Source organism: Bufo bufo, chromosome 5 (genome assembly GCF_905171765.1).
Source record: "Bufo bufo chromosome 5, aBufBuf1.1, whole genome shotgun sequence".
Taxonomy (NCBI): domain Eukaryota; kingdom Metazoa; phylum Chordata; class Amphibia; order Anura; family Bufonidae; genus Bufo; species Bufo bufo.
This window is the reverse complement of record NC_053393.1, coordinates 509001191-509073279: the sequence shown is the minus strand read 5'-3', so window position 1 is coordinate 509073279 and position 72089 is coordinate 509001191. Positions and strand designations below refer to the sequence as shown.

Here is a 72089-nt window from a genome sequence, read left to right as displayed (position 1 = left end):
TCAGGTAATGCAGCTTATCCAGGATGGCACATCAATGCGAGCTGTGGCAAGAAGGTTTGCTGTGTCTGTCAGCGTAGTGTCCAGAGCATGGAGGCGCTACCAGGAGACAGGCCAGTACATCAGGAGATGTGGAGGAGGCCATAGGAGGGCAACAACCCAGCAGCAGGACCGCTACCTTCGCCTTTGTGCAAGGAGGAACAGGAGGAGCACTGCCAGAGCCCTGCAAAATGACCTCCAGCAGGCCACAAATGTGCATGTGTCTGCTCAAACGGTCAGAAACAGACTCCATGAGGGTGATATGAGGGCCCGACGTCCACAGGTGGAGGTTGTGCTTACAGACCAACACCGTGCAGGACGTTTGGCATTTGCCAGAGAACACCAAGATTGGCAAATTCGCCACTGGCGCCCTGTGCTCTTCACAGATGAAAGCAGGTTCACACTGAGCACATGTGACAGACGTGACAGAGTCTGGAGACGCCGTGGAGAACGTTCTGCTGCCTGCAACATCCTCCAGCATGACCGGTTTGGCATTGGGTCAGTAATGGTGTGGGGTGGCATTTCTTTGGAGGGCCGCACAGCCCTCCATGTGCTCGCCAGAGGTAGCCTGACTGCCATTAGGTACCGAGATTAGATCCTCAGACCCCTTGTGAGACCATATGCTGGTGCGGTTGGCCCTGGGTTCCTCCTAATGCAAGACAATGCTAGACCTCATGTGGCTGGAGTGTGTCAGCAGTTCCTGCAAGACGAAGGCATTGATGGTATGGACTGGCCCGCCCGTTCCCCAGACCTGAATCCAATTGAGCACATCTGGGACATCATGTCTCGCTCTATCCACCAACGTCACGTTGCACCACAGACTGTCCAGGAGTTGGCAGATGCTTTAGTCCAGGTCTGGGAGGAGATCCCTCAGGAGACTGTCCGCCACCTCATCAGAAGCATGCACAGGCGTTGTAGGGAGGTCATACAGGCACGTGGAGGCCACACACACTACTGAGCCTCATTTTGACTTGTTTTAAGGATATTACATCAAAGTTGGATCAGCCTGTAGTGTGTTTTTGCACTTTAATTTTGAGTGTGACTCCAAATCTAGACCTCCATGGGTTGAAAAATTTGATTTCCATTTTTTTATTTTTGTGTGATTTTGTTGTCAGCACATTCAACTATGTAAAGAACAAAGTATTTCAGAAGAATATTTAATTAATTCAGATCTAGGATGTGTTATTTTTGTGTTCCCTTTATTTTTTTGAGCAGTGTATATATATATATATATATATATATATATATTATAGCTTACAGTGAATTACTGTAAATACTTACAGTTCTGAAGACTCCAGCAGGCTCAGGATCAGTGCTCTGGGCAGCTGGGCTGAGGGCTGGAAGTGGGGACCGCTCTGCAGGGAAGGAGATCGGGGCTCGGCTCACCCTAGCATTGCAGTGCCTCCGCGTGATGTCACTTATGTTAATCAGATCTCAGCTAACATCCCCAATGTTAATAAGACCCCAATAAGACCAGCTCATACCCAATATGAATGACTCTCAATCAGACTTCAGATAAGAGCCCCCTGCCTCATATCAGCCCACAGTAACCTCATATCAGCCCCCAGTAGCCTTATAGCAGCCCCCAGTAGCCTCATAGCAGCCCCCATTAGCCTCATAGCAGCCCCCAGTAGCCTCATAGCAGCCCCCATTAGCCTCATAGCAGCCCCAGTAGCCTCATAGCAGCCTTATAGTAGCCTTATAGCAGCCCCCAGTAGCTTCTCATCAGCCCCAAGTAGCTTCTCATCAGCCCCCAGCAGCCTCTCCATTAGCCCCCAGTGCCTCTCACCAGCCCCCAGAAGTGTCCATCAGCCTCATAAATATAAAATAAAAGAAAACACTTACCTCTCCTGCTCCTGGACGCTGCCGCTCCTCTCCTCCAGCACGATCTGCATCCTCCTGCTGTCGGCCGTGTTGCGAAGGCTGCGCACAGCATGACGTCACAGAGCGCCTCACACCTATGCGCAGCCCTGCACACCCGACAGCCGAGGACCAGGAAGCAGGGAGTACAAAGCCTTCACCGCTTCCTGGTCCTCCGGTACCAATTTACGAGTGGCAGGTGGGGCTCAAGAGGTAGCTTCTTTGGGCCCCCCAGGAGAAACTGGGCCTGGGGCAGCTGCCCTTTTTGCCCCGCGTTAAAGATGGCCCTGTATCCAAGATAGAGATTGCCCAACAGGGCATTGTACAGTTTTCCCCATTAAAACTGTAATTTCTCTCTAATTTTGTTATCACTTGCCTATATACATGCATTTAGTGGCAGACTGGCCATAGACCCTGCCATGAAGATTTCCAGTGGGCCGATGCCCAATGGGCTACCCAGGCCCCCTTTATGGCTACCGGTTGAGTATATAATCATATGACTCTCCCAGATTTCATTAATGCTTGGGAGCGTCAGCTACTTATGTACCCAACTGACGGCCACAGGCCCCCATCCTGAATTCCACAGTATCACCATCTTGAGAATGCACCACAAAAGAATGCAGTGTGGAATGGGACTCATGTGAGTACATTTTTAATACTGGGTACTATGGGCATTTTAATACTGGCGGCATTATAGGAAAATATTTAATATTGGGGCACAAAAGGGGGCATTATTATTTCTGGGGACACTGTAGGGGACATTATTAATACTGGTAGTACTATAGGGGGCATCGTTACTGGAGGGGTATTGTTATTTCTGGAGGTACTATAAGAGACGCTGTTAATACTTGGCCACTCCTGGGGCCATTATCATCACTGGCTGCACAATAGGTGGAATTATCATTGCTGGAGGCACTATAGGGGGCATTCTCAATAAAGGGCCACTACTGGGTCATTATTATTTTTGGAGGCATTTTATGGGACATTATTATTACTGAGGGCATTATTTTTTCAGCAGTACAGTATTTGGGGGGTAATTGGGGAGCACGTTGGGCAAAGTATTGGGATGGAAGCAATATTTTATGCTGCACTGTGGTATTTGGTTATAATGGGGTAGCATTTTGTGCATATTTGGATCTGCTGGGATATTATATTGTGCAGCACTATGGTATTTGGTTCTGCTAGAGCAGTATTTTGTGCAGAAACATGGTATTTCTGGCCCTGCGTACTTGTGTTGGTGACATCTCCTCATGTTGGCCCTGCCTTCTGTCAATTTGGGCCCACCTACAAAAAGGGGCCACTTTAATTTCCAGGGCTACTTTAAATTCCTAGTCCACCCCTGTGCAGAGTAGTAACTATTAATGGCTTATGTCTGTGATCTGAACCTTGTGGCTCTCTATCTGTTATGGAACTACAAGTCCCAGCATCAGCTGATGTTCTGCAGCATTCATGACATGCTAGATCCTGAAGATTCATATCGGCTGGAGAATCACAGGTTACAAGCTTTTCAATAGAAAAACATATTGGACCTTGTACCAAAGTATTGTTATTATATGAAGGAGCTGGAACAGACCCCGTCAGAGACCTTTCACAGTGTGTGTTACATAAAGGAGCACCAACTAGTTTATATTAACCTCTTTGTGACCATTAATATGCCTTTTTTACGGTGGTCACTAAGGGGCCTTAGGCTAGGCAGCAAGCTTTTTACCATGGCCCTTTCCAAGCACTGCATGGATTTCCAGTGCAGCAGAGAGTGGATGCTTGGCTCTCACATGAAGAAGTAGCGATCTAGGCCGTTTAACCGCTTAGTTGCTGTGGTCAATAGTGACCGGGGCATCTAAGCATTTAAAGAGGGAGCAGACTCCCTCTGTCTGCCATCAGCACCCCACAATTGAGAATATGGAGTGCCGATGTCTGTGCATGGCAGCCTGAGGCCTAAAGAGCACCCTAGGCCTGCCTGCAGTGTTTCTCTGTGTACTCTGCTGGTGACTGTCAGTGTAGCACTGACAGTAAAATACTCTGCACTGCATAAGCGTACAATGTTTTATAGAAGCGATTAAAAGATCACATGTTACAGTCCTTGTGGGACTAGTAAATGGTTAAAAAGTTTTATTAACCCCTTCCCGACTGCCCACTGTGTATATACGTCCTATCTGCACATGCCCCATGAAGATAGCACATATATACATGCAGCCAGCCAGTACAGCAGGGGCAACACGCGAGGTGCACGGTGGGCTGATGAGGGGACAAACAATAACACAGTTCATCGGTTTACTCGCGGTTAGCAGAAAGCCTCCCTGGGCCGGCAGAACAGTGTTGAGGAAGACAGCACGAAATCCTCCGGAGCACGATCTGTGGTAGGGAAGCACCAGCCTAGATGGAAGTTGAGGTGCCCTTGGTGTCAGGGGTGCTTAGGGTGCTTGTTGCGGCTGAGTCCCTTGATGGTATTTGTCGTGACGCCAGTACCGTTAATGGTGGTACAACCAGTGGTAAGAATTAAGTAGACACAACTCACAACTTTTACTGATGTTGGTTCCAGTTGCAGCATTTACATCCAGACAGAATACAGTCTTTTGTAATTTAGAGGAATTCTGTTGATCCACTGTTAATAGGTTTGGCTGGGTTTAGCTTAGCTTGAAGGTTCTGTATCAGTAGTTCTGGTAGGTGACTCTGCTTCAGGCCCCTAGTAAACCAGAGTTATTTGATGAGGCTGCCTGTAATGCTTATTTGGTATGCTTAGTCCTTTTGTATCTGGATCTTCCAAGCCCTTGAACAGGTAGCTAATCTGTATTCTTCCAAGTATGGTGAGGCTGCCTGTAGCTAGATTGTCCTCCACCATGTGCAAAGGTGCCCATTAAGCCTTTAGTAATGGCTGTTATCACCGATGTCTCTCTTTAGCTTGGTTAGCTACTCTCTCACTTTACTTCTACTGCCAACTGACTACTCACTAATCTCCATCCTTTTACTACTACAACCAACCAACTACTAATCTGTCCCCCTAGGCCTGACTTAAGTATTTATATGACCTAAGTGCTATCCCCATCTAGTGGTCGGATGTATAAATTGCACCAGACCAGCCTATGAACAGGGATACAACAGGTGTTGTAGTGCAAAATAACATGCAATATGAAAATGCCGTTTTACAGTAATTTTGAAGTTCCCACGTATCCTGAGTGGGACGCTGCATACCCCCATGGTAAAATATAAGTCGCCCTCGACGTTGGTAATATCTGAAGCTGTGGATCTCTAAGCCGATTCCTGAAATACACCAAATACACACCACCAAATATACACATGTGAATATAAACATTGCAATGCATTATCATGACTCTTCGATAACCTCCTGTAAATAAAGGGTTATGCACAAAAATACATTCTAGGCAAATATATAATATGTATCACATACACTTTTTATTTTTCCTGGTAGGTGTGTTACGGCCAAAAATGGTGATTAAATAATGATCTCACATAAGGGCAGTAAAGTCCATGATATGGTTCAAAAGACAGAGTCCATACCTAAAATGGGGTATAAAACATGTATAAAACTTTTTAAAATGCAAAAATTTTGTATAAAAAGGACGAGCACAGAAAAGTCTTTCTGGGTACTGTATTTTAAACGTTACGTCAACATAGTCCTTTGATACCCTGAAAATGGGGTAAAAAGGGGTTAAATAGCATAAAACACAAATAAAGTGCAACTTTTTTTCTGGATTCAAGTGGAGTCCTTGATGGAGTCCTTGCAAATAGAACATAGAGAGGGGCCCAAAATAAAAACAATAAGAAAAGTCCTCTCAAAGAAATGGTAGCTCCTGCTCCATATAAGTGGTTGGTGAACGGCCTACTTTAATTGTAGGGATCTGAACAGGATGACACATCCGTAGAGATTGGACTTCCAGAATCCCATGAATTAGGGGAAGATCCTTCCGGTTGTCCCTCCATTATCCGCTGTTTAGGTGTGGATGGCAAGTTCAGTTCCTTTTTCACCTTTTCAAAGATAGGGGGCTGTTCTTTTTTTATGTTGCAATCCAGCCCACTCGCAGGGTCAATCCTGGTTACAGGGTTTGATTCCTCTGGTGGATCTTTCATTGATGAAGAATTTGCGGGTTTCTCTTCATAGGTTTGGATGGTGAATCCCTGATGTTGTTGTACAGCTAGTTGTTGAAACAAAACTGCACAGTCCTCTGCAGCTGTACTGAGGCTTTTTGGTTCGGGCCTTTTACAGGTTCCTCTAGTAATTTACGAGTTAGACCTTCGTTATATTTTTTGCAAGGATGGGTGCGCGGGAGTCGAGCTGACTTAATCTCCGCGGACAACTTAGCCCAAAGTGCTGTCTGTTCAATAGTGGGCCACGCTATGGCGGGGCCATCAGCAACCAGACCGGACCTTTCAGCATACTTTGGAGGTCGGTGTTGCGGCATTGCGAATACGTGCTGACCTGTACAGTAATCCGCCGATTCAGTATTGCGATCCACACTGCGTTCCCTCCAGTGGCGGTCCCACAAGTCTTTGACACGAACCTGCAGTTCTGGAGTAATAGGTGTAGGGGTCCATGTCGGAGCGGCGACAGGGTCCCGTCCGGATCCAATCTCCTGTGCAGAGCTCTTTCGCTTTTCCGCCATGCTGCTCCGGCAATTCACTCCTCTCTCCATACAGCAATCAGCGTCTCCCTTTCTAACGTGCGCATGCACGTCACGCTCTCCCTGAGTGCTGGGCCCGCCTCCCAGGTTTGTATGACTGACAGGGGCGACGCAACCATTATCCACCGTACAAGGGGCGATCTCAGTGAGTCGGGTGTCCTGAACAACACTGGTCAGTACTCCAATTGGGTTTGATGGTTTGATGACACTCAATAATGGAGCAGTCTTTTGTGCAATGAGATATTCATAGGTGGCTGTGTTTTTGGCACAACAACCAATAGGTGGGCACATCGATATTCCACACATGGTTCCACCCTTTCTGTTCTGCGGCAGAACTTTTCATAGGGCAGAGGAGGCGGTGCTGCATTTGCATACGGGGCTCGGCCTCTCGGAGTTAACACAGTAAAGGTAGGACGGGCTTAACCAGACAGTTTTGCATAAATGGGCGGCACAAGATTTTCCCGCTCTTCAGGGGGTGTCACTAACTTATCTGAAAGTGAAGGCGCAGTATTTTTTTTTCAAACAAAGCCTCCTGCGGCCATCTTAAATGTATAGAAACAGTCTATTCAATGACAGCAAGCCGTTTTAGTGACACACAAATGTCTGATTTTCTCACTTTTAACACTGCGATTTTGATGCTGATGACTAGTATAGCACTTCCATGCAATTTCCAAGCAGTTTAAACAGTTCTGTAGCCCAATACAGTGCGCAATAAGCAAAAGTCTCTCAATAAAGCAAAGGGGCTTATTCACATGCAACAGTCTCTCAAATATGGCGCAAGGGTTAATATCCTGTTCGTGACGCCAAGAAAAGATATGCAGCCAGGCAGTACCGCAGGGGCAACACGTGAGGTGCACGGTGGGCCGATGATGGGCCAAACAATAACACAGTTCATTGGTTTACTCACGGTTAGCAGAAAGGGGGTGCTTAGGGTGCTTGTTGCGGCTGAGTCCCTTGATGGTATTTGTCATGACGCCAGTACCGTTAATGGTGGTACAACCAGTGGTAAGAATGAAGTAGACAGTGGTAGGATACAACTCACAACTTTTACTGATGTTGGTTCCAGTTGCAGCATATACATCCAGACAGAATACAGTCTTTTGTAATTTAGAGGAATTCTGTTGATCCACTGTTAATAGGTTTGGCTGGGTTTAGCTTAGCTTGAAGGTTCTGTAGAAGTATTTCTGGTAGGTGACTCTGCTTCAGGTCCCTAGTAAACCAGAGTTATTTGATGAGGTTGCCTGTAATGCTTATTTGGTATGCTTAGTCCTTTTGTATTTGGATCTTCCAAGCCCTTGAACAGGTAGCTAATCTGTATTCTTCAAAGTATGGTGAGGCTGCCTGTAGCTAGATTGTCCTTCACCATGTGCAAAGGTGCCCATTAAGCCTTTAGTAATGGCTGTTATCACTGATGTCTCTCTTTAGCTTGGTTAACTTCTTCCAGGGACGAAAACACTATCCTCTGGTTATAGGATCTAGGATCTAAGAAGGTCACAGAAGGAAAACGCTCTCCTGCGCCTCATACCTTGGCTCTACCTAATTTATGCAGCTTGATTCACCCACTAATCCGTGGTGTGTAGCCTCAGAGTAACCACTGACTCTGCTACTCTCTCACTTTACTTCTACTACCAACTGACTACGCACTAACCTCCATCCTCTTACTACTACAACCAACCAACTACTAATCTGTCCCACTAGGCCTGACTTAAGTATTTATATGACCTAAGTGCTATCCCCATCTAGTGGTGAGATGTATAAATTGCACCAGACCAGCCTATGAACAGGGATACAACCGGTGTTGTAGTGCAAAATAACATGCAATATGAAAATGACGTTTTACAGTAATTTTGCAGTTCCCACGTATCCTGAGTGGGACGCTGCATACAAGTGCAGGCAGTGCTTTAATTGCATAGAAACATAGAAACATAGAATGTGTCGGCAGATAACAACCATTTGGCCCATCTAGTCTGCCCAATATACTGAATACTATGAATAGCCCCTGGCCCTATCTTATATGAAGGATGGCCTTATGCCTATCCCATGCATGCTTAAACTCCTTCAGCTGATCAAAGCTGGGATTAAAGCTCCTGCTCCTGCAATCTAGCAGGAGCAGGTCGGATCCCGCCTGACAGACAAAGCGTGGACCCTGAGGAGAAGACAGGAGCAGTTTATTACTGCTTCTGCCTTCTCCTGTGCCGGGAGGTGAGCGCTGCACGAACACATGGTGGAGGGAGCAGGAAGCGGCTCTGTTAGTCCCGGCGGTCATGTTACCGCCGGGAGGTGTTTGGAGCAGGGGCAGGAGCAGAGCTGCAGGGTCTAAGGAGTCCCTGATCAGCTCTGCCTGTGTGTCATGCCCCCACAGGGGACTGTTTTCCCCTGTAACTGGGGCTCCTGTGGATGTCCCAGTTACAGTGGAAACTGAAAAAAAAGTTTTAAAAAAAAAAGTTTTAAAAAAAAAGTTAAAAAATAAAAAGTCAGTGTCCTCCAGAGGTCTTTTAATTACCTCCTGGGGTACATATTATATGCCAAAAATTTAAATGTAAGTAAAAAAATTATAATAAAAAATAGTAATTAAAAAAATGTAAAGAATAAAAAATAAAAATGCAGTCGCTAACAGAAACCGTCACCATAGTTGTTCTGTTCTCTCTAACCTATACATGTTATATATGAAAACGATTGTCATAAAATAGGGAACCCATTTCAATAATAAATTTTTGAGTCATTTTTAATATTTAAGAAATAAAAAGCTATAATTAAAAATATTTCTTTTTAATAATAATCAGCGTTTTTACTCCAAATTATAAAAAGAAAAAAAATCTCTAAAAAACATTCTAATAAAAGTGTCAAGTAAAAAGATATATTGAAGATATAGAAGTAATTGTGTTTTATTGTATAGAAGTAATGACATTGTGACCCCTTGTACAAGGTTTTAGTAATCTTGAATCTGATTGGCTGCAGAGTCTCCCATATCTGCTGCTTGTGATGTCACAGAATCCACGGATGTCATGTACATTATGACCTCATGCACTTTATATAAGGAGCTGCAGAGATGACATTCCTTTGAGGGTCTGTAGTTGGAGTTGGAGGTAGGTACGCTGTGTGTTTGGCTCTTGTTGTGTCCTTTATTATTTTCTGTAATTTCTCCTCCACTTCCTAAAGGTTTCCTCCATGTAATGTGTTGATGTCTGAGCTTCTCTGTCCTTATTGTACTTCCTTCACAACTTTCTTGTAAAATATGGAAATACTCAATTATCTGTTCTAATAAATATTTTGATTTGTCCCTTCTTTGCCAGGATTGGTGTTGGCGAGCAAATTTTTTAGCGTGAGGTGAGTGCACCTTTATTATAAATATACAATCTGTCTGATGAACCTGAGACACCCTAAAATATTCTTATATTCACCCGATAGAAGACAATGGGGATTGTGTGAGGCTGAAAGAGACATAGATAATGTGGTTTTGGTTTGGGAACCAATGAGTGGTCCTTCTACATGTGACCCCATCCTAAGACACAGAGGCAGGTTGGGTATTGATACCATTGTGTGTGTAGTGTTGGTTTTGGGTATGTAAATAGGTCCTTGCAGCCTATAGATTAAGCCTAGGTATTGATGTTTTTTTATTTACCGTACACTGTCTTCTTCATTCTGTAACAGAATACAGATGGAGGTGAAGGAGGTAAAGGAGTTGGAGGAGATTGAGGTGGAGATAGAGGAAAAAAACATCATGGACAAAGTAGAAAATAACATCATGGCAGAGGTGGAGAAGAACATAATGGAGGAGGAGGTGGAGAAGAACATAATGGAGGAGGAGGTGGAGAAGAACATAATGAAGGAGGAGGTGCAAAGGAACATCATGGAAAAGGTGGAGGTGAAGGAGGAGCATGACAAAAAACTGGAGGAGGTGGAGGAAATGGATTTAGAAGAGGTGGAGGAGAACAACACAGAGGAAGTGGAGGAAGAGGTGGAGGAGGCAAAAAATAACATCACGGAAGAGATGCAGGAGAACATCATAATGGAGCTGAAGGAGACGGAGGTGGAGATGGATGACGAGGAAGATCTTCTGATGTATGTAAAAGCTAAAACATTGTGTAGAACATTGACTGTTTGCACCAACATGCAACTAATTGATCAAGAACTGTATAGCAACAAAAATCTGTACTTATTGTCTGCAACAATGAAATAGAATTCTGCACTATGAATGGTTGCTATGGGCAACAAAGACAATTTAGCTTTCAGACACTTTCATAAGTGAGGCCCTATAGTTACAATACGTCACCTTAAAAGAAACGTCACCTCAACATCTAGGAGTCGTATCTATTTAAAGTCTGGTGATAAACTCCATTTAAATAGGGAATGGAATACTTTAAAAACATTGGGGGAAATTTATCATGAGGGGAAAATTTGAAGTCAGCTTTGCTTGAGTCTGCATTGGCGCACTTTTTGCCACATTTATCAAATGTCTCATGTTACTATATTTGTCTTATCCTTAGACATAACACTTTTGTCTAGAGAAGCTACTCCAGTTTTCCTACTCCAACCCCCTCCTGAACTGAGATTGCGACTTTCTTGCAATTTTTTTTTTTTAAAGTCTCAATGATAAATCTAGAGTGAAAATCGTTAATGTAGCTATGTGAGTGGTGTAAAAATGCAAAAGTCACAAAAGTTTGTGCAAGCGAGTGCAAAATGTCGTGAAAGGCCTATTTTTGTGACTTTTTGACGCCATATAAATCAGGGCCATTGTGTGAAATCCAATAAAAGTTAAACAATAGAAATTGGGCCTCAAACTGTACAGTATATGGCAAGCTGTAATGAGATAGGATGGAACAGCACTGTAGCCCCAATTCTCATAAATGACACCCAATTGTTTTGTTTCTATTAATGAGACTTTTCTAAAAGGAGTTTTCCAGAATTCACATATTGATGGCCTATACTCAAGGTAGGTCATCAATATGAGATTGGTGGGAACTGACTCACAGGACCCCCGCTGATTATCTATCTGAAGAGGCTGTGGAGATCTTTGAGCGCTTTGGCCTTTTCCTAGGCCATGTGATGTCCACCTGGGTGCAGCTTAGTCTCATTGTAGTGAATGGGGCTTGAGCTTCAATACAAAGCACATCTGCTATACAATGTACTGCGCTGTGCTTGGTAAGCTGTAGGGAGGCTGCTGCTCTTACCCGAGTGCTGCAGCCTCCTCAAACAGCTGATCAGTGCTGGAGTCGGACCTCCACCAATCTCATATTGATGACCTATCCTGTATAGGTCATTGTTATGTCAATAATGCACACACACATATGTATTTTATTTAATTTTTTATTTCTTCCCACAGATGGAAGAGAAGAGTTGCGGAGGCTAAGAACGTATTCAGGTATTATTATAATACAAGTTACCTTATTTCTCAAGTGTTAGGATATGAGTCATTCCTGTAGATTAATATAGCAGTAGACTCTGAAGTATGTGCCATTATGTCTAAATATCAGACGCCCATTGGGTATAATCTAATATATTATAATTGGAAGTAGAAAATAATACATTATAATCTGTCAATGCTAATGAACTGGAGATGTTTTTTCTATTATAGGGCAGGAAAATACGGAGTGGTATCAGCAAGGCCGAGTCGGTGGACAATTTTGTAAGTCTATAGAACAATCCTGGCTGATCTGACAGAGCTGGAGCTCCTAGGCTCAAGTCACAACCATTATTTAACATTTCATAAATGATTTATATAGTAGAATATAGAATTTTTTTTCTACACGATCCTGTCAACTCCAGAATGGCATATAAGATGTTTTATGTCTAATAGTGAGAAGGATGAGAACGTCGAGGAGGAGAAACCGGAGGAGAACATTATAAAAGAGAAGAAGGAAGAGTAAGTAAAGCTTTGAGAAGATCATTATAGAGAAACATTATATTATGTATGGACATTGCTGATGATTATACAAAACATGGATGTATATATATCCATCTAGGAATGATCCGAATATATATGGCATGTGCCCATGTATAAAAGGGAGAACATTCTGCTATAGGGCTCTTATACTTTTGTATTTACCTTTCTAATAGATTCTAACGAGATCTGTATTTTCTATTATAGACCTATAACACCTCAGGCTGTACTTACATGGGCAAGTCAACCCATCGAGTAAGTATATAGAATAATCAGGATTTATGTGACTGGTGCCCATAGACTCACAACCATTGGCACTTTCTAGTGTCACTTCATTCAGTTTCACACAGGACATCACACAGGACGATATATCTCTGGATAAAACTGAAACTGTAATCCATCACAATTTATTTCATGCTTCTGATTCTACATTTCTGAATCTTTTCATTAGACCTACCAGACGATGGTGGATACCAAAATGCCTCCAGCGGAGGAAGAGCAATGGCAAAAACATGTGTGTAATTTAAAGTTGTAGCTAAAAAAATAATAAAATAATGTTTTTTTAAAATAATTACCGGTATATGACATGTAGGCGAGGGTTCCGTGATGATTTTTAGTCACAGTAAATTCCTGCAACCTTGACATGACCTAAATGATATCCCTGGGGAGAAAGGTACAGGAATTCTCAAAGGTTTCAAAAGTCGCCATGGAACCTTCACCTTACTATTTATTGGATAAGTTATGATTATTGTCCTCGTTTTTATGTCAGGATTGTGATAAATTGATGTATTTCTCCAACAGCAGAGGCAGCAGCCATGCAGAGGGCAGAGGACCATCAAGGTAGATACAAGATATAGTCATTTTTACTTTAATCTTACTTTCGCCCCGAGCCTCATAGTGACGTGTCAGGGGGTGAATTACAAGTGACACACATGTCCTCTTATGGCAGTACCCAATACTGCTGAATGTGTTAATGTGCTTAATCTTTCAATAACACTCCACTGTAGGATATGTACCATTTACCCCCTGGGCACTCCCTGACACATACAGTAGGAGCTGGAGAACCATTGTGGTAATGCTGTTAGAATTTCTGTGTTAGGTGAGGACATCAGGATGGGTGTTCCTGAATATTATCCTGCAGGAGGAGAAGCTGTCAGTCAGAACAGGCCATTACATGGTTCCCAGCACTGACTTGATGGTGGCCCTTGCAGTGCTAGAAGTGACATGTGTAGGTGGGATTGAGGTGGATCTTCATGTGTTTAGTGCCTTTGCTGAGTGCCACAATAACTGCATATAAGAAAGTGAGATCTTCTGGGAGCCTGAATGGAGGTTCGGATCTAGTCAACCCCTGAGGACCACATCTGTGGGTTATGAGAGAGGTCCAAAGAAATAAATGACACCTAGGGAGGGGACAGCATGAAACCACTGTTTGAGTGGAGGAGTGAGGCTAGTCAGCCCCCAAGGAGCATGTCAGTAAGCTGTGACAGAACCTAAAAGAGTTATTAAAGGTTGAGGAGAAGGGTAGCCTTTGGAACCACCATATGTGGACAGTGCGAGAGAAAGAGTGAGATGGGCTATGGATCTAGATGATATCCCTCTCCAAATCCTCCAATTAAACCTCAACCCTATATTCTCCAATCACCATTGTCAGACAGTCACCATAAGACTTGTCTGTTCTCATAAAATTTTTATATCTTCTTAATTCAGATTCTTGAGAGTATTTTGCTGCTGCTACATGAGAACATCAGACTAAAGAGTGAGTAGATGAGACCTTCTCCAGACAGGGACATTGTGCTCTTTCAATTGCCGTACTTGTGCTTTATGTAGATGTGTTAGTGCTGGGTGCAGGTTGACAATCTGCTTGACAACTTCCTTTGTCTTTCAGACTTTAATATCAATGATTCTCAAAATAACATCAAATGAGATGTAAGTATTCAAGAGCCCCCAATCCCCCAACAGCAGGATTCCTCCAACCCCAGTCATGTATCCATTAGTTCCACCCTTTTGACAAACAAAAACTTAAAAGCAAAAAGATAATTAATTTGCTTCCATATTTTTTCTAGAGATTATAACATCAATATATATATAAAAAAAAAAAAACACATCAAAGATCGGAGACGTAATAAACCATCAGAATAAAAAGTAAGTATATGAAACCCACCCAGTTAGAGGAGGAAAAGGGGAAGAAAAAGGGAAACACAGATTAAAAAAGGGATGTTGAGGGAAATGTAAATTTTGCGCAAAGTGTTGACTTGAGACAGATGGGCACTACTAAGGGGGACATGGTGGCCACCCAGGTATAAAATAAGATACCATTGTTAATATATTTTTTCACAGGAAAATAACACCAAAAACGTCCATTCAGAAGGATCAATGAAGATCGAGTGGCATAACCTTCCATCATAGCTGATAAAGTCGGAGACCTACGCGGTTAATGATCGCACCCTTCAGAGCTGGGTTTTCCAAAGCCAAAAACGTGGTCATTGTCAGCTTCCTATCCGAGAAGGAATTATTGCGTTGAGACAATAAAATCTTTTGTACACACCTTCTATCAGTGAGAAATAAAGAATATTATGTCCTGCAGAGTTATTCTCCTTTATCAGCTTTGCCTTACCAGGGTTCTCCGTGGAAAACTAAAACAAAATATTAATAAACAATAATGAAAAATGCTAAAATATGACATTATTATAAACACATTTGTGAACACCTTAAATTATTTTTAATAGCTCATTTCCCTCACCATACAATGAAGAAGCTGGATCACTGTATTCTTCAAAAAAAATGTTGTCATAATGAAGGTAATTTATTATGACCACCTATGCCAAAAAGTTGGACGCCCACATTTTGCAACTTTTCATCATCCATGCGCTTAAATATGTGCCGATGCTGTGTTTCTACACCACCCTCTCCACTGGGGAGTAGTGGTTGGTGTGGTCTAGGCATGATGTGTGTGGGGCCATCGGTCACAGTATATTCACTATCAGTTTCATGGTGTGTAAGATAACTGATCAGACCCCATTTAGACCACCATATCAGACCTCTATTAGGCCACCATGTCAGATCCCCTTTAGACCTCCATGTTAGATCCCCTTCAGATCTCAGATCAGACACAAAATAAATAAGTTAACTTACCTCTCCTGCTCTGCCGCTACTCTTCTGGTCCGGCGTTCTCTTCAGGCATTATCAGCTTCCTAATCTTCGTGGGGCCCGGGATGTAAAGTCACTGTGCAGCGTCAGGTCATAGTGCACGCACTACATCCTGACGTTGTACCAGTCAGGACAGTCAGCACAGCGCCAGGGAGGAGGGGTGAGTACACCGCTGGCAGCGTTTCACTCCCTGCTCCTCCTGCATACTAGTGAGCGCTTTCATAATGGAAGGTCTCACTAGTATTCACTTTCTAAGACACACTGCATCTTATAAAGCAAATAATACAGCAATTAGCGGTGAGCCACTGGCAAGGGGGTCCCTGTGGGCCCCACTGGCTTAGGGGCCTGGTCTCAATTGCGATGGCTGTGACGCCTATAGCTACGCCACCCTGCCTATCCCTCCACATACAGCATTTTACACACCCAAAGGCCTCATGCACACGGCCGTTGTTTTGGTCCGCATCCGAGCCGCAGTTTTGGTGGCTCGGATGCGGACCCATTCACTTCAATGGGGCCGCAATAGATGCGGACAGCACTCCGTGTGATGTCCGCATCCGTTGCTCCGTTCCGTGGTCCGCAAAGAAAATCTAACCTGTCCTATTCTTGTCCGCGTTTTGCGGACAAGAATAGACAGTTATATTAATGGCTGTCCGTGCCGTTCCGCAAATTGCAGAACGCACATGGACGCCATCCGTGTTTTGCGGATCAGTGATTTGCGGACCACAAAACACACAACGGTCGTGTGCACGAGGCCAAAGACTGTGGTGTTTGTTTCTGCTGCATTATGCAGCATTTTGTGAACCTTTAAGATAAGCAGGTGCTTTCAATCAATAGGATGACAATCATGTGTAAGTGGGTGACCTGTCTTATTTAAAGAACAGGTATCTATCAAAGTCTGATCTTCACAGCATGTTTGTGGAAGTGTATCATGGAATGAACCAAGGAGTAGAGATGGCCTTGCCGTTCGCCCGGGGGTTGTTTTGCGGCGAACTTTGCGCGTTCGCGATTCCCCGAACATGCGAACATATGGCGATATTCGCATGAACCATATTATTTTGCATTGCGTCGAACTTTGACCCATGACACATCCATCAGGTGGGACAGGACAGCCAATTGAGACGTTTTAGCACATGGACACACCCCCACCCTATAACAGAACCCGATCTGGCAGCCATTTTACATTCTGTGTTTTGCCAGTGTAGGGAGAGGTTGCTTGTGGAGCAGGAAAAGACTGTTAGGGACACCAAACCCTAGCTAATAGGGCCACAAAATCCTTTTAGGAACTGGTATAGGTGTGCTATCGATAGGTGTGTATATACTGAGGGGTGTGAAATAATATTCTTTCTAAAATAGAAAGTATATTATAGTGCATTTGTATTGTGCAGCATTGTGTCATAATGAGGGAAATTTATTATGACCACCTATGCCAAAAAGTTGGACGCCCACATTTTGCAACTTTTCAACATTCATATGCTTAAATATGTGCGGATGCTGTGTTTCTACACCACCCTCTCCACTGGGGAGTGGTGGTTGGTGTGGTCTAGGCATGATGTGTGTGGGGCCATCGGTCTCAGTATATTCACTATCAGTATATAGTATATAGAAAGTATATAGTGCATTTGCATTGTGCAGCAGTTGTGTGCGGTTCTGCTGCGATACCGCAGGTATATAGAGGGACAAGCCCTATTGGAACAACTATTTGCAACGGGTGTGATATACCTGCTTCCACAAAATACTGATTGAGGGGTGCGCTATAACTGCTTCCGCCAAATATTGATTGAGGCTTGCAATATACCTGCTTCCACAAAATAGTGATTGAAGGGTGCGCTATACCTGCTTTCACCAAATATTGATTAAGGGGTTCTATATACCTGCTTCCACAAAATACTGATTGAGGGGTGGGCTATAACTGCTTCCACCAAATATTGATTGAGGCCTGCAATATAGCTGCTTCCACAAAATACAGATTGAGGGGTGGGATATACCTGCTTCCACAAAATACTGATTAAGGGGTTTTTATATGCCTGCCTCCACAAAATACTGATTGAGGGGTTTGATTTACCTGCTTCCACCAAATATTGATTGAGGCCTGCGATACACCTGCTTCCACAAAATACTGATTAAGGGGCTTGATATACCTGCTTCCACAAAATACAGATTGAGAGGTGCGATATACCTGCTTCCACCAAATATTGATTCAGGGGTTCTATATACCTGCTTCCACAAAATACTTATTGAGGGGTGCGATATACCTGCTTCCACAAACACTGATTAAGGGGTTTGATATACCTCTTCCACAAAATACTGATTGAGGCCTGCGAGATACCTGCTTCCACAAAATACTGATTAAGGGGATTGATATACCTGCTTCCACCAAATATTGATTGAGGCCTGCGATACACCTGCTTCCACAAAATGCTGATTAAGGGGTTTGATATAGCATCTTCCACCAAATACTGATTGAGGCCTGCGATATACTTGCTGCCACAAATACTGCTCTTCTCTAGGGACTTTGGCACATGGTCATTTTGAAAATGACAGGCAGAGGAAGAGGCAGGCCGTTCCGCAGGGATGGTAGGGGTCAGGCAGGTACATCAGGCCGGAGCCTAAGTGGGAAGTTGGGAAAGGTGCGTGCGATTACGTTAAAGGACCCACCAGAGTTCGTTGAGTGGCTCACTCACCCTTCCGCTTCTGTGCCCTCCTTATCCTCTGTATCTGCACCCTCCTCACTTTCTGCTGTGTGCACCCACAAAGACACCACCAACACTATAGCCCCTCCACTTGAGTCAGAGGAATTATTTTCCCATCCATTCCCAGACCTTACCGATGCGCAGCCATTCTTGGCATCGGATCAGGAAGAGAATGCAGCAACGGCCGCGATCCAGCGGTCTGACGACAGTTCCCAGATCAGCCCAAGGGGGGTGGTCCACGATGTTGCTGCCTACTCCGAGATCTCTAATGTCAATGGTGGTGAAGGTGACGATGATGACGTGTTGATGGACGTCACGTGGGTGCCCGCAAGAGTGGAAGAGGAGGGGAGTTCAGAGGAAGAGACGGAGCAGCAAATAGAGAGGAGGAGGAGGAGAAGCAGGCAGAACTCGCAGTGCACAGGAGGCAAAAAGCAGACTGCAAATGTATCTGGAGCGAGCCATCCACCATGCACGGTCACATCTTGCGCTCCCAGGACACCGGCACATGGCTCCGCAGTGTGGGCTTTTTTTAACGTGTCAGCTGCTGACAATAGTGTTGCCATCTGCAGCCTGTGTTGTCAACGCATAAGTCGCGGTAAGCCCAACACTCACCTAGGGATGACCGCCTTAAGAAGACACCTGGCCTCCCATCACCAAGCCCATTGGGAGCAACGCCGTCAGAACCCACAAAGCCACACTCCCGGCGCTCCACGTCCTGCCTATTCTCCTTCTCCTCTCTCCTCCCATTGGTCCTCCACTCCACCTTCCACCATACCGTCGTCACGTTCATCTGGCAGAAGGCAGGCTTGTGTGGCCCAAATGTTTGAGCGCAAAAGTTGATGACGCCTGATAACCCTCTTGCCCAACGGCTGACCGCTGGCTTGTCGGAACTGCTAGCCCGCCATCTACTGCCATATAAACTGGTGGACTCGGAGGCCTTTAGAAAATTTGTGGCCATTGGCACACCGCAATGGAAAGGGCATCCCAGAGCTATATGGCCACGTTCAGCGGAAAGTGATTATATCTCTGGCACACAGTGTCGGTGCCAAGATACATCTGACCACAGACACGTGGTCTAGCAAACACGGACAGGGAAGGTACATAATTTTTACTGCCCACTGGTTGAACCTTCTGACAGCCATCAAGCATGTAACCCGTGGCTGTCACGATCATATTGTTGTTTGACCGTGATGCGGTTGCCGTGCAGACTGGTTGCTGGTGGCAATGTGTTGTTGTCGGTTTGCACGTGCATTTCCCCTTTAAGGTGTGTCTCCCTGCTGTTTGGTGAGCGAGGCGTTAAGCCTCTAGCTAGTGGGGATTTAGGTGTGTCCTGGGTGTGGCCACTAGCTTGACTTTATCTGTGGCTTCCTGGCTGGGGGCAGTTGTACTCCAGCCTTATTTGGTGTTGGAGCTCTCCTCCTTTCCTGGGTGTTTCTGCCCAGCCCTTGAGGGCCACCTTGTTGGACATAAGTTGTCTTCCTTTTGTATGCTCCTTTTATCTTACCTCACTTGTTGTATGTTAGGTGTGGGTTTATGTTCAGGGTGTGTTGTACGTCTTGATTGTTGTTACATGTCTGGGCTGTTGTTGGTGTTTGTCCCTGCATGTATGTAAGACATTTTCCATGTGTGTTGTGACCTCTTAGAGGTGAACCACTAGCCTGTATGCAGCGCTGCCTGGGGCTGCCATGCACCTTGCGGCATGGGGGTGACGTTCAGCGCAGCAGGGGATATCGTGACCGATAAGCGCACTAGCCTAGCTCACGACAGTATGGACTACCTCACATTTCTAAAAATGAATGAGGCATGTATCTCGGAGGAATTCAACACCTGTGACGACCATGTGTAATTAAATTTCCTCATGCCAGCCACACATATCCGCCACCACCCAGAACAAAGAATAGTCCTTGTCTTAAGTATATGCAGTGACATAAAAGGCCTTTTCTGTCAAGTGAATGCCTAATTTTTGGGGCCTGTACTCCACTGGCCCACAGTAAAATTGTTATTCAGTGACCGCCTAATGTACCTTCAGCCACATAATCACTTGTTCTTTTCTGTCAGGTGAATGGCAAATTTTTGGGGCCTGTACTCCCGTGGCCTAAAATAAAATTTCCCTAGGCTCCAGCAGGGCACATTTTTGAGAGTTTCCCATTAAGACGCATAAAAATGGCCCCTGATTAAAATATATATTTTTTGTGGGAGTTTTTGCCATTGATCCCTCTCTGGTATGTCACTGTCCATGTTGTGAGACTATTTGTGCGCTTATAGTAAGTATTTGGTGGCTGCAAATATGACCTAAAGGTTTTTCAGGTTCGCCTGCCATTAAAGTCAATGGGGTCCGCATCCGATTTAGTAAACTTTTTTTTTAAAATGGAGATTATTAAAATTTGGGATGTGCATTGGTAAAGGTGGTTTGCTCATGGAAATATATAGACAATTTGTATCCTTTATGAATCAGTTTCCATAAAGAACATCGGTGCAATCACAGATTACAGCTATGTTTCCAGCCATGCTGTGGTTATTGATGGGTAGCACAATTATGAAGTGTTTTTAATCATCGATATTGTGGACTCGGTATTGTAGTAATGAGATTAACATACATCACACAGTGTAGCTGGGGTCCAAGTGATTTGGATTTTCCCTGCACTAAAGCCATTAAAATTGTGGTGAGAGAATCATCCTCATTTTATGCATTCCCAGACTGTGACATACATACAGACTTCAAAGAATTTTTCCTTTGATCATCCCGTCTTCTCGTCACTGATTTCTAGGTGTAAATTGGAAGGTCATTAGTTGAGCTGCTGATAATTCACTTTCACAGCTAATCATCCAGCTTCAACTCCAGATCTATTGACAGACACACATCAGGAGACTATGCCTACAGTACGAGGCTTTAGGTCTCATTCACATGGCAGTACTTGGCTAGTATTTGTAACCCCGAACCAAGAGTGGAACCCACAGACAGAAAAAATATTATGGAGAAATCTGTGCTTCTTCAGTGTTTTGGGTCCACTCGTGGTTTTGGCTTTCAAAATGAAGCAAAGTACTGACCATGTGAAAGTGACCAAAAATTTTCCCATCAGAGAGACTGTTGCTCTGAAGTTGTCTACCAGCATATTTAAGTTAAAGGGCATCTGTCAGCAGATTTGTCCCTATGACACTGTCTGACCTATTACATATACACTTGGCAGCTGAAGACATCTATGTTGGTCCCATGTTCATATGTGTTTATATTGCTGAGAAACATGATGTTTTAATATATGCAAATGAGCCTCTAGGAGCAACGGGGGCGTTGACGTTACACCTAGAGGCTCTGCTCTCTCTGCAACTGCCACAGCCTCTGCACTTTGATTGACAGGGCCAGGAGTGATGATGTTTTCACTGCTTGTCCCTATCAAAGTGCAGAGGGCGCAGCAGTTGCAGAGAGAGCAGAGCCTCTAGGTGTAACGTCAATGCCCCCGTTGCTCCTAGAGGCTCATTTGCATATATTAAAACATTATTTTTCTCAGCAATGCGGGCACATATGAACATTATGAACATGGGACCAACACAGATGCCTTCAGCTGCCATGCGCACATGTAACAGGTCAGCCAGTTTCATAGGTACAAAACTGCTGACAGATGCCCTTCAATTCCCAGCCAAAGTATTTCCAAATCCACACCGGCATGAGAAGTTAAAGTCTATATTTTTTTTCTTTAGTGCATTGTACTCATTATGAACTACAAATAATTTTTTTCAATTGGTCTTTATTAAAAATATGGAGTTCTTTTCTCTGTACAGAGCTGAGATGCTCTACTAGCAGGATCTGAATTTTCCCTCAGCAGGGAGCTGACGGGCTCCTTATCTTCGCTCTCGGACCTTATAAATGCAGCACGCCAGACCTGCAGGGTATAGCGAAGCGAGGTCACGGTTATGGGCAATCGAGGGTTGCTCACTGTATTGGAGAACCCTGGGCAGGCATGCGGCAGTGAAGGAGAGGTAGACACAGTTTCTCTGGGGCACACTCGGTATGTAGGGACCAGGCCTGATGGTGGATGAGGTGCCCTGGATGTTACAGGTATTTTGAGTGCCTGGGGCAAGGTCCCTTTTGGATGCGTGACGCCAGTGCCTGTAACGGTGGCACACCGATTTATAGTTGGAATAACTGAGGTACACAGATGGTATAGTGAACCAAACGTTGCTTTACTGAACAGTCCAACTTTGTACATACAGATGGTAACACAGTCCTTTAGATCACAGCTTTACAAGCAGGCTTTATTCCACACGATGGCAGGTATTAATTATGCAAGATACTCAGAGGGTAAATCCACAATGCACTCAGAATCAGGTTGTACCTTTCCTCAGAAATAGCGTACACTGTCCTTTTCTAGAACTCCTGTCTGGCTTCAATCCCAAGGCCCGGATGCCTAAATGGTGGCTTAAATCCTTGGTATATATATATCTTCCTCTCGTATTAAATCCTTGCTTTTCTTTCTATATAGCATCTGCCCATCAGTGTTACTTATCTTTGCTGGTAAGATCCTGACTGTGGGTTTCTCCCAGGAGGTGCTGTCCTGCAACTGGGGTGTCTTCAGAGCTAACTAAGGCTCTCTTGATCCGCAGGTAGGCTAGGATCCCTCTACTAGCCTCCTGGTAACAACTAGTAGCCTGGGCTGTCTAGCTGCATGTCAGGAGGAGGCCCTCAGCTTGTCCCTGGCTGGTGCCTTCTAACTTCTGTCTCTGCAGACTCCTGACTCTGAACTTCCTCTCCCTGTCTGGGCCTGGATATTTATACTAGGGGCTCCCTATCTCCCTCTAGTGTCTGGGATGTCTAACTACACCCAACTAGGCCTGCTTACACATTACACAGGGGAATATTGCATATAAAAACACATTAGAAAATACATTAATTGCACAATTAAATATAACATTTCTGTTCCTTGTGAGTAGGAGTACACGCACACCATTTGACCCTTGTGTAGTGCCCACGCCTATCTAGTGGGACACTACATACCACCACGCTATAACGTTGCCCGTCCTCGGCGCAACATGGAGGGGCCCTGCCCAGCTGGATACTGCACCTGAAAAAGAGAAAATAGTGCAAAGCAGGAAAAATACATCTACATTTGCAAGAATACATTATATGCATAAATCAGGCAGTTCCACTGGCTTAGGAACAAGTGACGGTGAAAAGGGGCGTCGTTCTCTTCTCTCAGGATAGTGTGAGGGAACAGGGGCGCTGACCTGGTGCAGCGTATCAGTGATACCAGGATAGTCCATAAGTGCAAATTGTCCATAATATGACAGTAGAACAATATAAAACAATTTAAAGTTCTTGGAGGCTCAAGGAACAAATATGAGTCCGTACCCAGGTTTCTTTCTTATTTAGAACAAGTGTCCTTCACCAGACAAGTCAGGATACAAGCAAGGTAGATGATCACAGAGGCTCTCTTACAGTGGAGTCCATCTCTGGGCACATTTCTTTAAAGTAGCAATATCTCAGAGGCTCAGGTACTTTTGAGTCTATCACTGGGCACGTTTCTTCAGAATTAGGTTGCACAATAAAATGACAGCACATAAGAATAGCCCAAATTATTCCATTGGCATATATATAAAAACAAGTGCTGTAATACCCTTACTCAACCTGAAAAGGGGGTTAAAGGGTTAAAGGTGCAACATAGAAACAGGCACAACTTGGTGTAATAAGGTAGAAGCAGGCAGGAGGTCCTGTAAACAAGATGGCTTTGCTGACATTGGTATTTCAGTGGGTGACCACCACCACTTAGCCGTGGGTAACTGGCAGCAGCAACAAAGGACCAGAACAAAGGACTCCTGTCCTGAAAGGGTTAAATCCTCTTGAAGTAAATCCCTTGGCAAAGAAAACAAATCAAGGGCCTAGCAGGCCAATTCACAGGGGCATATCATAATCACTTTGCATCTCAGCGGCGCTCCCTGGCTCTGTTTGTAGATGAGGCCTGTAATAAGCCTCCACAGGCGGATGTGCCCACAACACGGTATTAGGGGGCAGCTGCAGCATAAAGGGACCCCTATCAGGTATTGGCCCCATAGGCCTAGGGGTAATGACAGTTGCTGACCGCACCGGTGCAGGGATAACAATTGTAGGTTGTGCTGGCCTAGGTACCGCCGCCGCAAGCGGTCCGGTGGGCTCTGGAACAACTGGCTCTGCGCAGCAAGTCACAGTGTGAGAGGGCCTTCTTGGGGGCCTCAACGCAGCCGTGGTAGCAGAAGGTGGCCGACTGGTAGGGACAGGTACCCTTACCTCTTTCTTCCTCGGTGGCTTCCTCGGTGGATCCTGGCGGTGGCAATTCTGCGTAACTCCCGCAGCTTTTCCTCCAGACGGACGATCTGGTCATCCAGGCTCTCGGTCTCAGGATCGCTGTCCTCCGCTGTCGCCGCCGGCACTTGTACCATAGAGGGTGCATCCTGCGCAGCCGCTGCAGGCTCAGGTGGCGCATCAGGTCTTTTACCCTTCCGGATATTATCCAGGGTAACGTGGAGTCTTTCCAGATTCTCCATCTCTTGAATCGTTTTCTCCCGGCGAGGCAGCTCGGGGGATGGATAGGGGCCCTCCCATTTCTCCAATTCTGTGGGCTGCCAGAAAACATTCGGGCCAATGAAAGAGCCCCGCTCTTGAAACGCATGATGGGCCGGTTTTGGAGAGCGCGCTGGTCCGCGCTCGCAGCCAGAGTAGTCCTCATGTGCTTCCCAGTCCTCCGGTTCTTTCTTGGGACGGGTCACGGCAGTGGCATATGGGCCTCGCAGGCCCTCGGCAGGGGTGAATTCCACTTCTTCTCCCTCGCGGAGGTTATGCATATATTCGGAGAGGTAACTCCGCTTGACGGACCTCCGATTGACATATAAGTCTCTGCCGGTGGAATAGTCCTGTATGAAACCGTAGCCACGGTTCTTATCAAAGGCCACAACCAACCCCCTTCTCCTTTCCAGGCGGGGTTGGGTGTCAGTGTGGCGCTCGTGAACGGTCTTTGCCAGTTCTTCGTAGAATATCTTTGACTTTGTATTTTTCTTTATGGCGGCCTCCCGGATCTCTGCCATCAACGCTGACCACTTGAACGAGGGCTGAAAGAAGTCTCTCCAGGAGCCATAATAGGTCTCCGGTTGCGTCCTCGGTGGCGGGCAGGCGGGTTTCTCCGGTCCCGGAGAGTAGGCCGGTGGAGCGTCCTCTGGCTCTACACCAATACAATCCATCTTTACCAACTCAGGCGCGGACATCCCAACAGAGCAGTCTTCACTCTTCAACATGCTCGATCCTTCTCTGGAGAGCGACAGGGTGGCGCCAATAAGTTCAGACAGATCCTCCCATTGCACTGGGAGGCCGCCTCCCAGGTACTCCAGTATGGGGGAGGCGAAGTCCATTTCTGCAGACATGCAAATGTCCAGACAGGGTGGTGGCGCCGACATTGAGCCTTTCCCGCTCTTTTCAGCAAAAAGGCGCCAACTTTTACCGCCAATTCAGGATGAAGATGACGCAGCAGTAAATTGAAGCAAGCTCAGCGGCCATCTTTAGCAAAACGCTGTCTATTCACTGACAGCTAGCGGTGGCTTAAATAAGCAGCAAACAGTCCAGAAAACACTATCTTCACACCGCTAATTATGACAGTTCTTTGGCCCAGCAATTTTGAATAAAACAATAGGGCTTGGTCACTTTAAGGCACTTTTTAGCACACAGTTGTATATCCGCAATGGCGCAGGAATGTCCGTTATCCTGTTCGTGACGCCAATTTATGCAGCACGCCAGACCTGCAGGGTGTAGCGAAGCGAGGTCACGGTTATGGGCAATCGAGGGTTGCTCACTGTATTGGAGAACCCTGGGCAGGCATGCGGCAGTGAAGGAGAGGTAGACACAGTTCCTCTGGGGCACACTCGGTATGTAGGGACCAGGCCTGATGGTGGATGAGGTGCCCTGGATGTTACAGGTATTTTGAGTGCCTGGGGCAAGGTCCCTTTTGGATGCGTGACGCCAGTGCCTGTAACGGTGGCACACCGATTTATAGTTGGAATAACTGAGGTACACAGATGGTATAATGAACCAAACGTTGCTTTACTGAACAGTCAAACTTTGTACATACAGATGGTAACACAGTCCTTTAGATCACAGCTTTACAAGCAGGCTTTATTCCACACGATGGCAGGTATTAATTATGCAAGATACTCAGAGGGTAAATCCACAATGCACTCAGAATCAGGTTGTACCTTTCCTCAGAAATAGCGTACACTGTCCTTTTCTAGAACTCCTGTCTGGCTTCAATCCCAAGGCCCGGATGCCTAAATGGTGGCTTAAATCCTTGGTATATATATATCTTCCTTTCGTATTAAATCCTTGCTTTTCTTTCTATATAGCATCTGCCCATCAGTGTTACTTATCTTTGCTGGTAAGATCCTGACTGTGGGTTTCTCCCAGGAGGTGCTGTCCTGCAACTGGGGTGTCTTCAGAGCTAACTAAGGCTCTCTTGATCCGCAGGTAGGCTAGGATCCCTCTACTAGCCTGCTGGTAACAACTAGTAGCCTGGGCTGTCTAGCTGCATGTGAGGAGGAGGCCCTCAGCTTGTCCCTGGCTGGTGCCTTCTAACTTCTGTCTCTGCAGACTCCTGACTCTGAACTTCCTCTCCCTGTCTGGGCCTGGATATTTATACTAGGGGCTCCCTATCTCCCTCTAGTGTCTGGGATGTCTAACTACACCCAACTAGGCCTGCTTACACATTACACAGGGGAATATTGCATATAAAAATACATTAGAAAATACATTAATTGCACAATTAAATATAACATTTCTGTTCCATGCGAGTAGGAGTACACGCACACCAATTGACCCTTGTGTAGTGCCCACGCCTATCTAGTGGGACACTACATAAACACTCATCAAAGCTCAATCCCTATCTTACTGATAAGAGTGAGGCTTAAATAAGTGTTTATGACTTAGTAATTTAGAGATAAGGGTTATTAGATGACCAGCACAAAGTGAAAGTGGGATGCACACAGCTAGAAATAAGTTAACCCTTTGTGACAGAATGTCTCAATATTTTTAATAAAGAAAAAAAAAAGATTTTTTTTTAGCCCCAAATGAGTAAAATACAATAATAAAAACAAAATAGTCCCCAAAGGGGGTATTCCAGTTGTAACAAGTTATCCTTTGCCACGGGATGGGGATAACTATTATATTGGTGGGATCCCCATGGATCACAGAAATGAGGACCCTTTACCCTTTGGGCCCCTTCAAAATGAATGGGCATGGGCATGCGCACTGCTGTTCCATTCATCTCCATGGATCCGGCAAAGATAACCGAGTACAAGCGCTCTGATATTTACAGAGTACCCTGTTTTTTTTTCTTTCTAGAAGATAATACACTGGTCTATGCGCCTATTGTACATGTGTGGAGAAAAGGGAGCGCATGCGCAGTGTGGACCTGCACTATATCATACATGTGGCATAACGGTGAGAATGGAAGAGACTCAATAGATGCGTTACCATTCTGTTATCCTCTTTCTAAAAAAGCTAGAACCAGCCCTGAACCTCACATGGTTCCAGAGATCTCCACATTCATTGATCCAATTGCTCTGATACATTTATTTCAGGATGTCAGATCAGGGGGTGTTTCCTTTCTCAAGGGGCATATCCTTGCTACTGCAGCTCTCTCTCTCTCTATCACAGCTCAGAGAGGCATGTCCTTTCTGATGCAGATCTCTCCCTATCACAGCTCAGAGGGCATGTACCTTCTAATTCAACTCTCTCCCTATCATAGTCAAGTGGGCACATCCTTACTGTTACAGCTTTCTATCACAGCTCAGGGATGCCTCTCTCTCCTTATCACAGCACAGGCAGGGGATGTGTCTTTTCTGACGCAACTCTCCCTGTTGCAGCTCAGAAGGTGTGTCCTTTCTGCTGCAGCTTTCTCCATGTGTTCATCCTGCTTCAGCTCTCTCCCTATCACAGCTCCGGTTATGTGTCCTTTCTGCTTCAGCTCTCTCCCTATTATAGTCCCGTGGGCATGTCCTTACTGCTACAGCTTTCCATCACAGCTTAGGGGTTGTGCCTTTTCTGCTGCATCTCTCCCGCTATTACAGCTCAGGCTGTCTGTCCTTTTTTCTGCCCCTCTCTCCCTGCAACTATGGATATGGATGGTAGGAGGTGACGGGATGTAATTAAGCACCAACTCATTGAACTAAGAAAAAAAATAAACAGCAGATGGCGATATACAGATATATTTTATTAAATAACTCAGTAGGTATAATACATTTTTAATCACATCCAATTACAAAAGTATCCAGATCCAGATGATGCTCTCAAAAATGTAGAATATTGTTTTGTGGGGCAACCCCATTAAGATGGGGCATAGTCTCAAAATGTAGGGGCGTGATGGGGTAAAATCGGTAAGGAAGGGGTCCCATTTTTATTTTTCCAATGGGGTTAACTCACTTCAATTTAAACCTCGCCAACATTTTATAGAAAGTTACCGCCATCATCATCATCATTACAACGTCATTCCAGTTCACTTAGGGCTTTGCTGGCCTCTTGTTGAAGATGAGCGGGCGTCACACCTTATACTTCTCTTTGCCTTTCTCATTGATGATACATAAATGCTGCAAAACCCAAAGTGAAATATATTACAGATGGCTCCATTTATTATCAACCACATCCATGCATTGAGCTTAGGTCACCATTAGGTCTAATACTTTCTGCACAATCTGAATATGGAGCAAGAGCCTTCATTGCTGAATATCCAGCCTGTAACCCTTCTCACTGCTATATTCACTGTCCCAAATGGGTTACAGAATTATCAATCACCTCTATGTAGACAGTTTCCAAAATCCAGTGCCTGTGATATGTGAAAACAATTGTATCCTCACCGATTATAATTGCTTACGCATTTCAAACCTACGAGGCTTATTGAGTGGAAACGAAGAGTTATGCAGGAGAATGGGGTGACAATGGGGGTTACCACGCACTATGATGAGGGGTATGTAATGAATATATGCCGATTGTGATTTAGTTTGTTGTGTTTAGTGGCTGCCGATTAGCAAATACGGAGAATGTAGCAGAACCATCTCCGTGCATCCAGGACCGCACAGCAGAGCAATGCAGAAATGTCGCTGACACCCAGATGCCCCCGCTGTATATTTATAGTCTACAATCCCAGGGTAATAATTGGCTTATACAGAAATAAATGTGTTCTGTACACAGCGGCATTAAACACAACACATCTCGGTGATTTGCTAAATCGCCTTTTTACAGTTCTAATCCTCCCACTTGTCTTCAGTTTCCAAGGTAATCTGTCTTCACTCACAGTCTTAATCAAGTCTTAATTAGCAAAATCATCATCTGCTACCAGATGGATCTCCAGACAGCATCCATAAGACCTGCACAAGACTAATGTCTAGCGCCCCCATGAGCTGCCCCCGTGAACATCTCGTTCTCCTACTAGGAGTTCTGTTGTCCCGGATTAACCACGTTTAGCCTCTTGTACTGCCCACTGTTATCATTACAATGTACCCCTTTATTATCCTAGACCACCAATGCTGCTATCATTTATCTCTTTGCATCCTAAGATCGCCAGGGTTATTGCCATTAACCCAGTCACTGCACCAAAGTACCAGGGTTATTTCCATTAGCCCCTTTAATGTCCTAGATCACCAGTTATTTCCATTAGCCCCCTTAATGCCCTAGATCACCAGGTTTATTGCTATTTGCCCCTTCACTGCCCTGGGCCATTAAGGTAATTTACATTAACCCATCCGCTACCCTAGACTACCCAGGGTTATTGTCATTAGCTCCTTACTTCCCAAGACCTCAGGCTTATTGTCAATCACCCATTAATTGTCCTAGATCACCAGAGTTATTGCTCTTAGCCCCCTTTAATGTCCTAGATCACCAGAGTTATTTCTTTTAGCCCTTTTAATGTCCTAGATCACCAGAGTTATTTCTTTTAGTCCCCTTTACTTTCCTAGATCACTAGGTTTATTGCCATTTGCTCCTTTACTGCCCTGAGCCAGTAATTTACATAAACCATCCGCTACCCTAGACTACACAGGGTTATTGTCATTAGCCTCCTTACTTCCCAAGACCTCAGGGTTATTGTAAATCACCCCTTTAATGTCCTAGACCACCAGGGTTATTGCCCTTAGCCCTTGTACTGCCCTGTACTGCCAGAGTTATTGACATTAACCCATTCACTAACCTAGACTACACTACCTAGCCACCTTACTGCCCTAGACTATCAGGGTCATTTCCATTAGCCCCATTACAGCCCTGGACACAAAGGTTATTGCCATTAGGCACTTAACTGCACTAAATCACCTGGGATATATTACCATTAACCAACTTTTCAATTTTCTATTGCCAACCTATCCTGGTGTCATAGCAAGACTGAAAGAAATTCTGGACCTTGCCGGTAAAATTTCTTCAGTTGCTCCGACTGATTAGCTCCTAAAATATAGTAGGAAAGTTTGTTTTCTCTACATAAAATTATTATGTGAAGCCAGGTGTAGAGTCTTCTCAGAAAGCAAACCATTAGTGTGGGCTTTGTGTAGACCATAAACCAGCAAATAATGATGGGAGATTTCAGCTCTTGAGCTTATTTGCAGCTTACAGTGCCAAGCTTATACAATGACTTTGTCGGCAGTTGCAACAGCCCCATTCCCAACTTCACGGGATATGCCATAAATCTGTGATAGGTGCGTGTGCCACATAGAGCTTTGCTGTGTACGTAACTCCTATAAAACCGGCCACCTCTCCATTCATACTTCTCCTGGATGCGCCATCAGAGTCACCACACAGGACTGGAGTCAAGGGATCCCCGTTCTCCATGGAAGAGCAGGTTCCAGACAAGGATGATGCAGCTATCACACATTCACAGCAAATACTGCAGATTCTCGATAGAGCCCATGGTCAAGAGTGGCACCGCTCCTGGAAAGAAGACCCCTTTAACTAATCCTATACAATCCTTTTTTAATTTTGTAACTTTAGGTTTTCATTTTTCAGTATTTTCTTTACTTCCTTCAGTGAAATTCAATGAAGGTGAAGTTTACTTACATGAAGGTCTCGGAAGTGTTCATTGTAGTCCAGGGCATATCCGACCACAAATATATTGGGAATTTCAAATCCAATATCTATAACAATAAGAATAAAGGAGAAATCCTGTTACTGGTACATTGAGATATCTGGTTTATTGTGTACATACATATTGGAAGGGGGCAGCACCGAAACAGAAGTACAGATCTAGCAGTGCTGAGTTTGTCAAAGTAGCGGAGCTAATTGGTACAGGTGATTGTGACATGGTATGGGATATTTTGCTCATGACTACCCACTCCATTTTCATAATGTAACATGTTGAACATAGTAAATTTAGCTCTGCTACATCTGTAATTGTTTCAGTAGTTGCGATCTTGATTTTCTTATACCCCTCCTCTCTTTTCCGGCAGATATAGGTACACTTTATGGTATTTGCAGTATTTGCAAATGGTTTTAGCTTTCGGAAAAAAAACACTACTCTCAATATGATAAGGACATAGACTTTTCTTATGGGATAAATGTGGAATAAATAAAAATTGATGTAAATACAATTTGTAGTGGCTCTCCCTCCTTTTCAAACTTGGCGAGGGTGCTCTGTATTAAGTGGACTCACCCCGTCACAAAAATAATTGTTAATAGAGAAAAAGAATAAGGGCTCTTTCACACCTGCGTTCTTGTCTTCCGGCATAGAGTTCCGTCGTCGGGGCTCTATGCCGGAAGAATCCTGGTCAGTTTTATCCTAATGCATTCTGAATGGAGAGAAATCCGTTCAGGATGCATCAGGATGTCTTCAGTTCCGGACCGGAACGTTTTTTGGCCAGAGAAAATACCGCAGCATGCCGCGCTTTTTGCTCCAGCCCAAAATCCTGAACACTTGCCGCAAGGCCGGATCCGGAATTAATGCCCATTGAAAGGCATTAATCCGGATCCGGCCTTAAGCTAAATGTCGTTTCGGCGCATTACCGGATCCGACGTTTAGCTTTTTCAGAGTGGTTACCATGGCTGCCGGAACGCTAAAGTCCTGGCAGCCATGGTAAAGTGTAGTGGGGAGCGGGGGAGCAGCATACTTACCCTCCGTGCGGCTCCCCGGGCGCTTCAGAGTGACGTCAGGGCGCCCCAAGCGCATGGATCATGTGATCGCATGGATCACGTCATCCATGCGCATGGGGCGCTCTGACGTCATTTTGGAGCGCCCTGGGAGCCGCACGGACTGTAAGTATACCGCTCCCCGCTCCTACTATGGCAGCCAGGACTTTAATAGCGTCCTGGCTGCCATAGTAACACTGAACGCATTTTGAAGACGGCTCCGTCTTCAAATGCTTTCAGTTCACTTGCGTTTTTCCGGATCCGGCGGGCACCTCCGGCAACGGAAGTGCACGCCGGATCCCAACAACGCAAGTGTGAAAGAGGCCTAAGACAGGCACTCACCATCTGGGACCAATTAAAATAAAGAACTCAATTAGTTGTAAATAGTTAAAAACTGATAAAACTACCTACAATTGTATGTTATAGATCCAGGTGGTACTATCAGATGAGTGTATACATATATTGAAATATAAATAATATAAATAAAGGTACGATTAGTCTGTGAAGGTTCTCATTTATCCAGGTCATGGTATATCTGTAAAGAATAAATCAAGGCAACTGGACTTACTGTAGATTTCCAACGAGCTTTCTCAATTCTGAGTGACTGTACAAGAATTCTCTGGGAATAAATATGTAACTGAATCAACATCTGGTAATTATACCCAGCATAGGGTCAGAGGTCATTAGAATTGAGAAAGCTCGTTGGAAGAACGAGTGAAACGTTTTCAAGAAATCTACAGTAAGTCCAGTTGCCTTGATTTAGTCTTTACAGATATAAAGGTAAGATTAGCTAAAAGATAAAAAGTTGTAAAATAGTGTAAAAAGAAGTGTCTCTTGATTGCACCGACAATTCGAGGAATTGTATATTAGAAAAATATAGTTTGAACAAATATCCCAATTATAGGATTCTTGTGCACATTGTGTTACCCCGTATATGATATTTACATGCTAGCACACAGCTCTAGGGAGCAGCTCTAGGACACAGCTCTAGGGCACAGCTCTAGGACACAGCTCTAGGACACAGCTCTAGGACACAGCTCTAGGACACAGCTCTAGGAGACAGCTCTAGGGCACAGCTCTAGGAGACAGCTCTAGGGCACAGCTCTAGGGCACAGCTCTAGGGCACAGCTCTAGGGCACAGCTCTAGGACACAGCTCTAGAAGACAGCTCTGACCTCAGCCTGCTGTCTAGCCCTGTTAATCAAGGGGAGGGGCGTGTGCAGAGTACAGGGGGTGTTACAGAGCGGTGCTCAGACCTTTCAGCCCCGCCTCTGAGTGCTTGAAATTCTAATTTGCATATGAATAAAAACACATGCAGCTGTTTATTATACAGACAAAAGAAAGGTATAGTTTTACTCTCTGCCATTCCAGATCCATATTTTTTTATTTTCCCATTCACATACTGTATGAGGGCTTTATTTTTTTAGGGACAAATTGTACTTTGTAATAGCACTATTTAATATTGCCTACAATGTAGTGGGAAGCTGGAAAAAAATGTCAAACTCCCTAAATATTTCTGAATATGTATATCATTTCCTAATGGGGACTTCAATGCTTCGTTACAATGGCAAAATGAATATATTCGTTAAAATACAACGCTTGTACATTTTATTTTTTTAATGTTCTTTCTGTGTAAGCATAGCTGCTAGTAAGAAATGCTGACTAAATGTCAGTGCGGAATAATTCCACTATCAGCAGTATACAGCTCTGCCCTGGGGGCAAATGGCATGAACAGGGCAAGTCTGTCCCTGTGTTTGCAGATTAAGCTCATCAGCTACTATGTGCACCTGGGGAAACAATTACCGTCTTGTTAGGATGAAAAGATTTGCTGCATGCCCCGGAGGAGCAGAGTGGAGGATGGGAGTTGTAGTGGCTCTGGCTGCAATTATTATTCATAGTGGCAATCCTCACACTGATGCTCCCTAGGGCTAGGGCAGTGACAGGGTACACGCTGATGTTGGGGCTCCTGTCTGACGGTAGTTGCGGTACCCTTGGTGTTATGAGTGTTTGAACGGACAGGCTGGAGATGTAGGTGCTGTGGCTGGCGAATGGTGATGGAGTCAGGTAAACAGGCCAGTTGTAGAGAATTGACAAGTCTCTCTTTACAAAGTGCAGAATGGGAGTGGTAGTACATCCAACGGTACCAAAACACAGGTCCAAACAATTCACAGTGAAAATCTTTCCAGATAGCAATGTATGGATATAGGTCAGGATGGGGTTTATGGTACTTCTTCCCAGTCTCAGACTGGGGTTACTTGGGCCCACCAGAGGAAATTATTTTCAGGGCCCAACCGCTTTATCATTAGTAATCTAGTAGAAATAGATCCTAGTGGCAAGTAATTAGCTCCAAAGGCCTCTCCAAATAGGCTTTTTCTCCGGGTTCTTTGGGACCCTCTATGTCTTCAAAGACTGGGCCCGCCGGAGGATCCTCTGGCACTCTGGTGGGCTAGTCTGACCCGGCTCCTTCTCTCTATCTCCCCAGAGTCTCTCTCTGCAGAATCTATAGCTGGCAACATTACTCTTGCACTGGTGTCTGTAATTCCCAGGTGACGGGTATAGGATTAAGATACGATGCGCCAGACCAGGTCCAAGTGTGAAAGGTATATTAGCAATGTCCTTCTCACTGCAGTAAAGTCTCTATCAGTCTTAAAGGGGTTGTCCCACGAAAAATATTCTACAGTTTTTTAAACCAGCCCCTGGATCTGAATACCTCTGTAATTGCATGTAATTAAAAATTTAGCATAGCCAGTGAGTTATTCAATAAAATGTATCTGTATAGCGCCACCTGCTGTTTTTTTTCTTTTTTGTCCAGTTCACTGAGAAGGCCGCACATGCTCAGTTTCATCCTTCAACTGCCTCCTCAGCTGTGATAGGGAGAGCACGGACACACACCCTGAGCTGTGATAGGGAGAGCATGGACACACCCCCTGAGCTGTAATAGGGAGAGGATGGACACACCCCCTGAGCTGTAATAGGGAGAGGATGGACACACCCCCTGAGCTGCTGCAGAAAAGACACTCCCCTTGAGCTGCCAGCTTGATGTAAATCTAGCAGAGAAATTGAAGCAATGAATGGGGAGATCTCTGGATCCACGTGAGGTCCAGGGCTGGTTCTAGCTTTGTTAGAAAGAGGTCATCATGTCCTATACGATATTCATGAGATAACCTCTTTAACCAGCAAATACCTTACTGACTGATTCCAGTCACTGATTTCAGTGCTCGGCCGTGTAGAATCTGGGCCTTCTAGTTCTTTCTTTTCTCTTTTTCTGGAGTACCGGGAAGTAGAGATGGTTTTCTCCTTGTAAATTTCCCAGAGTTAGGCCTCATGCACACGACCGTTGTTTGGGTCCGCATCCGGGCCGCTGTTTTGGCGGCTCGGATGCGGACCCATTCAGTTTAATGGGGCCGCAAAAGATGCGGACAGCACTCCGTGTGCTGTCCGCATCCATGGCTCCATTCCGCGGCCCCGTTAAAAAAAATCGAATACGTCCTATTCTTGTCTGCACTTTGCGGACAAGAATAGGCATTTATATTGCCGGCGCCCGTTCCAATCCGCAAACTGCGGAAGGCAACACGGGAGGCTTCTGTTTTTTGCGGACCGCAAAAAATAGCACGGCCGTGTGCATGAGGCCTTAAGGCTCATGCAAACGACGGTGTGCTGGCCGGGCCCCGACCGTGGGGTAGCCGTATGCGGATCGTGGACCTATTCACTTGAATGGGGTCCGTGATCCGCATCCGACAGTCTACACCGCAAAAAAGTAGTGCATGCACTACTTTTTTGCGGTGCTGAGGCACGCCAGAAACACGGAAGCAAGCAAGTGCGGATGCGGTGCGATTTTCACGCACGGTTGCTAGGAGACGATGATGGGGACCCGATCTTTATTATTTTCCCTTATAACATGGTCATAAGGGAAAATAATAGCATTCTGAAAAAAAATAATAATAATAATTTAACTCACCTTAATCCACTTGTTCGCGCAGCCGGCATCTCTTCTGTCTTGTTCTGTGAGGAATTGGACCTTTGATGACGTCACTACGTTCATCACATGGTCCATCACATGATCTTTTACCATGGTGATGGATCATGTGACGGACCATGTGATGAGCGTAGTGACGTCATCAAAGGTCCTATTCCTCACAGAACAAGACAGAAGAGATGCTGGGCTGCGCGAACAAGTGGATTAAGGTGAGTTAAATTTTATTTTTTATTTTTTTAACCCCTCCAGCCCTATTGTACTATGCATTCTGTATTCAGAATGCTATTATTTTCCCTTATAACCATGTTGTAAGGTAAAATAATACAATCTACACAACCTTGAACCCAAACCTGAACTTCTGTGAAGAAGTTCGGGTCTGGGTACCACATTCAGTTTTTTATCACGCGCGTGCAAAACGCTATAAAAACTGAACAACGGAACGCAATACCAGTCAAAACTGACTGCAATTGGGTACCTACTCGCGCGGGTTTGCCGCAACGCATCCGGACCTTATCTGGACACGCTCGTGTGAAAGAGGCCTTAGGGTTTTTCTGGGAAGAAGGTCTAGTTCTAAGAAGAGTGAGCACACGGAGCTTACCTCACTTCCTCAGCTACTACACTACAATCTGAGCTAGGGGCAGATCCAAGTCCAACACCTAACTTGCTACAGGGGCGGAATCAGGATAGTTAACCCTGACAGATCCATACAGACATATGCTAGTACATTACATGGCATTAACATATCAAATAACATAAAACAGCATTACATAATAAGAAGAGTGTGCAAGTTCCCTATTGTGGGGCACTGCAGATTCAGGAATGTTGTAGCATTTTGTATGTTACATGCAGTGAAGCAGTATAGTAAAATAATGTATTAATAATATCTCACAGTCCGGTCTGTATTTATTATTGGCCGATCGCTTCACCAACAAGCTGCAAGAAGAGAAAAAAGAATAGCTTAGAAAGTGGATGTATATACAATGCCTATCACATCCTGCTGGAGGCCGTAATGAGAAGTGGCTGTTACACTGGAGGCTCCTATGTACCCTTTCATTTCAATGGGTATGTGGTCCGCATAATTTTGTGGAATGGAAATACGGATGCCGGAAGAACATGGATGGCGTGCTTTCCGCATCCGTACGCCCGTTCTGCAATAGGATACAACATGTCCTACACATTTGGCAGACTGCGGACCCATGGGTCTGCAAAAAATGTGGATGCAACATGGACCACAGATCTTGGTACTTTTACTCTGCATACATGGAGGCATCCATGGAAGTTGCCAGTAGTGTCATAAACTGGATGAAGCTTGAGAAGGCTACAGCAGGTCACAAAGGTTACATGTAAGCGGCCACTCAAACCAACATCCGACAAAAAAAAATTAGCACCTGTGTCATCAGAATCAACTCTATTAAACCAGACATACTGCCTGGGAGGGTTCATCCTGCTGATTAAAATGCTACCTATCTTGTGAAAATTTGTTGTGATTTTCTAAGAAATAAAAAAACTTACCGGTGATTTTTATGTAAATGAAGGGTTCCGTGCTCCGAGGGGTGGGGCCTAGCCTCTGTGCGCGCCTCTGCTTTCCAACTCTGGCCACGCCCCTCAGTTCAGTTCAGATACGAAAATGCCATACACAATGACATACAGAGAAATGGTGACATTTTGACCCCTAGTTACAGCTGGATCTTTTTAAAGCTTTGAAACAATTTTCACAATTGCTCTGTATGTCATTTTGTATGGTACTTTTGGATTAACCCCTTTCCGCCCAGAGCCACATGCAACGGGTGGCCTCCCCCCAGAGCCATCTCTCTCGCGTCCCAGGTGTAGGAAATGCCGAGTGGTGTAGTGCGGCCTAAATGTCTCTTTATGTGTCATGGTGCTCCTACCTGGATACTGCTGGGGAATAATTGAGGGATGGAGGAAAAATGACTTGAGTCCAGACCTTGAGATAAAGTTCAATGGCGGCTTTACTTGAATAAACGTTTCTCCAAAACAGTTTTCAGGCTGTGTCTTGGTTCCAGCAGACTTTAGCATTAAACTGGCAGGCAAACTCAACTCTGCTATATCTTTCTCTCACTCTGCTGTACTGACAAGCTGACTGGATAACTTGGCTTCTTCTTTATGATGCACTTCTCTCTGTAGTCTGACTTATGTTTCAGCCAAGGAACTAATCACCTGGCTCCTGAGGCTTCTATGCTTCAGCCTCCCTGGCCAGCAGAGCTTAAGGTGCTCTGGCTGGCTGACATGGGCACATACAGCAGAGACATGCCCCTGCACAACCTTCCCCTTGCAGGGGGTAAACTACACTGACTCTGACTGGTCCCCACCCTTTCTGCAGGAAGGAGGACTATCCCACTTCTCTCCACAGGGGGGTTAGAATGGAATGGAACGCTACATTCTACCTACATACAGCTCTGCCGTGTTTGCTGCCACCTGCTGGTGAACCAGGCACATAACATGATCAGTTACATAACATTAATATAAATGCACAGTGTTGAGGGACCTGGAAATAAATATATATGTGACATACAGGGTAGACCATTAGATAGTAGCAAGGTGCAGAAGTGATAACATCACTCTAGGATGTTACACATACACAGGGCCGGTTTTAGACAAAATGTGCCCCTGGGCAAAATCAAAAGAGGGGGCCCACATCTTGTAATAATGTGCTAAAATCACAACCCCGCCGATCAGCTGTTTGAGGAGAGGGCGCGGGCTGTTCACTGCTGCTGTCTCATAGACCTACAGCAGCAGAGCAGGAAGTGAGAAGGGATACAGCACGTGCGCACAGCGCATGCCGTCTCCTCAAACAGCTGATCGTCGGGGGTGCCAGGTGTCTGACCCCGCCGATCTAATATTGATGACAGTCATCAATATCAAAAAACCCGGAGAACCCATGTCCACAAACACTATACTATACACCCCGACTGCCCTCATTAGTAATGATGCCCCCAATAGTGATAATACTTCCCAAGATAGCCCCCATTAGTAGGAATGCCCTCCATATTGTGTCAAATAAGAATAACACCCTTACAGTACCCTAGTAGTAATAATATAACCATAATGCTCCCAGTTGCTCTAATGTCCCCCTGTAGTGCCCCCCACTAGTTTCAATATATAATGCTTCCCCCCATAGTGCCAATATATATATATATAATCTTTCACCGTAGTGCCAGTATGTATATAATGCTCCTCCATTCCTCCCCAGTAGTGCCAAGTATATATAATGATCTCCTTCCCCCCATCCCTGGTGCCCCCAGCAGTGTGGACATTTAGTAAAAATTTAAAAAAAAAAAACGCCTCCCTCCCGTCCCCCACCGCTGTCTGTGATGCAGACCACAGTTTTATCTGTGGCTTGTGTTGCTGCGTCCTGATGCATGCGGTCCCAATGACATCACCACTCCTGTTCCTGGTCTTACGTGATGACGTCAAATTTATTACAAGCTCTTTCACGTGTGAAAACACAACATACATACCCCTCACACTAAATAAAGATTTACATATTTCACACATCACACCCCAATAAAATAAAAATGACCCGTCCGTCCCAACGAGTATACTCAGCTGAAGAGGCATACGCCATGCTTGCCTCCGATACTGAGTCTGCCAGTGAGGGAGAAGAGGATGCCATTTTCCTCTACTCCTCCTCCTCATCATCAGCCCATCCACCCCTGGAGAATTATCAACCCCAAATTCCTGAGTTTGTGGGCAACTCAGGAATTCAGATAGATTGTGCAGGCTTCACAAAAAGATTTTTTTTTTATCTTTTTCTTTGAAGATTTTATAAATTTGATGGTAACCCAAACAAATTTATACACCCAGCAATAATCTATTTCCCAGAGCCCCACAACACCATACGCTAGACCCCAAGGCTGGACCCCAGTATATGCAGCAGAGATGATGACCTTTTTGGGGCCCTTGCTGCATATAGGCGCTGTTAAAAAACCAAAGATTAATCAGTATTGGAGTGTGTATGTCTTGTACCACACTCCAATTAACAGTAATATCATGGACCATAATCGATTCCAATCAATACTTAAGTTTTTGCATTACAACGATAATGCACAGTGCCCACCCCAGAATGACCCCGCATTTGACCGTCTGTTCAAAATTAGGCCCGCCCTTGACCACTTCAACGCAAGGTTTTCCGAAGTGTACACCCCAGAAAAAATTTGTCTGCGTAGACTAATCCCTATTACTTTTTAAAAGGAGGGTAAGATTTTGCCAGTATAAAATTTGTGAGAGTAACTCTGGGTACACTCACAAGTTCCGGGTTTACACCTGGATTGAACCCCCTTCCAAACCAAGCAATGGAGGGCCCCAGTACTTCTGCACGTTACGGGGCCCGAGTTGTACCAGGGCAACATTTCCCTGGTAAAGTCCCCCAAATATCGAGGAAGGGAATGACCCAATAAAGATGGAGGGTGTGTTCCAAAAGGGGGATAAGGAAAGACACCATTTACCATTGCGAAACCTGCCCTGAAAAACCTGGCCTGTGCATCAAGGATTGTTTCAGAATCTACCACTCATCCATGGAGTATTAATTTAATTAAATAATTAATGTACCCTGTAGTTTTACCACCTTATATCTCTGATTTAGTCCTCATAGCTTACATATCCATTTTTCACCAACCACTACATATTTATTTCTGTAAAAAACCTGTTAGGTCAAAAGTGCCCTTTCCACCCCTTAAAATGTTCGTATGGGGGTGCTCTTTCCAAAGTGGGGTCACTTCTTGGGGTTTTTCATTTCTGGGGACCTCAGGAATCTTTTAAATGCAACATGGTACCTAAAATCCATGTCTGTTTATTCAAGCCTGCAAAAAACATATTTTGCACTTTGCCTCTAGAGCCCTGCTGTGCGCCCATACAGAAGGATACAAGCACATATGGGGTGTTGCCGTATTCAGGGGGAAATGGGTAAAAAAAATGTGGGGTGCATTTTGTCCTGTTACCCCTTGTGAAAGTGAAAAATGTGGGTGTAAATCAACTTTTTCTGGAGAAAATGTCTGGACATTTACAATATGAAGCCAACATAAAGTAGACATAGGGTAAATGTAAAGTAATAACTATTTTGTGAGGTATCACTATCTGCCATAAAAGCAGAGAAATTCATATTTAGAAAATAGTGAATTTTTCCAAAGTTTCTGTCATTTTTCAGCTTATTAATAAAAAAAAGGTGAAATATATCGACTGAAATTTACCACTGTCATGTAGTACGATGGGTCATGAGAAAAAAATCTCAGAATGGCTTGGATAAGTAAAAGCGTTCCAAAGTTATTACCACATAAAGTGACACGTCAGATTTGCAAATATCGGCCTGGGATTAAAGGTGAAAAGTGCCTTGGTAGTGAAGGGGTTAAAGATGTCACCAGCACCCGGACTACGTTATGCGATCAATGATAACGATGATCAAACATGACCATGGCAGTTCAAAAACCTCGAAACAGGTATCTGGGGGGAGAGCCGAATGGTGAGTGAGGCAGCCTCGGTCCTCCTGATTGATCCGAGGCGGCCGCACATAAGTTCCTACGGAGACCCTGCCTGTGGCAGAGCTCTATAGGAACATAGTGTAAGTCTTATAGACTCCAATGCTAATGCATTGGGGTCTATGAGAGAAGCAGCGTAATGATTACTTGCTAAACTATGGGAACTATAAAAATACTGTATAAAAATTCAAATCACTCTCTTTTCCCCAAAATCAAAATACATAATAAAATAATAAACATCATGGGCATCACCTGTACTATTAAAATAGAAAAATATTGATCCAATACAGCAAACGGTGAAACGGGAAAAAGTCAAAATGTCTAATTTGTTGTTTTTTGGTCACTTCACCACCCACACAAAATTGAATAAAAAGTGATCAAAAAGTCATTCACATCCCAAAATGAGTCCTCATACAGCTCCATACACATAACTAGTGTTGAGCGAACCCAAACTGTAAAGTTTGGGTTCGTACCGAACTTTAGGATTTTTGGACCCTGGACCCGAACCCGAACATTTCAGTAAAAGTTCGGGTTCGTGTTCGGCGCTTTCTTGGCACTTTTTGAAAGGCTGCAGAGCAGCCAATCAACAAGCGTTTAACTGTCTGACCTTAGAAGCCATCACAGCCATGCCTACTAATGGCATGGCTTTGATTGGCCAGTGCAGCATGTGACCCAGGCTCTATATAAGCTTGAGTCACGTAGCGCTGCACGTCACTCTGCTGTTACAAGTGTAGAGAGAGGATGCTGCTGGACTTGTGATTTCAGGGAGATAATAGGAGAGAATCTAACTCAGCGATCTACATACAATTAGTTGTGTGGGTGCAGGGCACAATCTTTTTACCCTGCCCTGAGCCCATTGACCGAAAAAAAAACAACTTTTATCCGTCTGTTAGTTAGGCGGGCGGCAGCAGCGGCCATTTTATGCAAGCTCAGTGCACCAGCACTGCATCTGAGCTTTTGTGACATTCTAATCCAAGCTTGAAAAACTGCACTAATAATCTGGTTGTATAAAATCACCCTTTTTGGCAATATACAACATCTGATGCACAGTCAGTGTGCAATTTTAGCTAGAAATACAGGCATAATTTTCTGGGTTTTTTAAAACACCCTTTTTGTGCAAAATACACTATTTTATATCCCTAGCTGCATCTGGACGTGTGAAATTCAAACATTATATACAGCTTTCATATTCTGTTAGTAAAAAAAAACACTTTTTTGGCAATATACAACATCTGGATTAGTCAGTGTGCAATCTAAGCTAGAAATACAGCCATAATTTTCTGGGTTTTTAAAACCACACTTTTTGGCCAAAATACACCATTTTACACCCCTTGCAGCATCAGCACGTGTGAAATTCAAGGATTATATACTGCTGTCATATTCAGTTATTAAACTAACACGCGTTGTGGGCAAAAAAAAAATATTTGGCAGCCTTTGCTGCAGATGTCATTGTGAGATACACCCTTTCTATATTTGGGTTATATTCAGTTACTTGAAATACAGCCATTTTGTGCACAAACCTTTAATTGCGGCTTAGTGTGGGTCAGGGACGTGTGAGATACACCCTTTATATACAGGGGTTATATTGTTCTATTAATAAAACACCCTTTTTTGGGAAAAATACACAATTGTTGCGCCCTTGCAGTATCAAGACATTTGAAATTCCAGGGTTATATACTGCTGTCATATTCAGTTATTAAACTAACACCCGTTGTGGGCAAAAAAATATTATTTGGCAGCCTTTGCTGCAGATGTCATTGTGAGATACACCCTTTCTATATTTGGGTTATATTCAGATATTTGAAATACCGCCATTTTGTGCACAAATCTTTAATTGCGGCCTAGTGTGGGTCAGGGCGTGTGAGATACACCCTGTATATACATGGCGTATATTCTTCTATTAATAAAACACTCTTTTTGGGGCAAAATACACAATTGTTGTGCCCTTACATCATTAAGACGTTTGAAATTCCCTTTAAATACAGGGGTTTTATTCAGGTATTTGAAATACAGCCATTTTGGGCAAACAAATTTAATTGAGGCCTAGTCTGGTTCAGGGCGTGTGAGATACACCCTGTACATACTGTCGTTCTATTCTACTATTAATTAAACACCCATTTAGGGCAAGATCCTAAATTCGAGAAATATGAGGAGAGAGCGTCAAATAAGGGACGTGGCCCAGGTCATGGTGCTGCTGGTGGAGCTCCTGTTGCAGGGAGAGGACGTGGTCGATCTGTGCCAAGCTACACGCACAAGTGAAACTACTTCCTCAGGTGCGAGTAGGCGACAGAACCTGCAGCGGTATTTGGTCGGGCCTAATGCGGCTCTAGGAATGGTGAGGCCTGAACAAGTACAGGCGATAGTAGATTGGGTTGCTGACAGTGGCTCCAGTTCCTTCACATTGTCTCCCACCCAGTCTCCTGCTGAAAGACCACAGTTGGCACCTGCAGCCGATGTCCATCAGTCTTTCACCTCACCCCCTTGCAAATCAGCCAAGCAGTCTGAGCCCCAAGTCATGCAGCAGTCTCTTCTGCTTTTTGATGACTCTGTTAGCAGGGTTTCCCAGGGCCATCCACCTAGCCCTGCCCCAGAAGTGGAAGAGATTGAGTGCACCGATGCCCAACCACTTATCTTTCAAGATGAGTACATGGGAGGACCATCGCAGCACGTCTCGGATGATGACGAAACACAGGTGCCTGGGTGGAAGATGATATGGAGGACGATGAGGTCCTCGACCCCACATGGAATCAAGGTAATGCGAGTGACCTAGGTAGTTCAAAGGAAGAGGTGGTGGTCGCACAGAGCCACCAGCACAGCAGAAGAGGGAGCAGGGTGCAAAAGTGGAGCGACCAACCTCTAGACAGTATGCCTTCTACTGCCCACCGCAGCAAGGGACAGAACACACCAAAGCCAGCTCTAAGGTGTTCCCTGGCGTGGCAGTTCTTCAGACAATGTGCTGACGACAAGACCCGAGTGGTTTGCACAGAGCCTGAAGCAAGGCATAAACGTTCTCAACCTGAGCACAACCTGCATGACCAGGCATTTAAGTGCAAAGCATGAGCTGCAGTGGAGTAGACACTTCAAAAACCAAGAAAGGTCTCTGGCTCCTCCTGCTTCCTCTTCTGCTGCAGTCTCGGCCTCTTCATCCACCTCTGGAATGACAGTGCCACCTGCCACCCCGCAAACAGAGGATCCACAATGCATCTCCACAATGTCCCAAGGAAGCGTTCAGCTCTCCATCTCCCAAACTCTGGAGAGGAAGAGGAAGTACCCCCCTACCCACCCGCGATCCCTAGCCCTGAATGCCAGCATTTCTAAATTACTGGCTTTTGAAATGCTATCATTCCGTCTGGTGGAGACGGATAGTTTTAAAGGCCTTATGGCGGTGGTTGTCCCACAGTACGTCGTGCCCGGCCGCCACTACTTTTCCAGGCGAGCCATCCCTTCCCTGCACAACCAAGTAGGGGACAAAATCAGGTGTGCACTGCGCAACGCCATCTGTGGCAAGGTGCACCTCACTACGGATACGTGGACCAGTAAGCACAGTCAGGGACATTATATCTCCATAACAGCACACTGGGTAAATGCAGTTGCGGCTGGGCCTGAGGCGGATAGCAGTTTGGCGCATGTCCTTCCACCACCGAGGATTGCAGGGCACTTCAGTTTGCCTCCTGTTTCTTCCTCCTCCTACTCCACTTCCTCATCCTCTACCGGCTCCTCATCCGGTCAGCGTAATACCTTCACCACCAACTTCAGCACAGCCAGGGGTAAACGACAGCAGGCAGTTTTAAAACGTATCTGTTCGGGGGAAAAACCCCACACCGCGCAGGAGCTGTGGACAGGCCTTGAACAACAGACCGATAAGTGGTTGTTGCCAGTGAGCCTCAAGCTCGGCCTGGTGGTGTGTGATAATGGGCGAAAACTCGTAGCAAGTCTGGGACTAGCCGGTTTGACGCACATCCCTTGCCTGGCGCATGTGCTGAATTTGGTGGTGCAGAGGGTCCTTAAAAATTACCCCGATATGTCAGAGCTGCTGCATAAAGTGCGGGCCGTCTGTGCGCGCTTTCGGCGTTCTCACCCTGCTGCTGCTCGTCTGTCAGCGCTGCGGCGTAACTTCGGCCTTCCCGCTCACCGCCTCATATGTGACGTGCCCACCAGGTGGAACTCCACCTTGCAACTTTAACAAGTTGTACCACATTTGCGCTTCAATAATTTGTCCCACATTTCCGCTTTACTCTTTTGGCCAACATTTGCGCTTCAATACTTTGTCCCACATTTCCGCTTTACTCTTTTGACCCACATTTGAGCTTCTGTAATTTGTACCACATTTGCGCTTTAACAGCTTTTCCCACATTTCCGCTTTACTCTTTTGGCCCACATTTGGGCTTCTGTAATTTATACCACATTTGTGCTTTAACAGCTTTTCCCACATTTCGCTTTACTCTTTTGGCCCACATTTGGGCTTCTGTAATTTGTCCCACATTTGCGATTTAACAGATTTTCCCACATTTCCGCTCGATCCCAATTTTTTAAAATAAGTTTATCTCCCTTAAATTTGGTCTCTTTTTCTCACGCTCCCTCTCCGGCGTGGAACCCTGATTCGCCGATAACCGTGATCAACATGGTAGGCTCAGAAAAGAACATTGAAAGTTGATAGAGAAGATATCGAAATGGATGGTGGATGTCTGTTACATTGTCAGGTGAAATTTTACCAATTTTGACGGATAGAAACAACCCCTGCTCTGCATAGTTGACAGGGAATAAAATGTAAGAAATTCTTCATTAACTGATGCGCGCCACATCCTTTCATTCAATGCTTAAACTTTAAAAAGTTGTCCCACGTTTACGCTTTAATACTTTGTCCCATATTTCCGCTCTATAATTTTAAATTTGAAAAAATGTATCCTCCCTGGGATGTGGTCTCTCTTTCTCACGCTCCCTCTCCGGCGTGGAGCCCTGATTCCCCGCCACCCGTAATCACCATGGTAGGCGCAGAAAAGAACATCGAAAGTTGATAGAGCAGATATTAAATTGGATCGTGAACATCACGGGGACGTGCAACATGGTGGGGCAGTAAGTGTGCACACGCCTACACAAACTGACTGACAGGGGTCAGCCCCTGCAACTTCTGGCTCTCCAAATTGGGCACATGGCCTGAGCTTGCCCTTTACCCCTTGGAGGTGCTGGCCTGCCCTGCAGCCAGTGGATTGTCTGAACGTGTGTTTAGCATGACCAGAGGGGGTTATCACAGGTTATATTTCCCAATGTTTTGGGGTGTACCCTAATTAAAAAAAATAAAAATACGTTTAAAACCAAAAAGCAGTGTAAGCTACCTCCTCCTCCACCACCACTTCCACCAACACCGCCATATCCACCGCCTCCTCAACCTCCTACTCCCTATGGACCTCATCCTCCTAGATCAAGATTATTATTTTTTATTTTTACGTATTTTATGCTATTTAAAGTCATTTCCCTATCCACATTTGTTTGCAGAGCGCTTGCCATGCTCTTAACCACATTTTGATGCCATTTGCAGCCCTCTAGCCCTTTCCATGACATTTGTACAGCCATTTTAGTGCTCCAAAGTTGGGTCCCCATTGACTTCAATGGGGTTCGGGGTCAAGTTCGGGTCCTGAACTCAAACTTTTTTTCGAAGTTTGGTCGAACCCGAACATCCAGGTGTCCGCTCAACTCTACACATAACTTCAAAAAAGTTATAAGGGTCAGAATATGATGATGAAAAGAGAAAACTAATTTAAAAAAAAAAAAGTTTCTATATGTTTTTTTCAGAATTAAAACGCAAGAAAAACTATACATACAGTATGTGGTATAGCAACAATCATACTGACCTGCAGAATGAAAGTAACAGAAACAGCTGAGCGCCAAAACGGTGGAGAAATGGTGAGATGGGACTACCCCTTTAACAGAAGTGGTATGCTGAACGTGGATGCTGTTGCTACATAATTTTTTCTGACTCTCCAAAAAGATCTTCTCTAAGAGGTGGTCTTGTTGGAGAGGCTTCACTATATACTGTATATGATGTACGGTACATTATTCGGTAATGTAGATACCAACCTTGCCACTTTCACCATTTTTGGACTGTACTTCTCCAGGTGACTTAGAAGAGCTTCCATTGTTCTGCCGGTTCCTATAACATCCTGTAAATTATAAAGACATTTGGTAAATATACCGATATCACAGGGATTGGCGCGGAATGTCTATAGCTGGAAAACCACCAGAGAAAGGTCAATTGGACCAGAACCAGAACAGGACTCGCTTTATTCTCAAAATTGGGTTGTGTTAAATGCAGTCTGCCACCAGGAAATTCACCGTAGACCAGATACATTGGGGGTCATATATTATTGTGGTTTGCGCCTGTTTTTGACTAATTTTTACTTGTTTGGACAGCCTTATTGTTTTAGACACATTAACTAATCACGCTTCGCTTGTTTTGTAGTCTTTTAAGACTCTTTACACAGTTGCATGGTGTGGGTGAATTTTCTGAGCGGGGATAGTTGTGCAGTGTTTTTGTGGCCAGTTTATCTTGGTGCACCTTTTTAAAGTATGAATTTGTCATAAAATAAGTCATATTTTTTTACTCCATTCCAGGAGTGGGTGGCATACGGTAATTCTGTTTGTCAGCGATGCGTGGGGCCGTAAGACAATTTGTACTACCATTACAGGTGGGCGTTATGCTTCCAGGGGAAGGAGGGCTGATGAGCGCATTATGCATGCTAGCACTACAGGGGGGCATTATACTGCAGGGGGGCATTATAATACAGGGCTGACCACTAGAGGGGACATTATAATACAGGGGGAAGTATCATACAAGAGGCAATGCAATGGGGCATTATAAGTGGGAAGTATAATAGAAGAGGCACTAAAGTGGGGCATCATAATACAGGCCAGAGCACTACAGTGTGCTCTTTATAAAACAGGCTAGAGCACTACAGGGGGCACATTATAATACAGGCCGGTAAACTACAGGGGTCATTAAATTACAGGCCAGAGCACTACAGGGGGCACATTATAATACAGGCCAGACCACTACAGGGGGCACATTATAATACAGGCCAGACCACTACAGGGGGCACATTATAATACAGGCCAGACCACTACAGGGGGCACATTATAATACAGACCAGAGCACTAAAGGGGGCATTATAATGGGAACTACAGGGGGTGCATTATACGTACTGCCACTACGGTGGGCATAATAATACAGGGTACACTATAGGGGGCCATTATAAGCTACCACAGGCGGCTCTGCATCATGCTTTATAGCTACTGGGGTATAGATCTGCCCCTACCTCATTCTATAGTTAGCTGAGTTCCAAAGAATCTGAGGACATTTGCATCAAGAAAGCCATCTCTGTTTTACAGTCTCCAGGAAAAGAAAAAGAAAGAACCAAGAAAGTTCAGAATCTGCATGGCCGGACATTGGAGTCAGTCAGTAAGGTATTTGCTGTTTAAGGCTGGTAGAGACTTTACTGCAGTGAGAAGGACATTGTAAAAGCAGCCTTCACCTTTAGACACAGTGTGGCCAACTGTATATCAATCCTAGCCCCTGCTGCGAATTACAGCCACCATTGCAAGAGTAATATTGCCAGCTTTAAAGGGTTTCTGTAAACTGGCTGACATTAGCGATGTGCTAATGTCAGCAGATCCTAACTAGCCTCTTCTTATGCTTATTTATGCGCCCCTTACTGCACAATTTAAACTTTTATTATATGCTAATTAGCCTCTAGGAGCGGGGGGGCGTAAGCATAAGAAGAGGCTAGTTAGGGTCTGCTGACATTAGCACATCACTAATGTCAGCCAGTTTAATAGGGTTAATCCTGGTGATAGAAACCCTTTAAATTCTGCAGTGACTTTGGAAAAATAGAGGGAAGGAGTACTACATTCCCCATCCTGACCTATAGCCATACATTGCTATCGGGGAAGATTTGAATTGAAAATAATTGTGTTTTGATACTATTGGATGTACAACAACTACAGAGAGACATTTATTCTCTACAACTGGCCTGGTTACTGACTCCAGCAATATTTGCCGTCCATAGCATCTCCTGCCTTGTACCTGTCTCAGACCCACAACACCAAGGTCACCCCAACTACCATCAAGCAGGAGCCCCAACAATAGGGTATGCACTGAAGGGAAGACAGGGTGCACCCTCCTGTCACTGCTTGACCCTGGGGGATTATTGGTGTGAGCGCTGCCTCTGTGAATGATTATTGCAGCCACAGCCACTACCACTCCCATCCTCCTGCACTCCTCCGGAGTTCAGACGCTGCAAAAAAGGAAAAGTCTAGAGAAACCGTTAAAATAAATAAATCCACTTACCTCTACAATCAGTACATTCTGGGAAAAAAGGAGAAACACAAAATAAATGGTCTGGTCTGTTGTTTCCTAGTGTAAAGGCAAAGTTGTAAAGGGATTGTCCTGAATTACATAACAAATATGTCACTCTTGTCTGTAGGCTGTGCATCAGTGGACGTGGGGCATGAACAGCTATGTTTTTTTCTTCCAAATTCTGGAAAACTACTTTAAACATTTTCTCATTTTATGTTAAAGGGTTACCCCACAAGTGAAGGGAAATTCTGGACTGTATTTGTATGAATTTAGGGATGAATGTATAAAAGGTGTCTGGACTGCTTCACTATGAGCTCACTATGCCTACATTGAGAGAAGGAAGAAAGCAGGGCAGCCACTGAGCATGTGGTTCCACCACTGAATGCAGGGAAAGGTGGACCAGAACGTTGGTCACATGAGAAACAGCAGGGGGCGCTATCAAAGAGTAAAATGTAATGTACATACGAAACCGAACAATATTTTATTGTGTGTGTAGTGCAATAATACTTGATTTGAAATGCCCTGTGCATTGTGTAACGCCCCAGAGTGGCATTACCACTCCTACGCCATGCTTCTATCTGTGTATGCTAATATCATGTCATCTATGCATTTATTTCAGGATCTTATACACTGTGCATTTCTAATGTTTGTAACTGTTATGTTCAAATGTAATGTGCCTGGTTCACCAGCAGGTGGCAGCAAACATGGCAGAGCTGTACTTAGCTAGAATAGAAACCTTCCATTCCATTTAAACCCCCCTCTGTGGAGGAGTGGGCGAGTCCCACTTCCTGCAAGAAGGGTGGGGATGAGAGCTAGTGAGTTCTAGCTTAACCCCTGACAAGGGAGGGTGTGCTGGGCATGTCTCTGCTGGGCATGCCCAAGCCAGCCAGAGCACCCTCAGCTCTGCTGTTCATGGAGGCCACAGCTTAGAGACCCAGAAGCCAGGAGGAGAGTTCCCTGGCAAAAATTAAGAGACAGACTACAAAGAGAGAAGTTGCAGCATACAGCAAAAGCAAAGTTATACAGTCAGCCTGTCAGCACAGCAGAGCCAGAGAGAAACAGATGTAGCAGAGACGAGTTTGCCTGCCAGAGTTTTAATGCTAAAGCCTGCTGGGACCAAGACAAAGCCTGTAAACTGTTTTGGAGAACGTTTATACAAAGTAAAGCTGCTTTTCAACTGCATCTTAAGGTCTGGACTCAAGTTATTCTTTTAACCCTCAATTATTCCCCCCTATTTGTTTGCTTCGGAGCCAACTCCCGGGGTCCAGCTGTATCCAGGTAGAAGCATCGTGACACATTATAAAAAGACATTTTAGGCCACACTATAAAACTTGGCATTTCTACACCTGGGTACCAAACCGTCTAATAGGGCCCCAGGGGGCGGCCCCTTGCAATTGCACAGTAATGCTTTCTGTAGGATAGTCCTCTTAATGCAGTTTAAAGGAGTTTTCTGAGTGTTTTATACTCATGACCTATCTTCAGGATAGGTCATCCGTATGTGATCAGTGGTGGTACGATTCCAGGCACCCCTGTCGGTCAACTGTTTCAAAAAGTTAGAATACATACACATTATATATGGAGAGCTCACCAGAATAGAGCACGGCCTGCTACAACCATCTAGCCATGACAATATATTTTTTTACATTTTTATGTTTTTTTTCTATATGAATTGTATTTTTTATACTTTTTCTGTATATTTTCTGTTTGTATATGAAATGTATAGGGAATAAATGTTATATTAATTACTTGAGAGCCGCCCATTGGTCGAATTACAAACTGTTTCAAAAGGCCACGGCGCTCCGGTGAGCACTTGCACCCCCTCACAGCTTGCCAAGCACAGCGCTGTCCATTGTATAGTGGCTGCGCTTGGTATTGCACCTCAGGCCCACTCATTTGAATGGGACTGAGCAGAACCTAGGCCAGTGATAGCTAACCTCCGGCACTCCAGCTGTGGTGAAACTACGACTCCCAGCATGCTCCATTTATTTCTATAGAGTTCTGAGAGCAGCCAAGCAAGGGGGGCATCTTGGGAGTTGTAGTTTTACCACAGCTGGAGTGCCGGAGGTTAGCCATCACAGGCCTAGGCCATGTCTCCAGATGTAAAGAATGCTTCCATTTACTGACAGAAAACATATTTTGGAAAATGGTGAGCAATTTAAACACAAAAGTAGCAGCATCTTAGAAATTTTAAGACCTTTCCATAATTCCAGAAGTAAACTTTATTATGTAAAACTATAAAAACATCTATAAAAGGCATTCATTAAAGGGTCCTATGCTACAATAGTGTCAAACTGCGTTCATATCTGATCACGGGGCTATTGTATGATGGTTAAGGTTGGACGAGCATGCTCGGCCGAACACCATTTTGATGCGATGCTCGAATCTCCTCCCCGCACGTTTGTTGGCTACGCAGCCAATAAACGTACGGGAAAGTACTGGCACTCACTGTAATGCCGTAGCCATGTTGGTTACTGGCATTACAGTGGTTGGCTGGCCGAAACGCGTCATTGGGTGCTATATAGTGCCCTATGATACGTGGTTCGGCTCAGTCTTAGTCAGGGAGAGCTGCAGTGAAAGGGAAAGATAGTGTAGGGACAGGAATAGTTTTTTTTTTCAGGCAGGGTTTACTGTTAAAAGGTGTTAGAGACCCACAAGCCCTTTTCAGGACTATTGTTTTATCTGGCTGCCATATATATTATTACCACAACCTGCGCTAAATTTGGTGAAATTGTCTGGCCGCTGCTGACAGTGACACAACCTCTGCTACATCTGTTGTATAACGTTTGCGCATCCTAAATATCAGTGACATTCTGCGTACTTTATTTGCGCATACACTTACAAAACCTGCACTACTGTACGTGTGACATACTTGCAAGCATATATACCATTTAATATGCTCAAGGCGAGGAGTAAGGGACGTATAAGTGGCTGTGCTGCTGATGGTGCACCAGAGGCCGTGGCCCTGGGCGCGGTGAAACTGTGCCTGCTGCCAGAGCACAAGAAACACGCTCATCCACGATACCTAGCTTCTTGTCCCAGTTTGCAGGGCAGCACAGGACACCACTCTCGAAGTCACACCAGTGCGACCAGGTGGTCGGTTGGATTGCAGCAGATAATGCTTCCAGTCGGTTAAGCACCACCCTGTCTTCCACAAAGTCCAGTCTCAGTAGCCAAAAGTCTGGTCAACAGAATCCTCACCCTGATCCTCCTTCCTCCCGCCATGGAGAGTGCCATGCCTTGATTTGGGCCTCTCCCCAAGCCGGCTTGAAGAGGGACATGAGGAGATCTTGTGCACTGATTCCCAAACTCTTGAGCACCCACAGTCAGAAGAAGATGACAGTGGGGAACGGCAATTAGTGTTTCACAAGGTGGATGATGATGATGTGACACAGTTGTCAATAAGTCAACGACAATTAGTGTCTCAAATTGCTGGCCCTGGAAATGTTGCCATTTAGGTTTGTGGACACTGAGGCTTTCCGCAGCCTGATGTGTACCGTAACATCACCCATGCCCTGACCAACACAGTTTTTGGAAAGGTCCACTTAACGACTGACACATGGAAAAGTGCTTTTGGCCAGGGACGCTACATTTCCCTGACGGCACACTGGGTGAACGTTGTGGAGGCCAGGAGCGAGTTGTACCCTGGGATGGCACAGGTGCTACCGACGTCAGGAATTGCGGGCCCTACTTCCATCAGGATTTCCGCCACCACCTACATTAGTGACTGCAATCCCCCCTTCTCCTCCTCCACCTCCTCTTCTACTTCCACCTCTGAATTCTCATCTTGCAGCACCAGTCAGCCATCAGTTGGTAGCTGGAAGCAGTGTAGCACTGCAGTGGGGAAGCGGCCGTGCTGAAACTGATCTGCTTAGGTGACAAACAGCACACCTCCGCAGAGCTGTGGCAGGGTATAAGGGACCATACTGAGCTGTGGCTCTCGCCACTCAACCTAGAACCAGGCATGGTTGTGTCTGATAATGGCCGTAACTTGGTGGCGGCTTTGGAGCTCGGCAAGCTCACACACATACCATGCCTAGCCCATGTGTTCAACTTAGTGGTTCAGCGGTTTCTCAAAACCTACCCCAATTTGCATGAGCTACTGGTGAAGGTGCGGCACTTGAGTGCCCATTTTGTGAAAGTCATCTACAGCTGCCGCCGGTCTGGCAACGCTGCAGCAGCACTTGCAATTGCCAGCTCACCGACTGTTGTGCGACGTGAGCATGCGCTGGAACTCCACATTCCACATGTTGGCCAGGCTTTGTGAGCAGCAGAGGGCAGTCGTGGAATACCAGCTGCAACATGGTCGTCGCCTTTCCAGTCAGCTTCCGCTCTTCACAAGCGGCGAGTGGGCATGGATGTCTGACCTCTGTGAGGTTTTAAGAAACTTTGAGGAATCAACACAGATGGTGAGCGGTGATGCCGCTATTATCAGCGTAACTATCCCACTTCTGTGTCTACTGAAACGCTCGCTGCTCACAATGAAGGCGGACGATTTGCATGTGGAAGAGGTGGAAATGGGGGAAGACAGTACATAGGGTGATAGCCAGACCACCCTAAGTTCGTCTTCTCAGCGCAAATTGGATGATGAGGAGGAGGAGGAGGAGGAGCAGGAGACGGTTGCCTCCCCTACAGAGGGTAGTACTCATAGCAGGTTTATTCTATCTGTTCAGCGTAGATGGGCCAAAGAGGAGGAAGAGGATGAGGAGATTGAGAGTCATCCTCCTGATGAGAACAGCGAAGTCTTGTCTGTTGGGACTCTGGCACACATGGCTGATTTTATGTTATGCTACCTTTCCCGTGACCCTCGCGTTATACGCATTTTGGACAACACTGATTACTGGTTGTTCACCCTTCTCGACCCCTGCTACAGAGAACTTCTCATCTCTCATTCCTGTGGTGGAGAGGACGAGCGAAATGGTGCTATATCAGAAGGTTCTTGTGGAAAATTGCTCCTAAACTTTCAAGCTGACAAAGCTGGCAGCAGAGTACGTAGTTCCTTGGGCAACCGAGGAGGGGAGACGAGGGGAACACACAGCAGTTCCAACAGAGACAGGGCAGCACTCTCCAAGGCCTGGAACAGTTTCATGACATCCCACCAGCGCCTCAACCTAATGCGCGGCCTAGTATCAGAAGGAGGGAAACGTTTTTGAAGATGGTGAAGGAGTACGTAGCAGACCGTGTCAGCGTCCTCAGTGATCCCTCTGTGCCTTACAACTATTGGGTGTCCAAGCTGGACACGTGGCACAAACTGGCGCTCTATGCCTTGGAGGTGCTGACCTTCCTGCTGCCAGCGTTTTGTCAGAGCAGATATTTAGTGCTACTGGGGGCATAATAACTGATAAGCGCATCCGACTGTCAACTGAAAATGCTGACCGGTTGACTCTTATCAAAATGAACAAGGCCTGGATTTCCCCTGACTTCTCTACTCCACCAGAGGAAAGCGGCTGAACATAAAGGCACTTTAAATGTGGCTTTTATGGTGCATTGTATACACTGTATTCCCATGCACCCCTTCCACCACAAAAAAGGGTATATGGTTCAATCTTCCTTTTCTCGTCCTCCTTCTCCTCCATCATATCAACATGCTTATTAGGCTGCCCTCGCTCCTAATGTTGTAGAGGGTCAGCTCAGCAGCAGACCCTCACGTTGAATGTTTTAGAGGGTCACCAGCAGGTCCTCAACCATAATGTTTTAGAGGGTCACCAGCAGGCCCTTGCCCCTAATGTTTTAGATGGTCAGATCAGTAGCAGGCCCTCGCCCCTAATGTTTTAGAGGGTCACCAGCAGGCCCTTTCTCCTAATGTTTTTGAGGGTCACTGACAGGCCATAAATCATAATTTTTCAAGGCTGTGTATGATGCCCTCCTTTATGTGTAATAAAGGGTGTATTGGAGTGCCGGTTCCTTGTAATTTTTGGCAGCCCTTTCACTTAGTGCATAGGATTTATGAGTGTAGGAGTCCCACTACCTGAACAATTGTACCACAATGTGAATGAGGCCCTCCATTATGTGAGAAAGGTTGTATCGGAGGGATCTGGCAGAGGGACGGGTAGGATTGCGGAGGCTGCGCTGAGCTGTAGAAGGATGCGCAGAAGACAGCGAAGGCGGCGCTGGGCACCGGACGGCGAGGGATGCGGCCTGTATTATTGGACCTCCCCTTGGGCGCCTTAAGTGAGTGATTGACAGGTTATAAAAACCTGTTTTTTGGGCAAATAGAGCCACAGTGAAGTTTAATAAGGCCAGCTTAGGGTTATTCTTATTATTCCGGATATGAGCATACGTTTAGGTTATAGGGGTAAAATCTCATGACAGAATCCCTTTAAATCACTTTTTTATGTTTAACATATTTTTAAAGAATTTAGGATGATGTCATTTTTCACTTTCCATGATAAAATCCTGCAGTTTTCGCACATGTCACTATGTCTAATAATAGGCAGTGGCGTGCCCAGGGAGAGGAGGCGGGGGGGGGGGGGGGGGGGCGCCGCCCCGGGTGCCAGTGTTCTAACAAAAATCCTTACTTTGTGAAAATACCTTACCCCTCGTGACTTCCGGGGGGTGCGCCTCACACTACGAAGGGGCAGAGAGGGCATTATTACTGTTATGGGGGCACACTGAGGGCATAACTACTCTGAAGGGGCACAGAGAGGGCATTACAACTGTAAAGGGGGCACAGATAGGGCATTACTACTTTGAAATGGGCACAGAGACGGCATAACTACTGTGAGGGAGGCACAAAGAGGGCATTACAACTGTGAGGGGGGCACAATGAAGGGATAAGTACTTTAAAAGGGCACAATGTGGGCATAACTACTGTGAAAGTTGTACAGTGAAGGCATAACTACCTTAAAGAGGCACAATATGGGCATAACTACCATGAGAGGGCACATATCTGGACAAAACTACTATGAAGGTTGTGCAATGAGGGCAATACTACTGTAAGGCTACTTTCACACTAGCGTTCGGGTGTCCGCTCGTGCGCACCGTTTGAAGGGGCTCACGAGCGGCCCCGAACGCATCCGTCTGGCCCCAATGCATTCTCAGTGGAGGCGGATCCACTGAGAATGCATCAGTCTGCCAGCGTTCAGCCTCCGCTCCGCTCAGTGAGCGGACACCTGAAGGCTGCTTGCAGCGTTCGGGTGTCCGCCTGGCCGTGCGGAGGCGAGCGGATCCGTCCAGACTTACAATGTAAGTCAATGGGGACGGATCCGCTTGAAGTTGACACAATATGGCTCAATCTTCAAGCAGATCCGTTCCCCATTGACTTACAATGTAAAGTCTGAACGGATCCGCTCAGACAACTTTCACACTTAGAAAATTATCTAAGTTTTAATGCAGACGCATCCATTCTGAACGGATGCGAACGTCTGCATTATCGGAGCGGATCCGTCTGATGAAACATCAGACGGATCCGCTCCGAACGCTAGTGTGAAAGTAGCCTTAGGGGGTAACATTTTTTTAAAGTATTGGTGCCAGAGAAAGGACCCGCCCCGTTTGCCAAACACCCTAGGCACGCCACTGATAATAGGCGCCGCTTCTTGGTCTGTACAGATCACTTTGCTGCAGTTATCTACTTATCTGTCATTCTAATCCTGCCTGTGATGATATCACCTCACCCCCCCAGAAAACGCTCCCTTAGAGTTCCCTTCCTGACCACTGTGTCTATGCTCCATGGGGATGCCGTAAAGCAATTTTCTTATTGCTTTCTAAATGCTGTTAAGAACAGCTCAGGCAGGATGGCCGTCCCCATAATCATGTTCAGATAATAGAATTAAAAAAATCTACAATCAGAAAATAAAAACAGTTTAGAAAAAAAGGAAATGTGCTACTATCTGATTTTAACTGGTGGATAACATTTCTGGTGACACATTTCCATTAAGTGGAATCACTTTATAAATGAAATCATGCATTAAATACCTTTCTGGACAATTTTGACAGGTCCTCCCCTCCAATGATCTGCAGGTCTTCAGTCGACTTGTCATTCTGAAGAAAACATAATGGTATATTAGCTGGAAATTACAGTCATGTCTATGAGTTATATCAGATGTATTAGTAACTAATATTACACCTACCGAGGCAAAAACATTGGACAAGTCAGAAACTCGGAGAAGCATTGTGAAAAAAGGAGAACATTTTTCTGAAATATGGAGAAGGTTTTAGGACTAGAATGTGTTGACAGATCCCATGGGTGCTGCCTTGCCTGAGTCATCTGATGTACTGGAAATACAAGTCAAAGCCTGATGTAAAGCAACGAGGCCACATGGACCCCAGGGGTTTTCTCATAACATTGCTAGGATATGTCATCAAGTACTGGTGGTCCCACTGTCGCAACCCGCACAGACCTTTTTAAAGGGGTTGGGACATTGATGGCATACAGTATTGCAGGGATCAGCAACCTTCGGCACTCCAGCTGCTGTGAAACTACGACTCCCAGCATGCACAATTTATCGGCTGCTCTTGTAACTCCCATAGAATTGAAAGGAGGATTCTGGGAGTTGTAGTTTCAGAACAGCTGATGCCTAGCATTTTGCTAAGTGGCAGATAGATGCAGGTCCCACCTCTGGCCCTCTTCTCCTATCTCCAGGGGCCTCGGAAGTGAACAGAGAACAGCCGAACATGCGCTGCCACCCTCCGTTCAACGCTATGAGAGTTCCAAAAAATAGCCGCGCGCCGGCTTGGCTATTTCCGACAATGCCATAGAGGTGAATGAAGAGGTGGCTGCGCTTACACTGTGCACTCTCCAGTCACCTCTATGGGATTTCAGAAAACAGCTAATCAGAAAATCCCTCTTTGGCTCATTCTTACAGGAGACCCCCTCTATGATGTCCGATTCGGATATATGGACAAGAGTTGTCCTTGTCAGTCAGCTTGTTTAAAGGGGTTTTCTGCAACATTAATATTGATCATTATCAGATCAAGTAAGTCTGATTCCTGGCGCCCTCGAATGAGCTACTGTGCCCCGATACTTTATAGTTCCATACATGATGTAGTCGCCGTACCTGGTACTGCAGCTCTGCTCTCATTGAAGTGAAGACTGGCGCACCATCGATCTTATATTAATGACCTATCCTTGGGATAAGCCATCAGTATAAAAGTCCTTGCAAACCCCTTTTATATAAAATATATGGAACTATCACTTTTTGGTGGATCTGTCACCTATCCAAATCTCCAAGGATCATTTTGAGGCCAATGTTCCATACTTTTTGATTTTATGCAGGTTAAGGGCTCATTCACACGGCCGTTGTTGGCCCGCAAACAGTGGGTCCGCAATATGCGGGCACCGGCCATGTGCACCCCGCATAACAGATGAGGAGCCATTCACTTGAATGGGTCTGCAACCCAGAAGGTCAGTGCTGAACGGAGGCACGGAACCCCACGGAAGCACTACGGAGTGCTTCCGTGGGTTTTCTGTCCGTGCCTCCGCATGCTCTATTTTTTTGCGGTGCAGACGGATCATGGACCCATTCAAGTTGAATGGGTTTGGATCCGTCGTGGCAGACGCATGGATGGTGCCCGTGCTTTGGAGACCGAACAACGGCCGGTTGAATGAGCCCTAAAGAAAATAAAAATGAAATACTAATAGAGGACTCACACAGTAACTTCTCAGCCTGATAAAGTCTACTCTCATAGAAATAAACCTCTCTGAATTGCGGCTCAGGTTCTTGATGTGTTCTACCAGATCAGCGCAAAATTTGTAGCCTCCTTTCAGCACACACAGGACAGTGATGTGATTGTCTCCAATGTCTTTCATTATGTCATTGGCCAGTCTTTCTATCCTGGAAAAGAAACACGTGGAATTATTATCAGCCCGTCATAGGAGGACACAGGAGGGGAGACATTATCTGAGGCCACCCACTAAGAGAGCTTACTGGACGTTAGGATTTTGTCCTCATTAAAGGTGAGAGATGAAAGCAGCTTGATTGAACATCAGAGCGTCCTCCTGCTTTCAAGATCCAGGCTATTGTTAAGAAAAAACACTAGGGAAGAAGCAAATCCAAAGAGCTGATGGACAATGTAACATAAGTAAATGTATAGCATCATTAGGCTTATCGCTCAAACTCTGTAGGGGTCAATTCACATGTGATGGAAATGCTGAAGCAGATAAATCTGTGGCAGAATATAAATTGACCGCTGGTGTGGATTTTAAAAACTCTGATGCAGGAGTTTCATGGATCTCTTGCAGATTTTGCCCGCTGACTGCAATGGGCAAGTCAAAATGTGCAATAAAATCCCATAGCGCTGCATATGAAGATGGTATGGAAACGGGCCCATAGACTGTCTAAGGAGCAGTGAGGAGAGAGCACACTATGTGAGTAGTGTTGATCACGAATATTCGAATTGCGAATTTTAATCGCGAATATCGGCACTTCGAGAATATTTAGAATATCACAAAATATATTCGTAATCGCGAATATTCGATTTTTTTTAATCAAGAAAATAATGCCTGGAGATCATGAATTCGCGAATTCTCGAATATATGGCGAATATTCGCCCAAATATTCGCGAAATATCGCGAATTCGAATATTGCCCCTGCCGCTCATCACTATATGTGAGCACTTCTCTCGCCTCAATCTAGCGATTAGTAAGGGTCTCAGCAATCAGACCCCCACCGATTAAAACCTTTGATACTGTAGGTCAGTGACCTTTTTTCATAAGTCAGTGACCATTTAAGTTTGCAAAGTAGCATCTGAACAAATTACAAGAACAATGTTCTTCGAACAGACAAGTCCAAAGTGGAGATGTCTGACCATAACGCACAGCGCCCTGTTTGGTGAAAACCAAGCACATCATAGCAGCACAAAAACCATGGTGGTGGAGGGGGGATAATTTGTGTTTTCTTTGCAGCTACGGGACCTGGGCACCTTGCGGTCATTGAGTTGACCAAAAACTCCACTGTAGAGTAAAATTAAGTCAGATGTGAGGCCATGTAACCAACAGCTAAAGCTTGGCCGAAACTGGATCGTGCAATAGAACAGTGATGCCAAGCACACCAGCAAATCTACAACAGAATGGCTGAAACAGAGAAGAATCAAGGTTTTTCCATGAACCGAAATTCCCGGTCACGCCCCCTGGAAGAAGCCGTCGGGCAAAACGTGCGTCGGGGAGTTGCTGGAGGTCACACTACACAGCGGTCTGTATCATTTCATGTTTCTATGTTTGTTCCACTTATTATACTTATTACCTTTGAGTCTAGCCTTGTGCCTTACCTATCTTATATTGTGGTTTATACAGTTGGGTTGGTTATCCAACATGCACGAATATGATATGGCCATTGGGCCTGCCTGCTTTGTAGGTTGGCTAGGGAACTTTTTACTTAGCTATATAAATCATCCTGACTTTCAGGATTAGTGCACTGATGGGTATGGGCCCCTCCGATTAGTGGACTTTTACAGGTGTTCTTTGATACGCATAGATCGCTGTGTGCTTTTATGTGTGACTCGCCACATGCTGCTATATGGTATCCGTTTTTAACCGTATCTCTGTGATTGTATCATTATACTTTTTATTATATGGAATTCAATAAATATTATATTTATTTACATTTTTGTAGTGTGGCTTTTTGTGTGTTTTCTGTCTATATGGCCACACACTTGGTTTAGAATCATTGGTGTGTTGTGGGAGTATTGATGTTTTTCCATGAACCGGTCAACGTCCAGACCTCCACCCAAATGAAATGATGTGTTGGGACCTTAAAATAGCTGCTCACAAAACTGCCCATAAATCTCAATGAACTGAAGCAAAGTTGTAAAGAAGATTGGGCCAAAATTCCTCCAGAAGAATGTGAGAGATAAAGTCCTACAGAAAATGATCTTCTCTATTTCAACTTGTTGCTGCTAAAGGTGGTTCTGCAAGCTCTTAGGCAGGTGCGTGGTGTGGTGACGTCACTCCGGTCATCACATGGTCCATCACATGATCCATCACCATGGTAAAAGATCATGTGATCATGATCGTCTCCTAGCAACCGTGCGTGAAAGTCGCACCGCATCCGCACTTGCTTGCGATTTTCACGCAACCCCATTCATTTCTATGTGGCCTGCATTGCGTGAAAAACGCACAAAGAGGAGCATGCTGCGATTTTCACGCAACGCACAAGTGATGCGTGAAAATCACCGCTCGTGTGCACAGCCCCATAGAAATGAATGGGTCAGGATTCAGTGCGGGTGCAATGCGTTCAACTCACGCATCGTATCCGCGCGGAATACTCGCCCGTGTGAAAGGGGCCTTAGGCGCTTTTTTTTATTTTGGTTACATTTTACTTCATCTTGCAAACAAGTTTTTAAGTGGTACAGGGACCTTTTCCTATTTTAAGAATGGGACCCCAACACGAATGAAAAGCAAGCTGCGCATAAGTGGTTATCCCTCCATTTACTACAATGAGGCTACCAAAAATAGCCAAGTGCTGGCTAGGCTATTTTCTAAAGTCCCATATCGGTGAATAGAGGGGTGGCTGCGCATGTGCGATGTGCTCTCCTTCACTATGGGGTAACGGCACATAGGAGCTGGTCCCAGAGGTGGGACTCACACCTATCAGACATTTACTGCATATCCTAGCAATACGCCATAAATGCCCCCAATGGGTTAAACCCTTTCAGTTTTTATTGTTTATATACTATCACATGGTCAAAGTGTCATTTTTACTAATTTCTTCAGAAAATGTCATACAATGGGTAAATCTATAAATACTGAAACTCAGTACTGGAAATACCTGTCAACTATGACTCCATGTGGTATGAAGACACATTCTAGATCCTCGCAGTAGTGGTTGGGCAGGGAGAACACATCCAGGTTATATCCAGTCCAGTTGTCAGAAATCTACAAAGTAAAAATATCTATGACGTTAAGGGCTCATGCACGCGAACGTATTTTTTTTCCCGTGTCCATTCCGTCTTTTTTGTGGGACATATGCGGAACCATTCACTTCAATCGGAACACAAAAACGGAACTGTGCATTCTGTGTCCGTATGCTCGCCGTGCTGGAAAAAAATAGAACGTGTCCAATTATTGTCCACATTGCAGACAAGGATAGGACTGTTCTACCAGGGGCCGGCCGTTCAGTTCCGCAAAATGCGGAATGCACATGACCGGTATCTGTGTTCTGTGGATTCGCAATTTGCGGACCGCAAAATATCCAACGGTTGTGTGCATGAGCCCTAAAAAGAAGAATAACTTGTGAAATTTTGTGGTGGGATAGTCACATGAGAGCTGCACATACATGTGCCTGTTGTCTGACAACAACTCTGTGTAGCCGTAATGCAAATATCTAGTTGTCAGGTTCTTAAAGGGCATCTGTCAGCAGTTTTGCACCTATGAAACTGGCTGACCTGTTACACATGCGCTTGGCAGCTGAAGACATCTGTGTTGGCCCCATGTTCATATGTGTCCGCATTGCTGAGAAAAAGGATGTTTTAATGCAAATTAGCCTCTAGGAGCAACGGGGGCGTTGACATTACTCCTAGAGGCTCTGCTCTCTCTGCAACTACTGCGCCTTCTGCACTTTGATTGACGGGGCCAGGTGTGATCATGTTTCCATTGCCTGGTCCTGTAAATAAAAGTGGAGAGTGCGCAGCAGTTATAAAGACAGCAGAGCCTCTATTAAAATATAAATGTTCTCATATTGTATGGTGAGAGCGGTCATGGAAAAAAAATCTAAATGGATGATTTCCCGGTTTTTCATGGCTTCACCTCCCCAAAAAATTTTTTAATAAAAAGATCAAAAAGACACACAGACTCCAAAATGCTATTAATAAAAACTGCAGATTGCTCTGCAAAAAGTGAGTCCTCACACAGCTCAATAGATGTAAATTTAAAAAGGTTATGGGGGTTAGAATATGGCCATGCAAAGCAAAAAAAAATTTTTTTCCAAAAAGTCTTTAAATATTTAAAATACAAAAGAAGAGAGTCTTATTAATATTGGGTTTCTGATTGGGGCTGTGAGCTGAGGTCTGATTAGCATTGGGGGTCTGATTGGTGCTCTAATCTGATGTCTAATAAAAAAAAAAATAATGTCTTATAGTCCTCCTTTAAAACCTAGGTGGGCCTTATGGGCCGGTGCGTCTTATAGGGCGAAAAATACGGTAAATAAAAAAGTTATGGCTCTGGGAAGGCGGAAATGTAGGAACGGAAAATCTCCTGGTCCTGATTATTTCCATATAGATAAATACTGTAAAAGAAATACAAGCAGCTGTAACCACATTATGTGTATGTGACTCTCAGTGCAAAATATTTGTTTCTGTTTTGCTTTTTAATAATTTTGTATAACTATATAATAGTTTATGATAACAGATTCCATTCCTATTCCAAACCTTGAAATGACGTGTCCATTTTACTCACCACCAGTCCATGGCCTGGGCTATGGGAGAGCTGGGAAATGTTGCCATCCATTTATTCAAAAGCAGGAACTCCTGAGAACCCTGCAGGCGGAGAGAACAGAATGATTTTTGGCAGGTTAGTAAAACGAGCAAACAATCTATCCTTTAGGTCCTGACACCGCTTGTTTGCTTTGCTACGATGCTGTTTGTTGGCACAAGCAAACTACTGTGTTTTGTGCTTTACAGAAAGATCTTTCTATCAAGTTACTGCTCAGCTCCACATGAAAGAAAATTAAATATACTATTTACAGTAGTGGAGCCGTCTGAAGCTGCTAGGGGCCAGAATCACCCTGAAGACTTTATTCCAGTAATGTCACGGACGTTCCCGCGAATGGGTGGTAGGAGAGCGGTGAGACTGGCAACACGTGGTTTGATCTGACAGGTTTTCCCTGAGGACCAATAGGCGTCTGTGTTGTTTCTGGTAATGGCCACACCCCTTGCCTCCAGGTGTTGATTATGTGGTCATTTAACCTTCCTTATTTATTGCTGCTTCTCCCACTATGCTGTGCGGTTTATAGCTTCAGTTTCATTGCTGGTGTGTGGATCTCGGCTGAGTTCCTGGTGCTTCCATAGCTCCTTTGAAGTTAAGTCTTTCCTTTCCCTTCTTGTATTTTGTTTGGGTTCTGTGTGTTTCTTTTCCCTATTGTTTGTATTAGGCCTGAAGGAGACTCCTGTTTGTCCTTCCTTTTGGAGGAACAGGTAGTCTTGTCCCTGCCATTAGTACCAGGGTCCTATAGGGCTTGATAGGACTCTAGGTATTCCTGTGTATGAACACACCTACCTCTGGGGTCTGTTCATACTGGTAGTCAGACAGGATCTTGGCTAGGGTTTTACTAGGAGGTGTCCTTCTTATTTCACTAGTTCTTAGGCCTGATTCCCTGTTTCCCCCTTCCCTCTTATGCTCGGTGTGGTGTATCCCTCCCACACCGAAGCGTGACAAGTAACCAACACGAGGGCAACATCTCATCCCACCTACAGCCTAATCGAGCAGAGTCACTGATCACGAGAACAGGGGTCCCATGTCCCTCATTTGGTTGGACTCCATCTTGTTATCGTCATACCTGTATAAAGAAGTATTCCCATCTGGGATATTTATGAAATATTGATAGAATATGCATAAATATCCAATAGGTACAGTGGTGCACCTAGCCTTTGAAACACTGTGCCCCAACCATGCCAATTTCTTAACCTAACCCCTTTGCCACAATGAAAGCGCTCATTGCCCATGGCCCTTCCACTGCCCCCCTCTTGCCCCTACCTAGTGCTGACTGAGGTGATCGTCTCACCTGGCCTCATAGGTGGTGCATCCCTGGATAGGTATGTGTTCCACCTCTTGGACTGGAGCCCTAAGTGAATGGAGAACAAACCACGCACGTACAGCCACCTCTCTATTCACCACCATAGGAATTCTGAATATTGTCAAGCAGCTTGTGAATCATGCTGCAACCCCATTTAGGTCAATGGCTCCACTGCTACACAGTGATCTTTGGTCATACGACGGGTGTTGCGGCCGAGATCGCTGTGTAGCTTCTTTGCCCACGTTTTGATCAAAGTGTGTGAACCCATCTGCCAGTGACGTAGTGCCCTCTTCAGATGAGAACCTGCGCTATCAGTCTTAGCTCTCCTCGGCCTATATCTAGAAAATTAAAATCAGGGCAGAAGGATGTAGCTACACAAATGTGAAAAATGGACACATGATGCCAGTGAATAGCAGCCATCAAATCATATGACATTTCCTATTTTTGGCTAGACGGAGTCAAATTGAAATCATGCAGGGCACCCATCTAACTGACGTTAAAAGAAAGGGCCTTTCAGAGGTTAAAATACAAAAAGAAATAATAATACCCCAACTACTTGCACGTGCCAGAACACTCACTCCTCACTGCAGGCAGCAGGACCTGCACTTCCAACGCAATGACATCACATGATCACTCTGGCAGCAGGTCCTAATACCTGCAGTGAGAAACGAGTGTACAAGTGGTTGGGGTATTTTTTTTTGTCTGCCCTTAATAATACTGGGGCCACAAAGGAGGCATTTTATAATACTATGGGCACAAAGGGGGCCATTATCTATACTAGGGGCACTATGAGGCATTATCTATACTGGGAGGCACTATGGGGGCATTATCTAGACTGGGAGGCACTATGGGGGCATTATTTATACTGGGAGATGTTATATACTGAGGGCACTAAAAAGGTTAAAAAAAAGCCTATGAAATCCATCAGTTTTTTTAATGGGTGTTAAAAATCTGATGCAAAGCGGCCATTAAAAATAAATAGTAAACATTAGTGAATTTGCCAGGGCTGATGGTCTGGGCCCGGCCCCACCACTCCCCAGTGGCGAGGTCGGCACAAAACGCCTATGCAGCAAAAGTTTGTCGCATGGGTATTTAAAAAGTCACAAACAAGGGGCCATGCAACTTTTTTTATGCCAAAAGTAATTAAAAGTAAATTTACTAAATTCGCCTCACCACTTTTTGGCTTAAAAAAAGTTGCATAACCTCTTTTTGCGACTTTTTAACGTTTTTGCGCAGGATTTGCCACTTGGGAGTTGAGCGGGCCAGGTAGGCGCCGGGACCTGGATTCCAGCAAATTTACTAACATTTATGCCTGTTTCTGGCAAAAAAATCAGTGAGCAGAATGTTTTTTCTTTCCAGGCGCACGGGTGTTTATAAATTAGCCGAATCTTACGGCAGCGTAGGGGCGAATATAAGACTGGTGTTAAAAAGCTTGTCTTAGTAGATGACCCCCTATGTGTATGTGCTCATAAGTGCTGCACTCTGTGTGCCACCATATAACCTTCAAGCCACGTGCACAAGGTCTGACACCCATATCTAACTGTTGAGTATCGTGATCAGAAGGTGTGATAATCAGAAGATACAGAATTGACCAGTCATGAATATATACGATAGAGATACGTATTGTTCATTGAACGTTTGAGATGTCCCGGAGTGGCATTGATCGTGCACACGGGAGTACACAGCATTGTAATCTATGAATACTGCTCCAGCACATATGGCCCGCTCACAGACCGTATGTCTCGGATGGCATACGTTCATGTGCAAGAGGCCTAACTCACATGTCACCTATTATAGTAAAACAAATAAAATGCATTAATAATTTAGCGGTATTCTGCATGCACTCACTTCTAATTCCAGGGACATCTATAATTAATATTTACTGACTTCCCCTTACTTACTACAGCGCTCAGTAATCCTAAACAGATCATACTCATAAATCCTGGCCACACAGATCCATGGGCACTCATCTCATGGATCATCACAACTTCTTCCAACTCTCAAACACTATAAGCCACCAAAAAAAGTCAAGTAAACTTCTCCCTGCCATCCTCAAAAGCCCCCTTGTCATCTATGGTCCCCCCCTAACCATTTGCAGACCCCTCAAACCCCAGCTCACCTTAACTTCCTTTCCTGTCTGTAGAGCACTAAAAGGGAGAAGGAGATATGGGGAAGGCTTAGACCTGAACTGGGAGAAGGAGTTCTCTGCAATTTGCTGGCATTCAAGTGATAACCCATTCATTGCCAGAACGGAATGCGGAACATATGACTTGCGTAATTCAAGCCATGTGAGAAAGAAAGACTACAAAGAATGAATCCTATTTGGACAAGCAGTTTAGGAAAGTGGGACTTCAAGTAACAACAGAGGGCTATAGAAGATGTTGAAATGTCACTGTAGCTGGCCATACGTGTGCAGTGACCCGGTGGTTCACTGCTAAAGGGGGTTAATGTATTGCTGTTGGCATATCTGTGATTCCAAGAGCTGTATATGGGAGAGAGGGTTAACTTTTTCCTCCCTAGATAAACTTGCTAGGTGTAGACTGATCCCACCCTTCTGATCTGGGAACCACGGTCAGTCTGTGAGTAGAAGCTGATGAGTAAGGAGCCGTAATCAATATGTGCAGTGGAAGCTGCAGATAGAAGCAGCAGACTGAGATACACCAGCCCTGTAGACCTAAATCAGCCAGAAAAGTGACTGCAGCAAGTACCTGTCTCTGAGGGGGAGAAGCATTGAACTTTACAGAAGGTTGAGGGCACTTTTCAAGGGACAGAGCATGGACAAAAAGCCAGTGAAGGTACCTAGTGTTGAGCAAATCGACATTTCAGGGAAAATTCGATTCTCCGCGAAGCTGAATTTCTTCATGCTTCATGGTAACTAATCAGTTTTCCCTAAAATGGCGGTAAAAAAAAATCATTCTCATCCATTTACGTGAGAAGAGTCCGCTGTGGCCATCTTGATTGAAGATACCGCGCAAAATCTGGTGTGCGGTGACGTATAAGGTCACCACTCCGACCAGCGTGATGGCGTCATCATGCACTGCGCAAGATTTTGGATCTTCAATCAAGATGGCCACGGCAGACTCTTTACGAGCAAATAGATAAGGTGAGTATTTTTAAAAAAATTTAAATTAACTCCTGACAGCCTTCAATAGTCATCTCAGATGCCGCGATCAGCGATCGGCATCTGAGGGGTTCAATGACTGGGGGCGTCACCATCGTCCTAGCCCGTCATTGGGCCTGCTACTCACAAAGAAGTGCACTTTGTGACAAAGTAATTAGTCACGAAGCAAATTTCTTTGTGAAATTGGGCGAAGCAGCCGAATAGAACGTTTTGACAACTTTGCTCATCTCTAAAGGTAACACATGTATGTTGGCTGTGAACTTCACTGCACTTGGTTGGGGATAAGCTTCAGGTACCCTGCTATACTTTTGAGACAGATTGGCCATCTTTAAAAAAATTGCACCCTGCAGCTGGGCATTATAGTACTGTATTGACAGTGAGAATTTATTGTGAGAGAATTTGCACCCCGTGGCTGAATTGGGGAGTTTGCTTGGATCAGCTTGAAAGAGACTCAGAGAGACAATTATGATATGGTCTATAGCCCTGTGAAAGCTAAGAGAAAAGAACTACCGCAAACAAGGCTGCACCTCTTATATAAAAGTAGTAATTTATTCAAAGAACATAAAATTCCCAAAAAGTTAAAATCATTGTATACAATTGTACTACAAATATGTCCACCACACAAACCTGCAACACTCAAGTTCCAAAGCCGCCAGACAAAATGTTCAGTAAGTGAATAAGGCATCAAGTAATACACAATACTTATCAATTGCACAAGACAGAGGACATGGTATGCAGGTGCATGCGCCCCATGCGTATCGCCAGACAGTGCTGGCGTCCTCAGGGGTCAACGTATTGGGGTGTAGGCGTCCCATATAAATACATCTTTAATGAATAAACAATAAAAATCACCAGTGATAAGTTTGATTGGAGGGAGGGCAGAGGGTTAGTGATACGCCGTTGATATCCCCAGTGCAGAACCCACATGGGCAGACCATGGCGCCGTATGTTGTATAACGGCATGCAGGAAATGCCATTTGCGCATGTGCAAGATGGCGCCAAACCGGAAGTTCAGCCGCAATGTGTTCCAAATACCGGAAACACATCGCGGCCAGAACTATAGGTCTATAGCCCTGTATTTAGCCTTGGGGAAAACTGTCCATGCAACCTGTAAAGACTGAGCACACTTTTGCAAGTGCCTGTGTATGTTGAACTTGTTGCACCAAAAACAGTCCTCATATTGCCTTGCATTGCCTACCTGCACTGCCACATCATTGCTCCTTCCCAGCGCCCTAAAGGAGCCCTGTCCTCAAAACCCAAGAAACCCCACCTACCACCAAACAGGGGACTCTAAGCTTGGGTGTTCCCCCCTCCCTTCACTGCATGGCCAGAGAGAGGTCCGCCACCATGAGTACTACCGCCACCATCTTTATCACTATCACCACTTCCGCCCCCCCCCCCCTCGCCTCCTCTATGGACCGCTGCGCATATTGCAATCTTTACTTTGTTCTGACCATCAGGCCAACAATTGTCCCATCGGTGGCTTTTTCTGAAGTGCATCTGAAACTCGAAGGACATCCATGTTGAGACTTTCCATACAGATTCCAGGTTCATGTCTTCCACTGTACCAGCATGGCCCTCAACAGACCTCATTGACTATGATGGGGTTTCTGGGACGTTGTCCTGCATGCTACATAATTTTTTCTAGCATTTTTATGGAATCTGTGAGAGAGAGTCCTAATGGAGTCTTCAACACAGATGTTAACAGAGCAAGTATCAGGATTCATCGGAAAAAACACATCCAGCCCAACTGCCATGGCTCCGTTATACATGGAAGTTGGGTATCTAGTATTAACTAACATTCAAAAACAACCAAACCAACAGGGTATATACTACTACAGCAACATGATGTGCATGACATAGTAGAAAAAGGTTCTTCATTGTGGACATTAGTGCCTTTAAAGTGTTAAAGGGGTTGTGTGGGCAATGGAAATGATTGAGAAAAAGGTGAGAATGCTATCAGAAGGATCACCTGCCGATCTAGAACCAACGCCTTCTGTTTCCTCGCTGGTCTCTACTTCCTAGTGGAGAAGCATCAGGAAATAGAGAGGAGGATGTGAGAAGGAGCAAACAAAACCAGCAGGGGATCAGTATGATTTTTTAACATTTTATATATATATCACTGAACCTTTTCAAAATATATATTTTTTCAGCCTGACAATCCCTTAAAGGGCTTCTGTCACCCCATTAAACCGTTTTTTTTTTTTTTTTTTCTTTACTAATAATCCCTACACTGCGATCTCTGCATACATAAGCTAATTAATGATTTTCGTTCAGTAGAATTTGCTAAAAATCGATTTTTATAATATGTAAATTACCTTGCTACCAGCAAGTAGGGCGGCTACTTGCTGGTAGCAGCCGCATCCTCCGATGGTAATGACGCCCCCTCGGCTTGTTGATTGACAGGGCCAGCGGATGGGATCTTTCTCTGCTGGCCCTGCCTGTTACCATTCAAAATCTGGCGCCTGCGCCGCGGCGGTACGTATCTTCAATCTGCGCAGGCGCACTGAGAGGCGGCCACTCACTCGGTCGCTCCATCCTCAATGCGCCTGCGCCGATGACGTCACATCTACACCCGGCGCAGGCGCATTGAGGAGCGAGCGGCCGAGTGAGTGGCCGCCTCTCAGTGCGCCTGCGCAGATTGAAAATACGTACGGCCGCGGCGCAGGCGCCAGATTTTAAATGGTAACAGGCAGGGCCAGCAGAGAAAGATCCCATCCGCTGGCCCTGTCAATCAACAAGCAGAGGGGGCGTCATTACGATCGGAGGATGCGGCTGCTACCAGCAAGTAGCCGTCCTACTTGCTGGTAGCAAGGTAATTTACATATTATAAAAATCGATTTTTAGCAAATTCTACTGAACGAAAATCATTAATTAGCTTATGTATGCTGAAATCGCAGTGTAGGGATTATTAGTAAAGAAAAAAAAAAAACGGTTTAATGGGGTGACAGAAGCCCTTTAAAGTCCCATGTCATTGATCGTATTAAAGATCAGTTTGATATGGATCTGTAATGCAGAACTCGTAGTGTTATGCCAGTGGTTCAGGCCCACCGCCCCTTCTCTCCTCCCTATGGGCACAGCCGCCGAATCTGCATTCTGGCAATTTGGTTCCTTTGATTCCCCTTTCTACA

The 72089-nt window shown here is 45.0% G+C and overlaps 1 protein-coding gene across 5 annotated transcripts; it reads right to left on the bottom strand.

Annotated features, from left to right (window-relative positions):
- Nucleotides 1–28457: 28457 nt before the first annotated feature.
- Nucleotides 28458–68113, bottom strand: PRTFDC1 (phosphoribosyl transferase domain containing 1). 5 transcript variants are annotated; one of them, XM_040434400.1, is made up of 11 exons: nucleotides 67957–67983; nucleotides 65512–65600; nucleotides 64502–64581; nucleotides 62877–62983; nucleotides 59762–59945; nucleotides 58087–58152; nucleotides 50167–50184; nucleotides 47901–47983; nucleotides 37223–37266; nucleotides 31294–31370; nucleotides 28458–28844 (listed from the first exon to the last, which is right to left on the bottom strand). In XM_040434400.1, the coding sequence occupies exons 3-11, from the start codon at nucleotides 64550–64552 to the stop codon at nucleotides 28797–28799; spliced, it is 678 nt and encodes a 225-aa protein (XP_040290334.1). In that variant the 5' UTR covers nucleotides 64553–64581; nucleotides 65512–65600; nucleotides 67957–67983; the 3' UTR covers nucleotides 28458–28796. The 5 variants fall into 5 exon arrangements, with proteins under 5 accessions (XP_040290334.1, XP_040290333.1, XP_040290335.1 ...); XM_040434399.1 differs by lacking the exon at nucleotides 65512–65600 and having other exon boundaries at nucleotides 67957–68051; XM_040434401.1 differs by lacking the exons at nucleotides 65512–65600; nucleotides 67957–67983 and adding an exon at nucleotides 65826–65884.
- Between the last annotated feature and the right edge of the window lie 3976 nt (nucleotides 68114–72089).

Excerpts from the sequence above, each read along its gene's own strand:
- PRTFDC1 (XM_040434398.1), bottom strand. The coding sequence starts at position 68,079 with ATGAATGGGTTATCACTTGAATGCCAGCAAATTGCAGAGAACTCCTTC. Across the intron at positions 64,582-67,956 it reads AGACAGGAAAGGAAGTTAAG|GGTTCTCAGGAGTTCCTGCT; the intron begins GTGAGCTGGGGT and ends CTCCGCCTGCAG. Across the intron at positions 28,845-31,293 it reads AACACTTCCGAGACCTTCAT|CATTTATGTATCATCAATGA; the intron begins GTAAGTAAACTT and ends TGGGTTTTGCAG.